We start from the raw sequence: 65,971 nt of genomic DNA, 5'->3' as shown, positions 1-65,971 counted from the left end.
CTCTTTCTCCTGCAAAGCTGCTGCAATGTGGCTCTCGACTTGAAACCCCTCAAAACCATACGAACTCTTGCTGACATCAGTCTCACCTGGCTTGCAGTGATGGGGCTGGGAAACTGGTGACACGCATTTGTTCCCCTCAGAGAAGACAAAGCTCATTACTGCTATCACTATGTCCAGGAAAACCTGTTACTGTTTAGCTTCTATTTAAAACCGGATGCCAACTCCAGTCAGGCTGAGAGGGTGAAGGGACTGAATATACACAGCCTGGGGAAGAGGAGGACAGACAAAGGGAGGATATTAAGTGTCTGCAAGCACTTGTGGGGTAATACCACAAAAGAGGAAGGAGTTCATAGACATTAGGGTCAGAAGGGACCTCAGCAGATCATCGAGTCCAGCCCCCTGCCCCTGACAGGAAAGAGCGCCGGGGTCAGACGACCCCAGTCAGGGGCTTGTCCAGTCTCCTCTTAAAGGCCCCAAAGCAGGGGAGAGCACCACCCACCTCCCTTGGAGCCCGTTCCAGAGTCTGGCAACCCTTCCCGTGAAGAAGTTCTTCCTGATGCCTAACCTGAATCTGCTCTCTGTCAGTTTGCGGCTGTTACTTCTTGTGAAATATGAGCAGACAACATATATAACGGGGAAATAATGGCTCATCGCTGGGAGGGTGGTCTGCACTGCAGTGTAGTCTGCACTGCAAAGTTTTACAAGCAAAATTAATCAGGGGAAACGTGGGTTGGAGATGAGGAACTTTCTGACTCCAAGGGTGGTCAGGTATTGGAACAGGAGCCTAGAGAAGTTGTGGACTCTCCACCCCGGATGTTTGCAAGAGCAGGTTAGACAGACCCTTGGCTGGGCTGGGCTGGTTTAGTCGGGCATGATCCTGCATGGAGCAGGGAGTGGGATTAGATGACTGTATGAGGCCCCTTCCTGCCCGACTTTCCAATACCCCTAAAAGTAAGCATGCCCTTGCTTCCACCCGCACATAGTTTGAAGCCTGTTAAAACCACAAGTTTACACTGGTCAAGTCAAATGACTCCCGCAAAGAGCCCAAGCTGTGGGACACTAATATGCCTATGTGGAGATTGTGTGACCAGTAGTAGTATAAAAAGCCTCCTAGCAACACTCTTCACAAAAGCCCTCTCTCTCAAACAAACTGCTCTGGCCAAAATCAGGGATCATCGAAACCAAGCCATGCTTTAAAATCCTGAGTGTTGTGGAAATGCCTCCTTCCCTCCAGCGCCCCTCTGCCAGCACGCCCGTGTAGCTGTGTGCAGGTATGGCACCAGGTAATGCTGCAGCTAGTGTTTAGGTCCATCTCAGGGTGTACCCTGGTCTAGGAAGCAAGGCCTGGGCCTCATCAGGGCTTGAATGGAAGGGGCACCACCAGCTCAGCATTGGAACTGCTACCGGCATAAAGGGATTTCTTCATACACTGTAGAGGACACACAGAAGCTACCCACTGACCCGAGGATCAGACTCCCATTCACAGGGTCTTTCCTCTGTTCCCTGACAAGAGTATCTTCTGCAAGGCGAGGCTATCAGCTTTATCCTAACCCCCAAACCTGGAGGGCTGGGACATCACCTTTACCCTTTGACCTGTCCAGCATGGATGGCTTTGTCAGGAATAAAACTCCCACCACCACAGCTCATTGGGTCATAGAGGCTGGCAAGCAGCCCTGTCTTGGCATGGTACCAGTCTTAGCAGAGGCTGTCAAAAAAAGGGCACAGTGACAATGAATTAATGGAGAAGGGGGGCACTGCAGAGCTGGGAGGTTTGGGGACCTGGCAGCACCTGTCACAGATGGGCCCAGCAGCACAGCCGAGCGAAGAAGGGGAGTGGAGCTCACAGAGGTGCATGACGGCAGGCTTCTTTCTTCCCGGGCCCCAGATCCCCCCTACCCCCTTCCTCTCAAGGTACCCGTGGAACGTGCGTGGGCATGGAACAAAGGTGCTGCCTTTGGAAAGAGCTGATTTATTTTAACAACATGCGCTGGCAGCCATAGGCAAAAAAAAGCCTGCTATAAACAACTCCCAAACGTTCCCGAATAAAGGCTGCTGGCAGGGCAGGTAGAATGTTTAGCAGCATAAATAAATGCATTGCAAAGAGAAATACTTGGATACCCAAACCTGCGCTTTCCAATACGATAAACAGAAAACGATCCCTGTAAGCAGTCCAGGAACCGGCCAGGCAGCCCCCGGGCCTCTCTGAATAGCTGTGCACCACGATTGGGGAAACATCGGAAATGCCATGCTTTGGTTTCCCAGTCGCATGGTCCAGGTGCGGGACAAATGACTAGCACGCTGTGCTGGGGTTCGGTGGTTCGTTGCTGGCTGGAGAAGCTTGGCTTTGAATCGGCTTGAGGGGCAGGGCGGCAACAACCCTTCCCTACTTGCAGGGTTCTGGGTGCCTCTTGGCCCAGACATCTTGTGTGCCCCACGGCACCATCTCAACAAGGTTTCCAAGCAGGAATTCACTCTGCCCAAATGCCTCGAGGAAGGGCTGCCTTGTTTCTCCCAGCACGGCAGAACACCCTTCTCCACTGAGCCATGGTACCATTGCTGTGGCACATGGGCCCAGCTGCTTCGAACAGCGGCTTTCTCCAGGTCCCTGGCAGACTTGCAGGTGATGCCAGCTAGCATCGTCTCTACCTGTCTAGTAACATTTGCTGCAGTGTCCCCAAGCATGCTGCTAGAGATGCCCAAGAGGCTATGTCCACTCCCATCCCATGACAATCTTCACAGGAAAGTTTTAGGGAGCTTGCCCACGTAACTATCTGCCTTGTTGTGACCCTAGTAGGGTGTCCTCAAGAAGCACCCCCTCCACAACTCCTCTGTGACTGCCCCTGACCAGAAGGAAGAGGAAATGGACGGAAGCCACGTTCCCCAATCCTTTCCTTCAGCCCCAAATCTTGCCACCTCCATGGTTCATGAGTCCCAGAGACAAAGCTCATGAACCGGGGAGGTGGCAAGAATTGGGGCTGAAGGAAAGGCAAGAGGAGGGAGTGACCTGGGAAAATGCACCAGCCAGCATGTGGTCTCAGAGCTGCATATGCAGTCATACAGAGCATTATGGAGCAAAACTATGTACCATGCACCCCTACAAGACGCAAGCAATCTCCAGATTGCTTCTGGTCAGTCCCCACAGCAAGCGAGAATGGCTATGAGCATATATATGTGCACGGACCTCCGATTCCTGCAGGAGTGGCTATTCACAGGCAAGCCATGTGCAGTTCATTCCCAAAGTCACCCACGTTAGCACAAAGCAGTTCACTGTCTGGACACCGGACACTGTCAAAGTCTGTCCTTAAACCAGACCACCTCAGTGCCCTCTTTTAACTGACCGTGTTTCTGGCTGTCGACAAGCAACAGATATTTTGTCTGCGTGTCCCCTCCAGCCTGCTGGCCATGGTCTCTCTGGCCCTGTACCAGTATTATGTAAAAGACAACGTGCTGCAACCATCATGGGAACCTCTCACTCCCTGAGAGCCAGCCTAGTCATGAGGCATCTCCAGCAGGCTCTTAATTTACTGCTCACACCACAGCCATCTGCTCCGATGGGAATTATGCCTTTCTTTGCTGCTGGGGCATGGCGTCATGAGCCAGGGAAGTGTGGAGGAGGCTGAGTCCCCAGGAATTACCCTCAGCATTACAACCCCACTGGGGGCATATGACAGGCTGAGAGAACACCCCTGCCTGCAGATTTTCAAAAAGCCTAGTAATCCCAGAGATGCAAGCATCATGCCTCTCCCTGGCCACACAGCCAGGAGATATTTCCACTGAGACAACTGTAGAGCAGGGCTCCTTTCCCCTTAGATGCTCAAGGGGGGCAGCACGGGGATATGCACCCCACATGCCATGCCACCCCATGCCCCAAATCATTCTGTCACTTCCTGCACAGGCCCCAAGACAACACCGCTGTGCAGCAGGACATACTTAATAGCTTGTGCACCTGCAGCATAACCTCGCCCCAGCAGGGAGTTTCCAATACCAAACGGATTGGCCACCAGCCAAAGGCAGGCCCAAGCTGCAAGCTTCCCAAGCGTGAGAACCTCCTGCTTCCCATCATTCAAATAGTTCTCCTTTTGGGGTCTACGCACTGCTGTATGCTTGCCTCACCCCCCAGGGCCCTGCCTTCTCCATCCTACTGCTGATCACCCCGGATCTGCACCCCAATCCATTGAAGGCCATTTGCACAGGCCCTAAAGTGCTCTCCCTGGTGCAGGGCCAGTTAGCAAATGCCTGCAGCCTGCGCTGACTTTCCCTCGCAGGCTCCAGCTTCCCCTCTTCGCTTCCTCCCCCTCGCTGCTGCGTGACTCGTTGAAGTTTTGCACATCCCAGCAGATGCACCGTCCCATGCTTAGGACGGACGTGAGAACTTTGCCCATCTGCTCAGCATCCAAGCTCCCCACCCACGCAGAGGCAGGGATGCCCGCCCACCGCAGACACACCCTCTTGCTACATGGATGCACCATGTCAGCCAAGAGTGAGCATCCTATAGCAATCCTGCGTGTCAGGACTTTCATGCCAGCTCAAAAGCTGCTGGTCTCGCTTACAAGTGCAGACGTGGCCTCAGATAGCAGGAAGAGATTGGCAGCTGGAAAATAGGGCCACTTGAGCAGGAAAGTCCCTGACACTCCGTCAAAAGACACTGAAATGTAGCCCAGCTAAGAGGGAAGAACCAGGAGGTGCTTTCCAGCCCTCTCTTTTCTGCTTCTATCCCATCAACAGCAAAGCTGTTGTTGGTATCATCTCCCTGCTGCTGCTAAGCCTTTATTTAGAGAGGCTGTTTCAAGCTCCTGGTTCCCTGTTTGAGGAGCAGGACAGACATCCAAGGATTTCATTACCCAGCAAGCCACTGGTCTTGTTGAAAACTAAAATACCTAAATTAGCCTTGTTGAAAACTAAAATACCTAAATTAATGCATCTGTAAAGCAAGGGCCCATTTAACTCATGACTATGTTCTCAAACCCAATGTGCTTGAGTTAGGTGCTTCATGAGCACACCACAATATTGAGTATGGAAAAGTATTTTAAAGGAAGGGTGAAGAGAGATCGCTTCTGTGCCAGGATCTGGCACTCCGACAATTCAGACACAGCATGAGTGGGAGACCGGCACGGGGCCTGAGCATCAGATTCTCCCCCCTCCTGCACCACTTCCATCCCTGGGGAACTGCAATAATGCCAGAACCGGTACGATAGACCGAAAGCGTCTGGCGCTGGATTTGTACCTGACTGCGAACGTCAGACTCCTCCAAAGGAAAATGCTTCAGACTACGTCTAGTTCTGAGCTCCTGGTTCTTCCTGGCCAGTGTTCGGAAACTTGGAGACAGGCAAAGGGCTCATGGCCATGCCGGGGAAATGCAACTCAGGTTATATATCTCTTGAACCTTTCACGCTCTGAGCGCACAGCGCTGCAGCCCAGAACACATCTCTAGTTAACTAGAACAAATGACCTTATGTGATTAAGATCAGTAAGCTGCCAAACTTCGGGTGATCTTTCTTAAGAGATTATCTGCAAACAAAGGATGATTACCATGAGCCGGCCAGCTTGTTCTAGTCCCCGTGTCCTCAGATTTCTACTCTCACTTTCCTCCCTGTGTCTACACACACGGTGAGGAGCCAGAACCCCTGGAGTTACCGCTGCGGGAGGCTTAGCACGCAGTCTCTGGAAGAAGAGAAAGGACAGGCCCAGGAGCTAGCACACAGGCCTGAGCAGCAGGCAATAGGTTCACGTCCCTGCTGAGGAGCCCCTGCGTGCAAGTCATGCAGCCTCTCAGAGGCTCAGTAATGAGAGGAGAATAGTGCTTCCCCGCTGCAAGGAGAAATTCAGCAAAGATTATGAAATATTGGGGCCAGACAAGTATGTAACACAGACAGTTCACAGCCCTCAGCCTCAGGTTCATCAAAGAATAAAAAGGTCAGACAAAGGGAGAAACACCCAGGCCCACTCTTTCCATTTGCCAAGCCCTTTGCTTGGGGGCAGAAGGTGGGTGCTCTTTTGTTACCAAAGGGAGTTATGCTCCACCTCTGAAACCTAATGAATCCAGAAAGGACTCACTCTCCGGCCCAGCCCTCTGCTGCTTCCAGCTGCCACATCCTCCTGGACTTTTCTGGTCCTCAGGTCACTGCAGTGACTCAGAGCATCTGGCTGACCCTGCTGGACTGGCTGTCACACCCCAAGGGTGTGGATACCATCTCCTCCAGGCTCCTCCATCACCTCTGACTCCACCTGAGGCCTGCATTTTCTCCCAGAGGGAAGTGCTGGTTTTGCATGGCCGCATGCGTTGAATCCCTGAGTGCAGGGGCAGCTCAGTGCAGGATTTCAAACGTGAGCCCGTCTACAGGCCGCGGCATTGGCAGCTTCCACTGACTGAACCAAGAAGAAAGTAATGGACCTTATGGTTACCAACTCAGGGATGTGTCCGAGCGCAGACTGGCTGCCCTCCCCATGTAGACGGGGAGGTTTTGTTCCAACATCGAGGAGCTGTTTAGCTTCTTGACATAAAACACCAACACCGCCTGGCCGGCTTCCCATTTCTGAGTGTTTAGGATTCAAATGTTTTCTGCCAAACAAAGCTCACAGATCAACAGCAGCTGGGAAGTGCCCTGTTCTGTATCCCACTTCCTGTGTTTCTCATACCAAAGAGCAGTGATGATTGGAGAGCGTATTCTGGGAGCGCACCTGTTTATCCTCCCTCCCCATGACCCTCAGCAGTCTGCGGGCAATGCAACAGTGTGATTTTAATCAGGAGACGCCATGGTAGAATTGGAAAGGAGGCAGTAATGACCGCTCCGGAGCGCTTTTGTGTTTTAAGACCCACGAGCCGCTTTCCGAATACTAAACCGTGTTTGATGCATCTCCCAGCACTATGGGACTGGAGAACAGGTGGCTTGGGGGACCAGGAGAAGACACAGACTTTCCACTCTAGATCACAGGTTGCCAGTGCATATCGATCCTTCTGGAGGGCTATCGGATGCCGTGTGCGACTGGAGCTGCAGGCCAGATCCTGACATCATAAAAGCTGCCGCCACACATGGAATTATTTGGCCTCTTTGCTGGCTCTCTCAGCAGAAGGGCTGAGGATTGAGCGGGCCACAGAAGCCAAACTCCTCTCCGCACTGATGTATCCAGGTCACTGCCTAGCTGGCGTGGAGAAGCCTGCCCTGACGCTGCCTCGTGCACACACTGTCTGTGAAGACACAGCCAGTCCCTAGCACTGCCAGTCCGGCACCTGGCACCAACGCTAAACTCTCTGCAAGAAATCCAATCAGGCTGATTGTCTTTCTAGAGCTCAGGGGAAATGCAGCTGCAGTGAATCCTTCACTTTCAACCGGGAGGACCGAAGCAAGGAGCCAAGAGTTAGCAGAGTCCTACCTACAGGAACAGGAATTAAAGCTTGGAGATTTACATGGATAATAAGAGTGTACCCAGTTCTAACAGTTCGTGCTAACGCAGTCTGGAAGAGAGGACTCCAGCTGGTGACTAGCAGCAGCGAGCTGGGCTGGTGTAGGGGTAGCTAGAACATAGCTGTTTAGGCCAGCTCAGGCATAAGTAAATTAAAGATCAGGGAGTTTGTGTTCACAAGATACTCTGAAAGCACAAACTGCTAATTAAGTGTTAAGTGTTATCATCAAGAAACAGCAATAATTAGGTGAAAGTAGGATGAAATTTTGGAGACAGACTCACTAACGCTGTAAAGATGGAGGCAGCGTCTCTTGGGCACTCAGAGATAGGCAGAAAGCCGAGGCACAAGCAACCACAGACAGAAAACCTTGGCTTGTCTCTAGTGGATGGCAAGACAGAGGAGTCTCTCTCTCATGTCAAGGCTCCTATAAAAGTGGCCTCGCTCCAGCCATCATGGCTGGTTTCTGCCCAGACCCCCTCCTCCTCTCCCAATACTTTCTCCCTCGGCCCCAATCTCTCGTCTCACTTCAAGCCCCTCTTCAAAATACATTTCTAGCACACAGCCTGTCTAGGCAGACCCAGCACTTTGCTTGGACCAAGACATAATGCTGATGCCACATCCCAGCACCTAGGGGTCATGTTTCTCAGCCGCACTCGAAAGATGCGTGATACACTGGATCTTTTCTTTTTGTTCATGTTATCGCCCGTTGTGCTGCCCTCAGGTACTTGCGATCCCAGTGGGAGCCCAGCAGAAGGAAACCCACCACTCGCGGTTCCCTGAATCAGTGAATCTAGTGCAGGGGGCTGGACTCGATGATCTCGTGAGGTCCCTTCCAGCCCCTAACAATCTGGAAAAATGGAAAGAAAAACACTTTGGTGTGGAAGTACCTTCCCCTTGTCGCACCTGGGAGCCCATCAAACAGAGCAGCCCAGAAGACTCAAGTCCTAAATCAAGTCTTCAGGCACCTGCCCCTGGCAAGAGCAGGGTGGAATTGAAATGTCGGCTCCAGCCACAGCGACTCCAACAAGCAACAACTCCTGTCCAAGAAACAGGAGTACCAGGGAACACCAGGGCCTGCAGAGCTAGCTTTCCTCTTACAGTGCACAAGGATTTAAATGCAGGCTCTGAGCTCTAGAGTGGCCCCGTACCCCAAAACACTGGGCACCTCTGAGTCCGAGGTTCATTTGTTGCCACCAACTCACCAAATGTCAGCACGTTCGGAGAAGGGGGGGAGAGAGCGCTTTCCAAGAGGGCTTGTATGATGAATGAAGCTTCGTCCCCTTCCCCGAGGGAACTGGCAGGGGTAATCATCACCCGGGCTCTGAAAGAGCTGCCTCGCCATGGAGAGGGAAATCTGATCTCATCGACTGGGCTGTTCTAATGCTCTCTTTATTACGCACGGTTGAAAAAAAAGGGTGACCTGCTGCTATTAATGAGCCCATCTGCCTGACACGGGTGCATTGTTAGAAAGCAGCGCAGACGAGCCGACACAAGCGCGGGGTGCTGGGAGAGGGGGGTTGTTTATGACGAAGCATACATTATTTATAGAGGCTGAGACAGGCGGGGAAGCAAAGGGCTTTCATCTAAAAAGTTCCTTGGCGTGTGCAAGCGTTGAGCACAAACCCAGACCGAGCTGGGGGAACAAATCATTATGTTGGCTCTGCCCCTCCTCTTTCCCTCCTGCTGGCTCCGCTGTAACTGCTGCCTACCTGCCACCACCAGCAACTGCTCCGGGGCTCCAGGGATGGGAACCCAGGGCAGTGCTGGACAGAGCAGTCTGCCCTGCTCAGCACACAGCATCTCCTTAAAGGGCGGCTCCGAGGCCTGGACCTGCAAACAAATTCAAACAAGAGTGAATCTGGAGGCCCCAAGAGCAGAGGGAGCTTTACTATGTGCAGATGCAAGGATTGCACCCTATTTTCCTTACCCCCAGCTTCAGCAGAGGTGCAGGGAGGCAAGTGAGAGGAGGACTCAGCCCTCTGGCTAAAGTGGGTTTCAGGGAAAGAGTTGAAGATCAATTTCCACGGGACTCCAGACAGCCCACCCCAGCAGGCTTTTTGCAGACGTGCCCCTTGGTGTGCACTGTGCCAAGGATGCCACTGCTCTCGCGCAGCTCCTTCTATACCTTAGCTACTCACTTCGTAAAGAAATGTCGTTGCTCTAATCTCGGGGGCCTGCCCCTTCCCAGATCACATTCACCTCCTGCCACTGCTCAAACAGCTCTTCTCTCCCATCTCATTTGACATCTGTCACATCCATTAGGGGAAAGATCTATTCCCAAAGGTGCAAGGCCAGAGTCAGTGGTGATGTAATCCAGCACGTCGCTGCCATCGGCAGAGCTAAATTCACTTGCTACAACTCTGGCTTTGGCCCCTTTGTTGCTTTTTCAAACCTTGAGAACAGCCTAGCTCCAAGTAAAAGGCCTGTCCCCACTCTTGTGAACAGGCCTTACTCAGGCAGGAATCTCCTTGCTTTCAAATAATTTATCCTGAGTAACTGTCTGCAAGATGAGGCTGAGCTTCCCTACCCAATGTCACCAGTTCTTTCCCATTTCAGCCTCCTGGCTGGTAGCACCAACACACCAGAAATCCCCCTCCTGGCCCGGTACACTCTGCAGCAAGGACTCATTGGCCTATTTAGAAACCTTGACCTTCTACCTTAAAATGCCATCATCAGCCTCATCAGTCACCACCACCACCTCTTTTCCTGCCATGGTGTTTCTCCTAATTGTACTCTGAAGACTGCCCCCTCCGCTCCTGTCTTGAGGGTTTCTACCTTGGGGCACCGCTTGTGAAGAACCTTGTCAAAAGGGTTTGAAAAATCCTGGTAGATTGTCTCTGCCCTCTCCCCCTCCCTCTGTTATTTGAGTAGCTCGGCCAAAGCTTCCCAGTGGGTCAGAGTATCAGGGTCTACCCTTAAGCCCACCTAAGTTTTCCGGTACAGTTAAAACGAGGCTCCTAGCTCTTCAGTTCTCAGTGGCTCCTCTTTGGTAGCCAGACCCAGGGAATGGCTGCCTTTAGGAGCACAGGACTAGAAGGGACCTGCTAGGAAATCCCAGATGAGGCCCCTGCACATGCTGGCAGCCAGCTGTGCAAAGGGATCCACAACATCCACTTCAGCCCCTTTCCCACACTGTAGATCCAGGGCAGCCCCTACCCCAGAAACCCACTGCGGGCACAGGATGGGAGCGGGACACACAACGGGAGCACCGAGACCTTTGCCCTGGCAGTGGCAGGGTGTTTCTTGGATGTGTTCAAACAGACCTAGACAGCTGACCATGCCCCATGCTAGAGGCAGGCACAACCCTCACAATCCTTGCACCTGGGAGGTCTCTCAATACCTCCAGGGGCACCAGCACCCCATCTCCCACCTCTGGCTATGGCCAATGTCCAGGGCTTAACACTGAGAAGGGCAAACTCTTCCTTGCTTCTTCAGGTGACCAGCAGAAGCCCTGAAGCCTGGGGCTACGACCCATCAATCTCCTCTCACAAAGCAGGTTCTCCATTCCTCCGGCCGCCCCGGCAGCCCTGCTCTTCACCCGACACGTTTTCAGCTCATCTCTTTTGGGCCAGTACGGCACATGCTATGACACGGTGAGGGATTGGTCTCCGATCCTCATCCACAGCTGAGCAATCTCACGTTTCAGCTCCTTCAGTACTCTCGTGCAAACGCCATCTGGTCCTAGAGATTCGTTGCACTCAAGTTATTTGAGCTGTTCCATAATCTCTTCCTCAGAGATTTCTTGCTGTTAATGCCGTACCGTGATTTCCTGTAAAGAATGCTCTGGGGATGGGAATTTCCTCATCATCTGCTTTAGCAAAGACTGCTGCAAGGAATTCACGTAGCTTTTCTCCAACAGCATCATCATCCCCTTTGATTCTCCTCATCTCCCCTTGGTGGTCTAGAGGCCTTATGGATACACAAGTGCTCACCCTCTGCTTTGCGCCCATCCAGCAGTTCGTTCTCCCGGCCCTAGGAAACTTGTTACTGCGTGAGCAGATTCTGACGCTGCCGGTCACTTCCAACAGAGCAAGAAGTGTCTCTCTCACAAATCAATCAGGAACATTCATTCAGAGGCATATTCTTATGCAACTCTTCAGCAAAACCTTTTTAACTTCTGCAGCCCAGAACCAAGCGTCAAGCCTATGTGTAGCTGTATCATCTTGAAGACTTCAGCAGCAGCTAAAGTAGTTCCTTAATGCCAAGAACAGCCTTCAATATCTTAATGACAACCGCTCCGAGACTTGGCACAGACGCGTCTCCAAGAAGCCCTGATCCCTCACTTTTATTGCTTCTGTGTGTTAAACAGATGCTTCTCGTGAAGCGAGGGCTCCTGTTTAATTACATTAATGTAATTTACTCCATCACACATAGCAGAATTGCTGCTTCATCAAAGCAGGTGCTGACTCACTTCCACAGGAACAGTTCCTTGTCTGGAGATGCCAAACCCTCAGCTGTCATTTTTGCAGCAAATAATCCATCACCAGGGATTCTGGCAACAAAAGGGGCATGCAGGCAATGGGCAGACAGATGGAAAAAGGGTGCTTAATAGGCTTTACCCCAAGCAAGTTCCTGAGCCAGTGCTTAGTCTCCCACGCCAAGCAATACTTCATATTGCCATTATGGATTTCAGACCAAGAGGCTTCCTCCCTCAACCGTCATCTCTTTGGCCGTGAATTCTCTAAAAGGTTTTGATTTCACTTTCAGGGATTCTTGCCGTACAAGCATGGCTCCCTCCCCGCACACGGGAACACCCCTGGCACATGGCCTTTGAGCAGCCCCCCAACAGAGATCTAAATATTCAGATTCCCTAAAAAGCAAAGGGTGGTGAGAACACCCAGGCACAATCGACTGGTAGGCAAACATTCCTACCAGTGGAAAAATACCAGTAGAAAAAGCACGTCCGCACTTGGGGCTCGTGCCAAGGCTGCTCTATTTGGCAGGGGACATGGGCCTTCATACACCTGACCGCCAGAGCTATAGCACAGCGTGAGTCTGCCGTGCAGAACAAGAAACCCCCACAGATGGACTGTACGGGATGGTTTAGACAGGAACCACGGATGCTTATCCCATTACCAGGATTAGGTTTTGTGACCCCTTTGCTCCTCTGTGTTTACTGCCTGTTTGTTTGCCTTCCCCACCACTTCTCCACTTCCCCCTGCTTTGTCTTCGGTATTCTAATTTCTCTCTCCTTATACGCTGCTCTGGGCACGTCCTTTCGCCGCATCGGGTGAAGCAAGCTTCAGCCCACTAAAGCTTGCGCCATAGACCTTGTGTCCAGATAGAGATATCTATCCACAGACATTGGTTCACTATCATGGGGCAAACCGGGGGGCAAATTTACACACGTCAGTTCGTCTCCATCGGGCAAACCTACAAACCTCCCCGGCCCCTGCCTGCATCCAGCCTCGCACGGCTGACTCTGTCTCCGCGTGGCCGCACCTCGGACCACGGGGAGCCCATCTGCAATCCTGCGACGGCCGGATGGCGGGAGGAAACGGGCCGTGACAGCGTCACGTGTGAGGGATCCAGGCCCTGCCCACAGAGGGGTCACAGATGGCCCACAGTGGTCACCCTCACACCCCGCATCCCTGGGTGGCCGCGCCCCATCCACCGCCCCCAGGCGCAGCTCGGCCACGGGCCTCACTGCTGTGGAGGGGCCCCATGGCAAGGGCGCGGGGGCAGAAGAGGGGATTTACAGGCCCACGCGGGAAGTGGGTGGGAGGGGGTTCTAGCAATACCCCCACGTGGGACAGATAGGCCCGCTACAGCCCCACGTGGCGCCCCACGCAGCACCAGGGCAGAGCTACAGCCCCATGTCGCACCTGGGGGGTAAGTCCACCCCCACGTGGGACAGACGGAGCCAAACTGCACCCCACGTGGGACACATGGGCCGATACAACCCCACGTGGCACCGGGCGGGCCTTCCCAGCGCCGGCCCAGGGGCGCAGGGGCCGCGTTTCCGGGCGGACGCGCTTCCGGGCGGACCGGCGGGGCATCCTTCCGGGCGGACGCACTTCCGGCGGGCGCCATGGCGCGGGAGCCGGCGGCGGCGCTGCGCTGCGTGGCGGAGGTGGAGGTCCTGGCCGAGGAGGCGCTGGCGGCGAGGCAGCAGGTACCGCCCCCCCCGGCCCGGCCCCCGGCCCCGCCCCCCAGTCCGGGACTCACCCGCCCCTCTGCCCGCAGATCGTGGACCTGGACGTCAAGCGGAACCGGAACCGCGAGGCTTTGCGCGCGCTGCACAAGGACCCGCGCCCCGACGGTGAGCGCCGGCAGCCGTCACGTTAAACGCGTGGCTTCTGCTGTGGCTGTCTCGGTTTCTCCGGCAGCCGTTAGGCTAAACACGCCCCGGCTGCCTCGGTTCTTGGCAAGGGGAGAACGCCCCATGTTTTCCTGAGGGCAGGAACAAAGTGGAAGCGAAGCGACTCGGGGGCGGTGGGGCCTGGGGCGGCCTGGACAGCTGCCCTCGGGCAGGGAGCCAAAGAGCACCACGAGGCCGGGACTGCCCCAAGCCGGGCCCCGGTGCCCCCCGTTCTGCGACGTGTCGGGAGTCAAGGTGCTGGCGCTGCCTGCAGCCCTGGCTGGGCCCTGCCGATGCTCCCGCTGGTACCTGGAGGTCCCAGCTGCTGGGTCTTGCCCCCTGCGCCAGGCCGGACTGACGCTGTATTTGGGGTCAGGAAGGCGTTTCACGCCCTGGTCAGACCGGGGGGGAGGGCTGCCTTCCTCTGCAGTGGGGGCGCAGCCAGGATCTCTTGAGTGTCCATCGACAGTGATTCACGGGAGTGGGAATCTTCCCCTGCTTCACCCGTGGTAGGTTCGGGGGTTAAGGCAGGGTTGCCATCATCTTACGCAGAGTTAAGGTTATGGATCTGTCTGGGCTGGTTTGGATGGGAACGATCCTGCTTCAAGCAGGGGGCTAGACTCGATGAGCCCTGGAGGTCCCTTCCAGCCCCACTTGTCTCTGGTTTTTATGAACAGAATCATTCACCAAAGCTTCATTTAAACAGACAGGTGAGGCAGAAGGAAGCCGACGTTGACATGAAAGCCCAAGTTACGGTTGAAGAACTTGCAGGAAAGGAATACACTTTTTAAATTTATAGAGAATAAATGTGGAAGGATATGTTTTATATAAGAGGCAAGAATTTCTTAGGGCGATGTCTTGTATTGCACCAGCTGCATCGCTGGGATAGTGAGGCAAGCTTTGAACGCAAGACATTCATCTTTGGGTCTATTCAAAGCTCGTCTGACTATCCCAGCTATGCAGTTGATGCAACAGGCAAGGATTTCATAGGGTGATATTTTCTGTTGGCCCATCTCTGGACCATTGCTGTTACATCACTTTTACACTTCCATAATCATATTTTCTAGTCACCTTCCAGGCGAGAAACGCACTTCAAAGTGGCAGGCAAAGCCTCCTCTCCACAGTAAATATTGCTGCATTTCTGAGCAGTGAAACAAAATAAAGCCCGCTCGCAGTCAGCGTTCATCTGTGCATGGGTGGATTGTTTGGTGACTAACTCACCCTTGCGCAGGTCTTATGAGACTGAATCACATTTAATTGCCTGTAGACACTTTCCTAACTGATGCTGCAGACTGATGTTGAGCATCAAGGGGCCTACAGAAATTAGTCCGTTGGTTGAATTTTGCATTTGGTATGCACCTGGCAGGGGTGTGGGGACGAGCAGTTTTCATTCGGAAAATTCTTATTTATTAAAGCTGCCTCTCTCTTTGTAGGTAACGTGATGGTCTGCTTTGGAAATATGTTTATTCACCTTCCAAAATCAACAACTAAAGAAATGATGCAGAAAGGTAAGATTAAGGCCAGACTTTGACAACTTACTTGAGATTTTGCAAGCTGCATTCCCTTTCCTGCATCTCCTTGGATACATATGTGGGGCGTCCCCTATCGCACAAGTGCTTGTATTCACTGAATTGACGGGTGGGCCACTTTGTCTTTTCCTGCCTTGCAGTGGGTTGTATGCTGCTGCTGCTAAGAAGGACCCAGGCCTCCTTGTGTAGTGTATAGGAATCTTTTGCTGTGAGAAACCCAAATGGGATGTTAGGCTCCATGAAGAATGGGTTGGGAAATAACCCTAAGAATATCTGAATGCCGTTCAGGAAGTTGGTGGTACACACTCAACAGACTACTTTATGCAGCACTGGTCACTTCATTATAGAGGGAATACAGCAGAAGTAGAAGGGCTTCAGAAATGAGTATCAAGAGGACCTCTGGTGTCCTCTTGAGGTTGAGATTCTTTGCCTTGATAGAAAAGTTGGGTGATGAAAAGATATAAAACTATGAATGGCCTCGAGAAGGTAGATCAGGAACTCATATTCACTCCCTCTCACGATAGGAGGAGCTAGGGGCATTCATTGAAATTGAAGGTTGGTTGGTTGGTTTTACAACAGCACAAAGGTAACCGGATGGAATTCCCCGGCCTGTGCTTTATGGAGGCCAGAGTGGGTAATGTAAGGGTCCCTCTGGCCTTAACACCTGTGAAAATGGGTGAATATTTTGGTGGAGCACAGAAGCTTGGACTTCTAGGAGCTGCACACTCATATATGCCTGCACAGGCATCTGTCCTCCCTCCCTTCCCCCCAGGAAGATAGTACCTGCCCCTCCAAACGTACATTACTTGGAAGATCCAGCTGTTTGGCTTCCAGCCTGGAGATGGCACATCATGTTCAAAGGTCATGCTGACATTACAAATGGACTCATACCTCCACCATCCAGTTCGTTATACTTACTTGGAAAGGGGGAATCTGGCACACGCATATTCTGGGAGAACCGGAATAGGGTTGTGTTTCTTATGCACCAGTACGATGCAGCCAGTCTCCTGACCCCAAGAATTCACAGAGAAAGCAAGAGAAGAGGCTTCCCCCTCCCTCCATGCTGGAGGTTCAGATTGGAATAGATTTGCCAGAAGTAGCTGTGAATTTGGGGGGTGTTGGCTGCTCACAAACAATATTGTAGAATGTTTCATTACCCCCATCGCTGCTTTCTCAGATCAGGAGCACTTGGATGAGGAAATAAACAACCTTCGGAAAGAGCTGAGAGTGAAGGTCAACCATCTGTTTGAAGCGCAAGGTATTTGTGACAGGGTCTGAAACCATGTTCAGTGTCCCAACACCCAGGAGCAGAGCATATTCCTAGAACAGTGACACTGTTCTCTTCAGTGCAAAAGCCGCGTATTGTCTAGCATTGGAGCACGTGGCTGCGACTACTGCGCAGCTGCTTTGGCAGATTCCACTGCCCCTGTTAACCAGGTGATAAGTTGTTGCCAAAGGCTAGCTGGCCATGCCATGACAACTTTGGCAATTGTTCTGCCAGCTGCTGCCAGCTCTTCTCTGGGTTTTCTGGACCAACAGTAGTTGGGAGAACACTTAACAGGGAACAGTTAATGTCTTGTAGCCCAATCTTGATTTCCTGCTTGTTCTCTCTCAGGTAAAGCTGAGCTGAAAGGATTTAACCTGAACCCTATGACTCCTGAGGAAATGAAACTAATTAATCGTATCCTGGAAGGATGAGCCTAGTGACAGCAGCAGGGACTTCAACTGTGTTGCTCATCAAGTGCATTAGGCCGTCGCTCATAGAGTTCCTGGTGCAAAAATCAGTGCCCAGTCTCCAGGTTTCTAGGGAGAACATCTCGACACCTAGAATCCCTTTCAAGTTGTATATTTTGTAGAAGTTTGTTTCCTGAATTAGACTGTGACATCCTTTCATACCAGAAACCGCAAGTGCCCATTGTTGGCCAAGGGTTGGGCACTGTAACTGTACAGATAAGTGTTAAAACACTGGCTCATTCACAGCATTTGACAGCCTGCCATAACTGGGGTGGAAGTGGGTTTATTAAAACTGGAGAAACAGGACATTCTTAATAGTGTGCATTGTTTTTTTGTGTGTGTGTGAGATCTTTGGTAACACAGTTCCAGAGCTAGTACATGCTCATGGAAGGAACAGGAGTAGGAGGGAAAGAACTGTGAATCCACAGTCTCTCTCTCAGGCATAAATGAAAAGACAGGGTTGTATAAGCTTGTGAGAGTATTGTGTTTAAGTCGAACAGTGCACTTCAAAAATTCCTGGAATGGCTTTAAATATCTGAGTGGGGTGAAGCATAAGAAGATAGTGTCTTGTTAATCTGAATGGGAAACATCTATTGCAATCGGGATCCATTTCCTCAATTTGTAAGGAGAGTGAACTAACGAATGATTTACATTGGGGAAGGGGACACATTATGTATCTATACATATTTTTAAAAAGTCTAGAGAAGACAGACTAGGACTATCTCATTGGTCTGGTAACAAAGGGAGGCTGAATGAAACTAAAAGTGTTAACATCAAGTCTAAAACTGACAGGCTTTTTCATGCATTTCACAACTAGCTGGTGCACTTCTTTGCTACAGTATAGCATGGAGGCTCCCAGCTTAGCAGGAGCCAAAAGAAGGTTTAAGCATTTATGGAATAACAAGTATACCCAGTTACGGTAATTAATAAGACAGGATGGGCCTGCTGTTCTCTCTAGAACTCGGGGTATTTTCTCTATACTAGTTCAAGTAAAAGTAACCATTCCACATTAAATATTAACATCCACTACCAAATATGCAATTAACTTGGGGCTAAGCCCTGTAAAAGCACGTTTCCAGTTAATGCAGACACTAAAAGGACAATGTTAAGGTCATTCCACAATGACCTGTACTTTTCCATATTCCATCTCTTCACTAGCAAAAATAGTGAGGACAGTAGTACAGTGCATGCTAATAATTGTGCTGCATGTTAATTTTGGGAAAGCCAGACCTTCATTTCTTTTGTCTGCAAGAAGAGTTTGGCGTCTGGGAGAATCACTGATTCCATCACCCCCACCCCCATATTAGTGTTTTTTCCACAACCTGAACACTAAGCCTAGAAAGGTGGGGTTTGGTTGGGGAATGCCTTGATTTAAAGAAAACGGTTCAAATTTGGGGGGACCAAGAAATGGGCAAAGCAAGAGAGCTGATGAAGCAGGTGTGTCTGCTCTGGTATGCTTTGCATGCCTGCCACAGGCAGCTCTGGCTGACCTCCTGCTGCATCTTGACAAGAAGTGTGTTAGACTTTCAAAGCAGCAATTCTGTTTCCCCACTTCCCCAACCAGCCTGCCATCTGTGCATACACCACTGCATAACCCTCCACTCCCCCGGCCAGTCTTGCACGTGTATAACACATACACGGTGCCCCACCAGGGTGGGTTTGCACTGCAGAAGGCCTGCCCCATTCCCTTTAAACAAGGATCTTGATACACAAGTTCAGTTTTAATGGCATGAAAGGTGGGAAGGAAACCCTTACCTTTAAGTAAGTCGATATGTAGCCTAAGCTTGCAACTGCTAAAAGCAAAGCTGTCCATCTCAGGCTCAGATTCCCAATTTAGATGTTAAGTATTATCCCAGCTAGCAGACTGCCTTGCCTATAGCTTTCCAGAAAATTACACCTTCTCTGTGAGTGGTGGGGTAGCATATTACTTTTCCCACCTCAAAGAGACCAAGGCATTGTTATAACTACATTCTTCACATAATCTGGATTGTAAAGCTACTAACAATGCTTCCATAACGTGTAATGGTAAAGGTTATTCTTACGGTGTCATGGCAACAGGTTTTATGATCCGACACGTTCCGACAGTGGCAGCAGGAAGCTCACATGCCCCCTTTCTCCTGTTTGATTGAGCAGAGGGTGCATCACTGCTTAGCTTGTAGCATAAAGGGAAACTGGCCGTGTCAGTAACCTCAAAGGGGGGACTCTGGAAGCTGCAGCTGTATGAATAACAGCAGTGACACATTATTAAACATTTTATTTAAGGTATGCAGAGCTGAAGTGACTGAGAAGGAGCAGATGTGGTCTGCAGCATCCCACAAACTAGCCCTCAGTATGGCCTTACTCTGTAGCTACATTTAATGGCTGGAATAAGGCGTTTCCTTTATGCTCGTGCTGTCAGTTGAGCCTGAGTGTTGCTATAGCCTCCAGTGTGGAACAAAACAGGTTCAGTCCTTAAGGAAGAACTGATCAGCCACAATGGAAGAGGACCTTGACCTGCTGCAGTTACACATCTGATTACAAGCCAGCCCACTTCTATTGTTATTCTGGCTTACAAATACAATTTGCCTGTTTAACTGCTGCATCTCCCATGTAGGGAAAATCCTAAGGAACCAAGGAGTGGACATTAGTCCTGTGCTGAGGCAGCAAAACTGTCCCTGGTCCAGAGACAAATGAGAAGTGCTGCTCTTCGACATGAGGAAGAGAGTGAGTGCTCTCCTCAGTGGTTTCTCTCATCCAGTGCTTTAAACTTTCTGCTGTGTCTGAAGACTTTTGAAAAGCTGCTTCAGCTGTTTTTTCCTGTCATTGTTGTAGCCTGAAATGAAAGCAGTAACAGAGTTATATATGACTTACCCCCTCCAAGGAGTGAAGTGTAGAGATAATCGCTTGCTTTTAGGTAAAGCTGCGCCCCAGTCGCTTAGTTTGAAACTGCAGCCAGGCATATTTAGCTACTGAGTGCTCCTGGAAAACCTTGGAGAGGTGCTTAGCCTAATGGAAATACAGTTTATGAATTTCATTCCTGCTTGATACCAAACAAGAATATGCAAGTGCTGTTAGAAAAGTGCATCATGGGCAGATACTGCAATTTTTACCATGGATCTTTGGGATAGTTTTAAAATTAAATCAGCAGGTGAGGAATATCTGTAGTAGTTCAAGTGAGGTCTAAGGAATGGTTCTTTAAAGCTAATGACTGCCACCCTGTCAGCTTTCAGCAAGGCTCCATCTGCAGTTTGACTGCTCACCACTCCCCCGCGTTTAGAAAGCGTTTATCCCTCTCTGGCTCCACCTCACACGGTTACTGCACCCTACTAAAAATATCTCCCATGTTCTAATTCATACCCCAGTCCTTTACTCTTGTGAAAAAGTGCTGTCCTTACTCCTGTCACCATACGGGCTCAGGACCCTAGCAGGACCCCCAGCCATCTGGGTCTGAGCACATACCTAAATGTGTGTTGGTGAGAAAGCTTGCATTCACTGGGGTATCCACATTCCCCTCCACTCGACTGACGGGACCATCATTCCACATGAGGTCAAAACCCCCAACACGTTTCTCCTTCCCTGTCAGCCTGCAATATCCAAGGCAAGTGTTAAAGTACATGAGTAATGGCTACGCGTAGCTATTTGATTCACTGCCTGCACATTGGCTGGAAATCTGTGCATGGCAGAGACAAAGCCAAACAGCTGAATGCTGCAGTGGACAGATCTTTACTATTAATATCCTGGTTTAGCACAGTTGCAAAGTCAATCATAAAATGATGCAAGGCAAGCTTCTTAGGACACAGTGCTAGATAAGGGAGACAAGTGTGTGAGGCATGATACCGAAAGAAAACCAAAGGGGAGACATGTCTGAGTGGCAGCTGGGAAGCAAGGATTCCAATTCCAGCCCCAGGACTGGCTTCAACTCTGAATCCCAGTCTCCTTGTGCTTTAGTTTTGTGCTCTGTAAAACAGAGACGTCAATTAATCTACCTTGCACTGGCACTGGGGATTCAATTGCTAACTTCGTACAGCTTTAAGGATTATGACCTACTGTCCGCCCAAGCCACGGGACGAGTTCACAGAGTTTAGACACTTTGGTAAGACACTTGGAGACGGTGAGTTTTCACCCACCTGCCCTCCATGTCCACAATGTGCAGCGTGTCCTTGAGAAGCCGACACTTGAGCTCATAGTCCTCCTGACTACTGGCAGTGAGGGATGGAGACGCGTTAACCTCGAGAAGCCAGCTGTGTAGAAGAGAAGGAGTAGCGAATTAGGGGGAGTAGGCAGGGCTAAAAAGCCTGTCTGTAAAAACATCACTGCACTGGTGCTGGGCGAGAAGAGTCAAGTGGAGTGACAGGAATCCAACCCTGCGCCGCGCCAGAGGACATTCTGAGCCTATTACAAAGCTGCTTTTCCTGTACTCCGCTGCAATAAAGAAAGTGCCTCCAGCCACCAGAAAGGTATTGGAGTTAAAACCAACTCTAGATGGAACAGATTTTTGGGCTAATTCACAGGACATATTTAACCCCTTCCATAGTGCAAGCCTGTGCCTGTTCTTTAGCCGCACTTTCCTAACAACATTTGCGGTCTAACTTGGCATATCTCCCGAAGCATGCAATACATTACTGTAGTCTGCCACTGTCATCTCAGCCCTACAATTACATCCGTGACTTTTGTTCCCATTTACCATTGCTAGGTTATTTCTTGATCAACTGAAGTTACTCAAGCTCTGCCTGTGCAAGTCGTCACTGCTGCAGCAGTAGTTTGGTTGAAGGCTATGAATGTAGCAGAGTAGATTGTACAAATTAGGATTACCCAAGACTACGGTTCAGCCACAATTCATTTATTAACTCACTTTAAATAAAGCTGTCCCCAGGGGCACTGTAGAGACAGCAGACTGATGCCGACTGGCCACTGAGAATTGTGACTAAAATGCTAGCTACCGCAGGTAATTTGAGGGAAGGAAACAAAGGCATGAAAAAGAAGACACATCTTAAATTGTATTTTTAAATGCATTTCCTTGCCCATGGTATTCATAGCACTTTGTATGATTTACAGATGAAAAGAAATCCAATTTGCTTGTTGCTTCTCTGTTTCGTTTTTTTTTCCCATTCTCAGCTTGAGGAATGGGAAAAAACCCCTCAAACAATTGACTTTCATGTTGCTATTCTTACAGCCTTTGGGTTGCAAACTGCTGAAACATGCGTGTGCACATAGGCAAATGTCAATTAAGGTATATTGCCAGCAGTTCTTGCAAAACTTTGTGTTTAAAAAAAAATAAATCTGAACCGAGTCAAACTGAGGTTTAAATTTCCCTTCAAAACCTCCTGGGTTCCTGAAGAGTCTGTTTCCCTCAGACATCAACAGCAACTGCTCATCCAGGTCTAAAAAAAAAAATGTAGGGTTGCCTCTAAGGCCATACATCACACAGTTATTTTTCAGGCTATGGCAAGTGCACTAAATATCTAGTCCCAAGGGCCTAATAGTGGTGGCTGGATGAATCTCAGGGCTCGCGGGTTGCTGCTGTAATGCACGGTGTCTGGAATCATAAAGCAGCAGGAAGGCTGGCAGTAACCCTCCTGACACTGCCCATCACTAAAATGCTTAGGCAGCCTCCCCTTCCCCGGGGAGGGCAGTCTTCCCTGCCCTGAATGCTCACTAGCTCCCTTACGGCTTGAGGTTCTGGTCGATCAGGATGTCATATCCATATAGCTCAAAGCAGTGCTTGTCGCTGATGATGATTTTCTGAACGCTCTGAAGGCTCTTGATGAAAATGTTGTCCATATCCGCAAAGAGAACCTCCACCACTTCTGCCCCATGCTTCGCAGTCAGGTACCGTCTGAACCGCTGAATCATCCACTTGCAGCCCTGAGACACATTGAGACAGCAGCGAGTTGTTTGCGTGCATTTCCCACCTCCTGGAAATGATCGTTCTACGTTCCCTACAGCCAGCGGATGATCCCTGATGAGAGCCAGGCACCTGGAAATAGGTGCCTCTCGGTGTAGCTACACAACACCATGCAGTGCTGTGCAGAAATACCCGAGCCAGTGTGGGGACTGGAGGTGTTTGCACGGTGCCTTTGCCTGGCTATTTAGCCCTGCTGAGAAGTAGGGTACCTTATCTCAGAGAATCACCTGCTAATAACCAGTGCCTAAGACAGTTCACTTATCACTACACAACACAGCCACCCTGGTCCCTGAAATCACCTGCGTGGCCCGGCTATTTACCCATGCACAAGCCAGCAGGCCACACATACACTCACCTTCTCCGGATCGTAGTCAGGCGCAGTCTTTTGCACTGCTACATTTGTGAGATGAACATCTGGCAAGAGCTGGAGGTAAGGATTGTGCAGACAAACAATGCTCTATGCAACTAGAAACTGAACTTGGATGCTAAACCAGCTTCTTTGGCCCCCGATGCCATCACTGTCTTCCCTCCCGCCATCATGAAACTTCAGCTACCTTGCCTGACACCCTGCAGGGACATGTTTGGTGGAAAAATGAAGATGAGAAATAAGGCAAGAAAAAGGAAATTAGGAAAAGTGAACCAGGAAAACCAAACACCTGGGAAAGGAATATATGAAAGCTCAATATCTGACTGGTCAGGATACAATGATCATCTATGCTGTTCAGAGTAAACCGGGTATTGGAGAAGCGAGCAAAGCCATCTCGATACAACCAGACCTTCAGTGGGATATACTGAGAAAAGGGAGACAGAACCTGAGTATTACCAGCAAGAAAACTCCACTCCAGCACAGCACTTAAAGGATGGGTTTTTGCACTTACAGACATCACTAGAACATAAACTCTCAAGTCAAACTTCCGACCTGCAAATCAAAGAGAGATGCATCACATAGTGCGGTATGTATTATTGATGCCGACCATTACAGATACCTAAATTACAGCCTGCCTAAGCACAACCATGCACTGAAATAACTAAATGGAACTTAATTCACACCTTACACTAATCTGCAGAAATCTGTGATGTGGCCTAAGTGTCCGATTGATCCAAGTGGGATGCTCTTACTCCGAAATAAGTGTCTATGCACTGACTTCTGTCAAAATAATAAATGGCTTGGATTAAAACCTATTTTGTTAGTTTGGTCATGACTGCATACAGACAGCCTCATAGAGAACAACCTGGCAACATATGAGAGAGAAAGAATGGATTTCTTTTTAATATGTAGGTCTCGAGGTAGTTCTGATTATTATTCACTAGATCATTACTGTTCTCAAAATCTCTCCCTGGCAGGACCAGTAAGCGACCACACAGCAGCACTGACCCACTGCAGTATTCTCAGGTAATGTTTTAAGTCCATAAGAAGCTAATGTCAGGCAAAAACTGACTATATAAGATGTGCCCCTTCATTAGACAGTTATCTGTGCATTTCCCTTGCTATCTGACAGGACATTAGAGCTCACAATGTCTTTCTGTATGTCAGCCAGGCAGAGGCCTAGTTAGAGAGCCATCTTACCTCCTATTAAATAGGGGTTTTCAATATAGCGCTGAGCTACATAATTTTCTACTTGGGTTTCATCCTTCTGGTCATCTGCACGGACCCCATCCTGTAAAATAAAGCCTCTGTTCTTTCTCCTCATTCAAACATGGCCATCGAGAAGAAAATAAACAGTGCCCACTGGGCTCTCTGGCATGCCATCTCAGTTTGAGACTTCAAACCAGGGATGAAACAGCCCAATGTGTAGTTGGCTGGACAACAAGACAATCTGTCGTGTTCCTGGTGGCCAGGGACGAGTCTCGTATTTGAAAGCAAGTGACTCGCATACAATTACCGTGAGAACTAAGCTCTATGCGGACCTTCCCCACGGAAATAGTGAGGTGCCAAGAAAAGAGAGATGGGGACAGACAGCATCTCACCTTTCTCCAGTCAATGATATCCTTGAGCTTTCGAAACAGAAAAATCCCTCTCCCTTGGGACCTGCCAACCTGCAGGGTGGGGGAGGAAGAAAGCATTACTGGCTTTAAAGTCTTCCCACTCACCTCTACATGGGCACATATCATCATTACAATAAATCATTGCTTCCAGGGCACCCTGGCATATAACAAAGATCCACACTTCTGCCCATTTCTCAGCTACAGCGGCAGTCCAACGGCCAGCACGCTATCTGCTCAGCACGCTAGCCTGGTGACTCAGACCCCATTCACCGAAGTTAGCATTTCCTGCAGGGGCAGATGCTGTTCTTCAGAAGGTGACTACAGAAGAGCCCACTGCACAATCAGATTAATCATTCACTTATTTATAAAGCACCCGCTTTGCATTTTGGGTTGGGTGCTAAACAAAGAATCACAAACCAGAGACTCAGCAGGGGGCATTGGGAAAGCATGATTTGTATTAGCATGTTGCCAAGAATCTCTCATCAAGGATTTGTTAGAGGGGTTGCCTAGGGGTTAAGATAAAAAGCCAGGTTCTGCCTGCTTGTGAACATTTAATATTGTTATCCTTACAGATTTCAATTCCAGTGTTGGCCAAATTCCTATTCAAGTAATTACATTTTGCTTCTGCAAGTTCCCCCAAAGGTTCCCAGGGAATCGTTTTTGCTTCTTGTCCTAAGCTGCCATGTTATCTTGACCTGATAATGAAAGGTACCAAGTTCTCATAAGCACCACCGAGCTACGGGATCTTAGATGGTGGATTTGTATGGGACAGCTCGGATGGGGATGAGCCCGACTCCGGCAGGGGGTTGGACTAGACTTCCCAAGGTCCCTTCCGCACCTGCTTCTCTTTGATCTTAAGGATCTCAGGACCAAGCCCTTAAACAAGCCCACTGTATTTTAGAGGCAGGTAAACCGAACCACAGATACCCTCTACACTCCACAAAGGCATGTGGGAACCTTCATTTGAACTTCAACCCCTTTAGCTAAAAGCTGTCAGCGTACAAGTACAATATTAAATTATGAGAAGTTGGCCCAAAGCCCACACAATTCCAGCACTGAAGAATAGGTCAGTGCTTCTCCCTACTTTGTTTCAAAGGCTGAAGACACTATTTTATTTAGAGGGATAAAAACAAATACTTGATGGTATGTTGTGATATCAAGGTTTTATTGGCTTGAATTTCTGATGGTGACATTACTCCTGAGTGGTGACGGCATGAGTGAGTTATGCAGGTCATCCCAAAGGACAGCCACTAAAACCTTTATAGCACCACACACCTTCCTGGCTTTTGTTTATTCCACGTTTTAGAGAAAAGTTGCCTTAGATTTTTAAAATACATTTAAAAGTTTTTATTGTGCCTATTTTTTACATCCTCCTGCTTGTAAAGCCAGGTTGCCTTAGTTACTACCTACAGGCCTTGGAGTGACAGTAAAGTTAATACTAATACATTTTTTAAACCTCTAAAAATGAAGGTATTTTCTATAAATCCTGGGCATCCTGATTTTAAGATCCAATACTTCCTGACCTTAGGAAGATGGGCCAAGGATAAACACAACCTGCCTTCTATCACTGATCACCCTGGAATTCTAATGATCCATTTTGACGATAAAAAAAGCATTTCTGGCTTTACAGGTAACGAGATACATAACTTACAAACTGTCATTGGTTTGAGGTAGTAGATCATCTCTCCAAGTTGAAGTTCACATTCTCCCTTTAAGTACATTGGCAGGTGGGGGGAAGGAATCGCTGTTGTAACAGAATCACTTTCCCTTCTTTTCTTTAAATGGCAGATGTTTGCAAGGAGCTCCAGTTTTACAAGCGGTAGGTATGGTCCTAGCGGAGGTGGCGGGGTGGGCTGACAGTAGCTAGGTTGTCCTGTGGTACCAAATAAGATGCAACCTACACTTTTTAATTCCAACTAGATTTGCAAGCTGTGACTCTCTCATAGGAGCATTTAACCAAACGAGATGAGCAAGTCCAGAGAGATGCTCAAGAGCCAGGAGAAAGAGCGGCGAAGCAGAGTGAGCTGGATGCAGGCTCTGCACTGCGGTCAGATGGTGGCTGTGACAGACCACCCCACGGGGGACTTCTGTCCCCACTGAGTTCCACCCACCTTCTCACCTACAACCTGGGCAAAGGCCACCTGAAACAGCAGGACACCCGCTCCCGTCACTCAGGATACATATTTTCACTTGCAAGCCTTAGGGCAGCCACAAGTGACTTCATTTCACTTGTTGGTATAATTTTTGTAATCACAATCTTTTAATATAGTCTCATTTATTGTATCGTAGTTATTTCTAATGTTAATTGAGGTTGTGGGCACAAAATTCAGCTTAATATAAGGTTTCTTGTTCCCAATTAACACAAATTACCATTTGTAGACTTGGATAATCACTAGCTGTTATCCTCATGGCTGTAATTCACATGTTAGTTTGCATAATTACCTCCCGTTCACTACTCATAAACCCACCCTTACGGATAGGCCTGACCTGCAGAGGGAGGCAAACTGTCTGGTCCTGTACCTCCCTGCCAGACCTATCGTGCAAACCAAAGTGATTGTCCTGTTGTGAGTCTCACAGATGGGTGTAGATTTAATTACACACCATGGCGCTGTATTCATGATGTTAAATGTCTTGAATCATCTGGCAGCAGCAAGGCATTTTTAGGTTCTGCTCCAGACGGCAGCAATATCTAAAGGAAGCGCATATTTTCTAGGCCCCAAGGATATGCATCCAAGTGGAATTTACTACCTTTCAGTGCAACTCCATTTATCTAAGGAACAAATATCAGGGGATAAATGAGATTTCAGAGGATCAGAGCAGCCAAAAAGGCTGCACTCCAGGCACAGCGTAGCCCTTTAAAGCTCGTTAGCATGTCTCATCTAGTATAACCCTAAGGCTGCACTAACAAGTAGGTTGGTAAATTCAGATGTCCAGTTTAACAGAGTTGTACTGCATGCCCACTTCAGGTTTAAATGAATGACTTCAAAGGAGTTGTAACGAGGAAGAATATGATCCTAGTCTCTGAGGGCCCCAAGATGTTACAGGTTCTGTGGATTTGTTGAAGTATCTCAGCAGAACAGCTTTATCCAGTACAAGGCCTCCCCATCGAAACCTGCACATTTATATCTTCACAGCTGGGTAAACTGCAAACGCATGGGATTATTTTTCAATTGCTGAAATAAGCTGTTACGATAGAAGGAACATTTCAGCCAGGGAAGATGCCCAGAAGATTGGTTGGGAGCCATTCTCCGACATATCGCTTATACCTGTCACCCCCCATCACTGCCCACTTCCCGTCTCCAAACATTCAAGCCAGTATTGTGTCTCCTCTTTGCTTCCCCTGGGGCTGGGACAGCACTCTGCTTACCGGTTTCATAATCCAGGTGATGCCAGGATACTTGCGAAACTCCTCCACAAACAAGTGGTATTCCGACGGCATTTCAAAGGTCTTAGGGAAAAAGTCACATTTTGTTGCCTCCAGCTTCCCTGCTTCCCTCTCTAACTGCTTCCGAAACCTCTTCAGGTTCTTCACGATGTAGTTCTTCCGAGTCAGCTGAGATGGAAGAAACGCACGCTAACACCAATTAAAGCACCATTCTTCTCACATGAATTGCTAAAGATAAGATGTTTCTGGTGACACTTGAAAATAGCTCTCTGCAGAGGAAAACTATAGGAACAGCTGGAGATTCTCTCCCTCTCTGTAGAGGGGAACGTATGAATTAGTTTTCTTTTTATTCTCTGAAAAAACCTGGAGAAGCTAAAAGGAGCCCGTCTTAGGGCCCACAGTTATTCCTGGCCTGGTGCCTTTTAGTCCAGGTGCTATGCTGATCTCCATGAGCCCAAGTGCTAGCGTCTGCCTACGCAGAACGCCTGGTTGCAATTGTCCTTAGATACACATAAAACACAAATCCCAGTAGTGCAGAGGGGCTCTTTAGCAGATGCTTTAACCGTGTTGGGTTTAACTGGGCTTATAACTTGTTTTCCTAAAACAGTCATAGATTTATAGATTGTCAGGGGCTGGCAGGGACCTCGCAGATCACCGGGTCCATCCCCCCGCTCTAGGCCAGAAGGCAACCGGGGTTAGGTGACCCCAGCGAGGTGACTGTCCAGTCTCTCTTGACTGTCATCCATGTAGCATATGCGGCAGGTCCCTGGACTTCTGAGAGAGACTTGCTCAGCCTTCATGAGATTCATCTGTCTTGGAATACGATAAACCTCATGCAGCAGTCCTGAACAAGGCAACCTTTTTGGTTTCCCAAGATAGGACAAACATCAATCGAGTCTAAAGAGATATTCGCCTAGCAGCCAGGAAGGAATTCACTGTGTGGGTGGAGAGCAGTACAAGGTATTTTCCCCTGCAAACTCTTTGCATGGAAACTCACTATCTGTCACCATCCCCGCAAGCCATTCTGGTTTCATCCCACCCCACATAGTTTCTTACCTCATAATGGTTGCGGAAGTGGCAGATACGAACGTGTTCATCCATGTAGGTATGGTCAAAATTCTCCCGAAGCCAGCTAACATCACACCAGTAAAAATCCCACTCCCCCTCGCTGGAGAGAGACAGATACAGCCAGACAGGAAAGTACCAGGTTCAGCGTCCCTGCCCCCAGGTACCGTCAGAATGGCTTCCCCCTCCCCTCCCACCTGTACGGACTCAAGAAAAACCTCGATGCACATAGGGTTGGACGTGCTGGTTTGGCTCTTTTAAAAAATGTAGGCTCTCTACCTGAAGGGATGCCCTTAAAGACCTGTTTGGGTCTAGATGCGTCCGTGTCCAGGCACACCCGAGGAAGGAAGCGCCGTGACGCCTGCCTTCCAGAAGCTCAGCTGACTTAGCTAAACACACCAAAGTGGACCGGGAACTGCACAGGGCTGCTTTTTCTTCAAAACAGATCCTCAAGGACCTCTCCTTGAAACCAGAGACCTCGCTTAGGTCTCTCTGTTTTTCACAAGGCTGCTCACACATTATTGCACACTAGACTCTGCCCTCAGCTACTTCACTGAAGCCAATTCCCTCCAATTCAGTGTGTCACATTCTTCTCCCCGAGTCAGGGCACGTTACCGAGGAGCACAAACAAGATCCTACTTAAGGTGTCACCGATTAGCGGCAAGTGAATTAATGTCAGCAAAAGCTGAGAAATTAGTTAGCTGTCTCTAGTCTTTTAAACCCAGATAATCAGCAGAAGAAGAAAGACCTTGAGACAGGAAGAAAGGCTGCAATAATAAGCCAGCGAAGGAACGAGGCAGATTAGCCGAGTGACTGTCTGCACTGTTATTTTCCAGCCATGTCTAACAATAGGGGTCAAAAACATCTTCTCTTCCTCGAAGCACTGTGGAGATCAATTGTTCTGCAAACAGGGTCAGCCAGCTTCAACAACACAATCAATCAGCCTCTACTTTGTTAAAAGGGCTCTGAACGCAGCCAACCTAGTCCACAGGAGCGGGGCAACACAGTCCAGCACCATGGTTGAGGACTTGTATTAACGCCCCCCTGCAAACGGGGCAGGTGCACTCGCATACAGCCAGACAAACAGAAAGGCTACCCCAGTCAATACGTTCATCCTTTTACAGTCTGTCTAAATGGATGAAGGCATGGACATTGGAAAATGCCTCAAAGACAGGAGGTTTGTGGAAGACCGTGGTCCCCACCGTCTTGTTTGGATAGGGTACCTAGAGAGAGAGAGAGATCCCAGCCACAAAGGGAAGGAGTCTGGAGCTTACTCTTTCACTTCAACCCATCCAGGTCTCTGGCGAAGAACGTCTAGGATGGTGTTTGTGAGCGCGCATTTGAACCGGATGCAAGCTCTCGGCTCTCTGCAAAACAGACACATCGCACACTCATCCCCAAGCTCCCCTGCCACGAATGCATGCCTTGCCCTTGGGTTCACACGAAGTCTTGGCTGGAGGGAGGAAAGGACTTGGCAAGGTTGACCCCCCTCCCTCTCCCCCTCTAACCATGACTCTACATTTGCTGTGTTGCCTGCTGGCTACATCTTCTACCTACGTGGCGCCTGCTTGCATTTGCCTAGAAATACGCTCGCAAGTCAGCAACATATTGACAGTTTCATAGATTTCATAGACATTCGGGCTGGAAGGGACCTTGGAAGATCATCGGGTCCAGCCCCCCGCCAAGGGCAGGAAGTCAGCTGGGGTCGTAGGATCCCAGCAAGATAAGCATCCAAATGTTCTCTCCATAGAGTCTCTCGACATCTTTCCTAAGTATGTCACTGAGCTTTGTCTTACAGGGAGTCGGAAAGAGGCAGATGATTTTCTGCACAGAAAAAATGCATCTTTTCAAAGCTCTTCAGAGAGAACCATGGGTAAAATTTGTGCTTGTGGCAAGCATGTGTGGAGACAGGCCACGACTAGTTTCCACCCTCCACAGACCAGGCGGCCACGGACCCCTGACACCCAGGCTCCCCACAGCTTTCCAGGGAGACTGGCCAGGAGAAGCAGCAGGAGACCAGGCCGGGCTCCACCTGTTTGGCTGAAGGGGTCTGTACTGATGAAACACTGCCCTGGACTTTGGTGGCACTCTCTCTCTCACACAGCGTGCAATCCAAGCGTGGAACTCCTTGCCACAAGAGGATGCAAAAGCTGACAGTTGAACCGGATTCAAACCGGGACTGGACACGTTCTCGGAGGAAAGGGGCATCTGTAGCTATTGAACACAGGAGTTAGGGGCAAAGCTTCTGCATCAAAACTTCCTGGACCTTCAATCAGTCGCTCTCAGTAAGACTCAAGACCCTGCTGGGGAGAATCGAGGCACCAGGACAGACTGGGGGCTGCCCTGGGGGGCCCCAGGAGAGACCTGAGGCACCGTGGATAGGATCCCGGCCCCTGGAGAGACCCAAGCCCACTCGGGGGAGACTTGAGGCCCCCTGGAGAAACCTACAGGCCCTGTGGAGACACTTGATGCACCCAGATAGACTTGAGGCATCTTGGGGAGACCCGAGACCCGCTGGATAGACTTGAGGCACCCTGGAAAGACCCCAAACACCTCTGGGGAGACCTAAGGCCCCCCTGGATAGACTAGATGTACCCCATATAGACTTGACACACTCTGGATAGACTCGAGGCCCCTCTGGATGGACCCGAGGCACCCCCAAAAGACCTGAGACACCCCAGGGAGCCCCAAAGACACCACCAGAGCCCCAAGACACCCCAGCAAGACCCAAGACATCCCTGGGGAGACCCGAGACAACCCAAAAAGACCCAAGACACGCCAGAGAGCCCCACAGACACCCCTGGAGAGCCCCAAGATGCCCCGGAGAGCCCCGAGACACCGCCGGGGAGGCTTGAGGCACCCCGGAGGAACCCAGAGACGCCCCTGGGGCACCCGGGCAAGACCCGAGCCCCCCGGAAAGCGCGGGCCCCGCCGCCCCGGGCACTCACCGCTCCTTCAGGCGCGGGGGGCCGCGGTGGCCGGCGCCGACCTGCGGGACAAGGAGGCCGTGTCCAGCCGAGGGCACCCCCGCCCGGGCGTCCCGCGGGTGCCCCCCCGCACCTACCCTCATCCGGGCCATGGTGCCGCCCGCACCGCGGGCGTCCCGTCCCCGTGGCAACCGCCCCGCCCCCGGCCGAGCCCCGCCCCCGCGAGCGCCGCCCGGCCCGAGGAGCCGCGGCGCTGACACACCCGTGGGCGTGCAGAGCGCCCGCCGCCGCGCCGCGCAGCGCCGCGCACCTCGGCCCGGGGCCGCTTCCGGCCCCTTCTCTGGGGGCGGCAGCCGAGGCAGCGCCGTTGCTTACGGCCGGTCCTGGGGGTGTGCGGTGGGGCGGGGCCCGACCCCCGTGCCGCGGGGCGGGGGGCGGCGCCAGGGGCCTTGCCGGGCGGGCGCCGCGCCCCCGCAGCGGGCTCTGCTCCAGCTTCCTTGCCCCAGCTGAGGGGCCGGCGCAGGCCCTGGGCCTGGCAGCGCGCTTCGGGAGAGCGCGGCCTGCTTTGGCGCACGGGCGAGGCGCGGGAGTCGGAAGCGTTGCCAGCGGCGGGGGCCCCCGGGGGCACGGGCGGGCGCGGGCAGCCCGCCCCGCGGCCGAACAGAGCTCCGTTGTGGCGGAGCAGGCCGGACAGAGGGTTTTGTTCCTCCCCGAACACGGAGGCTTTGTGCACGGTTGCCTGGAGAGGCCCGCGGCGCCTCTCCCCCGCTGTCCCTGCCCGGGCCGAGAGAACAATCGGTGCAAGGCCGCTACGGAGCGACTTCTGCGCCTGGGCGGGAGGCGGGAGGCGGGGCCCCAGAGCCGGCGGGCGAACTTATCCCGTCCCCTGAGACGCGCAGCTGCTGCCCAGAGCCCGGCTTGTGAAAGAGCAGAGGAAAACAACCCGCAAACCACACGCAACCCAAGCCCCAAAAGGCCGTGGCCCCGGGGGGGCCTGTCACTGCGCGCTGGCAGGGGAGACTGGCCGAGCGCCGCTGTGCGAGGAGACGAGGACACCCGCTCCCCCGCCTCCTGCACCGGTCGTTTTGGACCATGGGGAATGGCATGAACAAGGTAACGAGCAGCACCGAGAGCCCCGTGGGGCCCTGCTGGCCCCGGCCAGGTACAGACGTTGCACTTTAACCGGTGTACGTGATCGGAAGCTGGGCCGCCCCCGTAACAGAACAGGCTGGTTTAAAAATGGTGGGGCCCGGTCCAAGACTTGCCCCCCGCGGCAAGAGGCGAACGTGTGTGCTGTTCACGACGGAGCTCAACTACACCGCTTAACTTAGATCCCTTCCACCGCGGGCGTGTCGAACGTCTGTGCCTAGCCTGAGACGGGCTGCTCGGCGCTGGGAGGATTCAGGGTAAAGCTGCCCAGGTCTCGTGCCCTGGAAGACGAGAGCCGGGCAGCGGCTGGAGCTGGGGATCTACCTGAGGTGCAGCAAGGCCTGCCTTCGGTCACAGAGGAAAGGGAGCTGCTGGAGCAGGGGTGGGTGTCTGGTGACAGGCTGAGCAGAGCTGGACCCAAAGCCTCCTGGGCGTTCCCAGAGGCGGCATGGCAGGAGGGGAGGCTGAGTACAAGGGGGGGGGTGCAGCCGGTTTGGGGACAGCAGAGAGGAGTTTAAAAAAGACAAGCCAGAGCTGATGTAACAGGGGTACCTGGGTCCCTTCCTTGTGATCTCTACGGTGGCCCTCTGCGGCACTAGGCAGCCCTGTGTCCTGCAAGCACCCGAGGGAAAAAACAAGGCTGCCACCACCTAAGTGCTGTCCGTGCGCGGAGATCCATGGGGACAGCCCCCCGCTCTGCCCCCCGCTATTCCCAGGGCCTGTTACTCTTCACAGCAAAGCCTGTGGGGTTGGAGTATCCAAGGCACAGCTTCATGAAAAGAGCAGCCACCGCTTCCCGGTCCTTGTGTTGCTCCCTGGTTAAAGGGGAGTGTTTTCATCCCCCTCTGCTTAACCCTTTACAGTTCTCTCCCTCCCTGCCCCAAACTGCTGCCCAGGCAGGAGCTTTGCAGTATCCTCCCCCAGGATGCAGTGCACACGCATGAGGATGTCACCGAGGCGTAGAGCAGAGCAGGACTGCGATTGTGTAATAGGACCATGCCTACATTTATTGCTACTGCAGTCTCCTCTCTGGAGGTGCCCTTGAAACACAGCAATCTCATTTCCAGTCCAGGAGCAGACGATTAAAGGCACCACATCAATTTGCATTTGAGCCAAACATTTATTTTATGATTTAAAAACAAGGGGTTCTGGGGTGGTTGGGTTTTTTTGGAGACCATCACAACAACCGTTTTGATGCAAAATAATTTGTCCCCTGTGCTTTTCGTGACTGGTCATTGAAACTGAAAGTGAAATCCACAGTAAACAACAGCGATATGGACATAATCAGTCTTCATCCTCCAAACGAAGAAATGCCAAGTACAGAGATAAACATTGTTAAGAGTAAAATGGGTTTTATTAAAATTCTCCCACATCAGATAACCTAAGGTGCTGCCAATGGCTCAGGGAAATAAAGATTTCCCTCTCCAGAAAGTACTTTTGGAGCTCACAGTGTCCCTAAAACGTTAATTCTGCTCATATTGCCTCGATGTGGGCATTAGCACTGTACAAGGACGTGGCATTCATTGTTTGTGGAAATAGGTTAGAGACTTTACAAACTTAGGGCCAGAGTTTTAGACAGATTAGACCCGTTACTGTGCCCTCACGCGTGTGCACACACTCTGCCCCCAGTTGCTCTCGTGCAGCCTGCGACAAAGGGTCTTGCTATTTCTTGTGTGGAAAAGAAGTTTCCTTCCAAAAACCAGGACAACCTAATGGGCCAGTGCCCCGTCTCGGCTCAAATGGAGAAGAGAGACTGATGTGGTGGGCAGGGGACAAGTTCGTTTCCTGCTTCTGCCCCGCTGAACTCTCCGGGTGGCCTTAGGCGACTCATTTAGCGTCCCAGTACTGAACAGCTGGATTTGTGTCCAGCGCGTGGCGTTTGCCTGGGGAAAGGCCCCAGCAAACCAGCGTTAGTGAGAATTTATAAGGAGGGCGATTGAAACTGCCACAGCAAACCCCCCTCATCCTTTTCAAGCTTGAAGGAGCCTCCCACACAGAGCAGTTTTATCAACTAAAAATGCTGCTCTTACTTCCCTTTTCGGCAAACCCAGAGGAGGCCCCGGGGTTGTGTGGACTGAACGGAGGGCAGCGCGGAGCCTGTACCGTCTCCGGGATAGGCGGAGGCCAACGTGTCACTTTGAGATGGCCGGTTAGAAATACAAGACAACGTATTTAAGACAGACTTTCTCCCGGCTTTTCACGTGGCTGATGGATGGGGTTGGTGCCGCTGCCCGGCACAGAGCCCCAGGAATGATCTTACGGAGCGAGCAAGCTGCTCAGAGCGAGCCCAGGGGCGCCCGGTCTGCTCGCCCTGCCCCGGTACGAGACACGGCTCGCTGGAGCACGTGGACCCGGGCACACAGAGAGAGGGTCCTCACCCTACACAAGTCACACATGCATCGGCCACAGGAAAAGCCCGAGTGGCTGCAGAGGCAGAGGAGTGTGCAGAGGTCCAGGAAGGGGAGGGTGGGCGGCGAACACCAGCCATTTCCTTTGTCTGCGTTGTTTTCAGGAACGTGTCACGCGCTCACTGCAGTCAGCTCCTGGGGACGAGGGTGGGTGCGTGTGACGTGCAAAGCAGCCACTCACAGCCGGACCCTTCTCTTTGTGTCCCACAGATCATCCCGGGCCTCTACCTTGGAAACTTCATAGGTGAGTGGTACCACTGCAGCTAGACAGAAGTACCCCAGCTGGGGCAACAGCCAGCAGCCCGCGCCGTGCATGGCCTCTGCCCGTGACCCCCCATCGAGGGAGCCGTGTTCCCTCCATGCCAGGCCACCACCCTGCAGCCTTGTTAGCACTGGAAATACCACACAGGGCGGTTGGGAAAGGACGGGCAGCGGGCTGCAGCACGGGAGATCTCCTCGCAGCGAGGAAGTCCTTAGTCTGCATGTATTTCGGGGTCATGATGCCAGTCCTGGTTACAAACCTGGCAGCCACAGCAGGCAGCCAAGGTCCTTCCTTCATTGCTTAATGCAAGTGCTTCATCCCCCCTGCAAGGTGATTTCTCACTCCCCCAGTCTCTGTGCTCCCCTCCTGGCTTGGGCCCCTCTGCTCCATCACCCTGGCTCGGGAGCCCCTCCGGCTTCATCCACCCCAGGCCCTGTGGGAAGGGATGTAATGAAGCAGAGGGGAACGTCCTTGGCCTGGCAGGGACAGGAAGGTTGTGCTGCCCTGCTGAAGACAGAAGCTGAATGGGTGGGAGGGGGTTTCTCCATTTCCAAGGAAGGGGACCAGGGCCGTGAGGACGATGGCGTTGGTGGTGCTGGGGGAGGTAGCAAACACACGGCACTGACTGAGCCTAGGGCTTTGTGACGGCACATCTGACATGAAGAGGCTCCGAGTTACAGCACAGCACAGCACAGCGACTCTGCCTCTCCACAGCCCGGTAGCGGGGCCAATGCCGTACGCTTGCTATGTGCTGCAAGGGCACCCGAGGCAGCTAACCGGGACGCTGCCCTGCTCTGCAACGTACCCGTCATCACCTGCTTTCTGGCTAGCAGAGGACGCCAAACTCTGCCGGCCTGGGGCTGGCTCCTGCATGCAGCCTGCAGGCACCGTAAGAGACAGTAAAGCAGAGATGTGTAACCGTTTCCACAGGCCTGGGAAGAAACACAGGGCAAGACTCTGCTTTCCCTTTTGATCTCCTTCTTCCCTGTAATGGCATCAGTCAGTCTGAGGCCCCTTTCATCTGCAATTCCCCAGATCCTCTTTCCAGAGGCCCAGGCCCTGCCAGAGGATGCGGCCCCCCTCCCCCTTGCAGAAGATATATCTGAAATGACACTTGACCACAGCCAAGTGCAGCCATTGTCTCCGCTTCTGTGCATTGAGACAGACAGCTTGGTGATTGAAAAGCCTTCTCGGCTGCCCTTGTTCAATACAAAGGGCAGCGTGGCGTGGAGCATGTTTCTGAATGGCCGCCAACAGGGCCGCGTGGGATTGCCATCGGGGAGCACAGATTTCAGGTGGAGAAGGAGTGTTAGATCAGCTCCTCCAACCTCCCGAACGCGACTCGTGCACGGCCGAGCACCCCTTTGCAGGTGCCGGTCGCCGGACTTCTCCGTGCAGGGAGGGGCTAGAAAGCACTGGAGAGGCGACGGCTCGGGCGTCAGGCTTCCCCAGCGAGCTCGAACAGTGCATTTCATGAGGGGGGGAAGGCCAAGCTGGGAGATGCGGCGTGTGCAGCACGGAGCGCCGCTCTGACCCTGCGCAGAGAGCAGGCTCCGACGCATTCACCCCCGCCGAGCCGGCCGTGGCACGGAGGTCGATGGGATGCTTGTGGGCAAGGCAGCATTCAGCATGGGCGACTCTGAAGCCCAGTGCTTCCAAAGCATTCAGGCCCAGGCTTTCAAGTGCTCAGCACCCACCAGTTGTGCACACACTGTCAAGAGGGTCTCCTATCCGGGGTACCCCCAGCACAGTCACTTGCTCCTACTCGCGGGTGCCAAGTTCGTTTGAAAACTCTGGTGTAGGTTTCCCATGAGGCATCCCTGAAAATAGCATGTGTAGCCATGGACTGTGAGGGCCCAACCCCAGGCCCTTCCTCCGTAGGGGATTTTCCCAGAGGCACTGGTCCCATCCCAGCAAAAGGATAGTACGAGATGTCCCCGGGGGCATCCTCAGACTGCAGATCAATCAGAAAGGTTACAGCGAGTCCAAACTACTACACCGTCTTGGATTGGTGCCATAAAAAGCACCACTCAACCCAGAGACTGGGGGGACGGGGGACGGGGGGGGAATCACAACAGAGATTTAAGGCCTAATAGATTGCAAACCGTCTCTGCTCAAGACGTGCCTTCCAACTGGAAGCCTTCTCTCTGTCCCTAGCAAGCCACCAAGCACATCTTTAAAAACCGTGTCACTGCAATTACCATCACTCTGCCTGCCAGACGCTCACATCATAGGGTAATGGGCAATGTAGAGAGACGGATGGAGAGGCAGATCCTGCTCCCCCCGCCTCCTCCCTCTCACACAAATCCTGGCATGTAGCGTTTCCCTGGAGGCTCTCTTTATTTATTAAAAATTTATGGCATGCCATTAGCACATGGTGTTTTAGAACTGCAAGCCAGTGCTTTATACCCCCCTGGAAGTTTAGACTCCCAAAACCGGGACAGGAGAAAGCATATTAGTGCTGGGCTTGAGTTGTCTGCTGCTAAAAAAGTCACAAGAGGGAAAAAAAATGCAACAACAACTGAGAAGAGCAGCCCACTTTCCTTCCAGAGCCGTGGCTGAGGCCCGGACTACAGACCAGAACTGCAGCCACAAAACACTGGGCTGCTGGGGACACTGGGTCACTGGCGGTCCTTTGCAAAGAGGAAGATCCCCTCCCCCCCCCCCCCCAATTTAGGGATGGGGTTACAGGAATGGAAGTGTAAGAAGCTAGCGCACACTGGAAGCTCACTGCACGTGTTCCCCCATGCAGATGCCAAAGATTTGGAGCAACTGAACAGGAATAAGATCACCCACATCATTTCAATCCACGAATCTCCCCAGCCACTGCTGCAGGTGGGTAGCTGACCCCCGACTTCTCCCCAGTGTCTTCTCCTTATCCCCCAGGCCACACAACCATGCTAGCTCCCCCCCACCCCCGCCCCTTCCCCCGTTCCAGAGGAATCCCTCTGCTCCTCGAGCCTAGAAAATAGCTTTTCTGGCAGATATAACCCCATACTCTGGGAATGCCAAGGATGTGCTCAGAGGGCAAAGCGATCAAGGAGAGCCTGCCTGCCTCTAGGCAATAGTCAGGATCAGTTTATCTCCCCGGGTCTGTCTTCATCTGCACCTGTCACACGGCAATCTGGCTTCACCGCTGCCTCCCTTGGCCCGCCGTCCCAGGGAGACGGTGAACGTGGCTTCTTGGACTCTGGAAGCGTTTTCTGGGGTGGAGAGGGACGAAAACACCAGCTCCTCACCTCCAACATTTGTCCCATGCCTTTGATGCATTTCAGGAAATCACTTACCTGCGCATTCCCCTGCCGGATGCCCCCGAGGCCAACATGTAAGTACCAAGCCAGGGCTGCGCCCAAGTCACATTTCCCCTGCCCTGAGCCAGAGAAACACCAGGGCTCACAGGGTTTGCGGGCATTGCCAGGCTGCCTAGCGTGTACTCCAAGCGGCACCTGGCAGGTCACGAAGCTGGGAGGGTGCAGCAGGGCATGCCTCTCACCTCGGTCCTGACGGAGCACCCTGCCTGAGGTTTGCACGTGGGGTTGCAAGGTGGTCACAGGCCACCTAGCATCAGGGCAAGCAGGAGCCCAGGGCAGGTTGCATGCTCAGTCGGGCCAGTGGAAAAAGCTGCCCTTTAGAGGGCCAGTTTTTCCCTCTGGGTACACACATGGCGTGCGGGTGCTGGCCGGTGCGATTCATGAGCTCACATCTGGAAAGTGCATCTCGGTCCATCTCCAGGGCCCCAGGGCTGCCCAGCACTGCCCGGGGGTGCTCCTGCAGCCTGTAACTGCTTCGGAGCCCTTTGCCCTAATCTGGAGCGGAAAGCACAGCTGCACCGAGGCATTAAAGCCGCAACTGTGAACGGTGCCTCGAGAAGTGGCGGTAAATGTATTTTACTTGACTGGCACTGCTCTGAGCACCAGGGAACGGGGCCACCCACTGCTCCTGTTAAAATCCTGTTTCACAGCCCACAGCCTTGCTTCTAACAGCTTTCCTTCTCCTGCTAGCAAGAAGCACTTCAAGGAATGTATCAGCTTCATCCACCACTGTCGTCTGCATGGTGGGAATTGCCTTGTGCACTGGTAAAGCTCCCTCCCAAATGCCCCTCGTGCAGCACTGTCCTGGGCAAAGTGCCAGGGGGAGTCAGCAGAGCCCAGTGGGACACAAGCGCAACCCGGCATAGACCCGGGCACGCCCAAGTTGTCGGACCCCCTTGTTTGGGGGGCCTGGCAGTCAGGTCTGGTGTCACGGCGTGTCCCAAGCGGAGCTCGGTTCAGGATTCCTCCGGGGCTTGGGACTGTTGTCCCAGGAGAGAGACGCTTGCTCTCATGGCACTGGGCAAGAAGGGGAAGCGCAGGGGTGGGCAGGACTCCAAGAAGCGGCTTGTGCTTTCGCTTCCTTCGGCAGGAAGAGGGATTTGGAAGCCAACGGAGGAGACTGCCAGGGCCCCGGGGTGGGGTCTGGGAGGAGAGGAGGGAACCCGCTGGGCCGGGCTGCACCTGGGGGCTGCGGCAGGCCAGGGCGATGGAGGGCAGCACGGCCCTGCTGCCAGCCCGGTCCTGCTGCGGTTCCAGCCTCGCAGGGATCTCCCGGAGCACCACCATCGTCGTCGCCTACGTCATGGCGGTGACGGGCCTGAGCTGGGAGGAGGTGCTGGACGCCGTGAAAGCCGTGCGACCCGTTGCCAATCCCAACCCCGGCTTCAAGCAGCAGCTGGAGGAGTTTGGCCGTGGGGCCGTGCGGAAGGTGAGCGCGGGGGGCTGCCCATCTCCTAGGCGGCACTCTGCGTGCGGCGGTCCAAGGGATGCTCGCCAAGGACCCAGCCACGGCACAACGCTTCCCAAGCACCACGCGCGCCAAGGGGGGCGGCAGGGGAGGAGGAAACCCTTGTGTCCACAAACTTTCATCCTCAAAGAGCACAGGGGACTTGGGAAGAGGCCAGCATCCAGACTGAGAGCCGGGGGGAAGCAGAGCTCCCCACCAGGCCCCTACCAGGAGACTTTCAAAGGCTGGATAGGGTCGTCACCAGCCTCTTCTCCCCACAGGTGCGCAGACACCTGGAGCAGCGATTCGGAGCAGACCCCTTCAGCGATGAGGCGGAGATCAAGGCCCTGCTGCCAGCAGGTAGAGGAGGTGCGTCTGGGGCAGAGGGAGCCAGGCAGGGCCCGGTGCCCCGGAGCAGAAGCATCAAGGGCACCACTGCACCCTTCCTGCTGCGGGTGAAGAGGACCTTTTCCTGTATCCCCACCTGTCTAAAATGAGCCCAGCGAAGGAGCAGGCAGGCGTGTGGCAGAGCGTGCTGGGACCACGCAGCCCGGCAGATACGGAGGCCTGGTCTGGAGCGTCGCTCCTGGTACGTGGAGGGAGAGGCACCATACACAGAGCAAGCACTGGACCACAAGCCAGGAGCGCCCGGGCTCTCATCCTAGCTCTTCCTGTGCTCCCTTGTGATCTCAGACCAGTCACCTGCCTCAGTTTCCCCCATCTGCAGGGGGAGGGGATTCGTTCTTCCCCCTCTCCTTCCCAGACAGCCAGAGGATCACTTAGCAAACATGCATAGCCCATTCAGGAGACTCCGAGTACCCGTCAGCATCACTAGCGTGTGAAGGGCCCCAGGCACAGATCAGCAAGGGCGATGGCTCACAGCAGCAGCGCGGGGCACTTCCCTGCTCCCAAGACGTTGCAGTCACAGCACTTTCAGTATAGGCTACGCAGAGGACATCGGGGAGCTTCTTACACAGCTCGGTGCTGCAGCAAGTGGCTTCCCCTGGGAAAGTAGCACGTGTGACAGGGGTGTGAGCACATGTAGTTCACTAGCACGGGCTGAGGTCCAATGCTAAGCACCAGGCCAAGACAGCGCGAGCCCAGAGTGAGCATGGCTTCAGAGCCTGCCGCCCCGCATCCCGCAGAGGCCGGGATGTACCTCTGCGAGGTGGAAAACGTGCGACACGTGGCCGGACTCCGCAGAACTGAGCATCCAGCCTGGTTAGCCTGTAATAAACCTCCTCGAGTACCCCTGCTCTGGCTGGACGTGCGTTTCAGACCGGTCTTGAAGGCGGGCACGGCAGCAGGAGCAGGGCCGTGCAGCAGGCTCAGCTAGATCCCAACCGGGGGACAAGAGGGGGAGTCTGCTTGTTCTGACCCTAGCTCTGCAAGGGCTGGAGGGGAGAGCAGAGGCAGGGGCCAGCTCCTGGCCATGCCATGGTGGCTGAGATGGACAGCAGGGGGGTCCCGAGCAGCGCGGTGCCCACTGCCTTTTCTGGCTCCCGCTGGGAGCCCACAGCATGCCCGCTCCATCTCTTTCAGACGCATTAATACCACCCTGCAAGAGCCCGGGGAGAGGCTGCTCTGGCCCCCAGCCCAGCACCGAGCCATCTGCAGTCCTGGCTCGCCAGGGTGCGACGGAAGCCCCTGGGCAAGGAGGGGGTGTCAGACACCAGCACCCGGGGGCAGGCTGGTGGCGTGTGGGGGCTGCTAGGACGGCAGGAAGTACCAGCACCAGTGGGCCCCTCCGACCCGCTGTCCCTGCCTCCCACAGCCGCCGGGGCTCAGACAGCTCGGCATCCTGGAGGCGCCAGCTCTGGGGGCCGGAGCAGCCGTTTCCCGCACGCTCCGCAGCCCGGTGCTTTTCCCTCACCTCAGCCCCCACGGCAGCGTCCTTCCCCGGCCACCGGGCACGCACCCCTGGGAGCTGGGGGCAGTTCCAGGCAGGAGGAGAGGAGAAGCCTGCAGGGACCGGCGGGTTTTCAGTGCTGCTTTTTGCCGAGCGCAGGGCACAAGGTCGAGCGAGCGAGCTGCGCGGAGCCAGCGAGACGCCTTCTGGGGGTAGGTAATGTCCCTGCCACAGATGCTGGAACGGGACATTACTATGAATAATTAACAGCGCTCAGCCGGTGCCTGTTGAGTGCTAGCTGCCTTGCCCCACAGAGAGGAAGGCAAGTTTGGCAGGGCAAGACTCTCAGCCCCCATGGCCTTGCTAAGGCCACCAGCCTCACCCAGGCCTGTGTGGGGGCTCCCCGTGGCCCCGGGAACGATGTGCAGGTGAAGGTGTGGAGGCCACACAAGCCCACAGGCCTGGCATGTTTCTGGCCGTCTCCCTGGGGAAGACCAGGAGTGCAGCAAAAGGATTTCCACGTCTCTCGGGGCAGCTGGAAGTCTCCAGTCCACCCCGTCAGTGATTAGGAGAACGAATGCAATCGCTGGACGTGGCGGCCTGGAGCCGAGCCCGAGTTACATGGAGCTGGACAAGCTGATGCACCCCTGGGCTCAGGGTCTGATCTCTGGAGGCTGCAGGAAGAGGGCACTTAATGTCTTCCTAGTGCCTCGCACGTCCTGGGGGTGAGGCGAGGAGCTCTTTCCCCGTGCCCCCCAGCTCCCTTTGCACAGAGCCCAGTGCCCCAAACCGCCCTGCAGTAGGGGTGGTAGGGCATACACCGCTCTCTGCAGGGGCTGGAGGCATCCCTGCCAGTGCTGGGAGCTGCATTTGCCCACCCCGCTTGCCCACAGGGCGGCCCCCTCGGGGCCACTTGCGCGGTGGAATTCCCCAGCCCCGCGAGCACCTCCAGAGTTCCCCGCGCATGCAAGTGAAAGCTTCGCGGCCGCCCCAGTGACGCAGAAAGGGAGTGAAAGTGCATGCAAGTGAGCAGGAAGGGGCCCCCTTCCCCCAGCAGGAAGAGGCCAGCCCAGCCTCCTCAGCACCAGGGCACTGATTTGGCCCAGGCAGGGGTGCCACCTGCCAGCAGCCCAGAGGACCACATTGCAGCCCCGTGGGTGGCATATCATTACTGTCTGCCCAAGACACCCTCGCTATACGGGCGTAAATCCAAGGCCCCCCCGAGAGCCTGCAGCACAGGTGCGCACCGTGCAGACCCGCCAGGCCCTTGCAGGAGACTCAGCCGATCACCACGGTCTCTCTCTCAGGCCTGGGTGCTCGCACCTGGCCACAGGGCTGCAGGGAAAGCCCCGGCCCCCTTCCTGCATTGTACAGCTCAGGCACGGTCCAAGACCCCTGGACAAGGGATCAACCCCTTTGGGAGCCCATTGCAAGTGCAAGTGGAGCAGGGGGGTCAGGGAGGAGGCTTGAGGTGGGGGGGCGGCATCCGTGTGCAGATCCCCCCACTGCCTGGCTAGCCCAGGACCCCTGAGACGGGCTGCCTGGGTCCCCCGGGGCCGTCGGTCGCACAGGCCCATCCCGGCCTTTTCACGTCTAGAATTTCCATCTGAGCCGAGCCTGCGGCTGCTAGCCCCCCCCCACCTCCTGCCTTGCCCCCAGCCACCAGGCTACTGGCTTCCTGTGACTCAGAAGCGGAGAGCGAGCTGGCCTGGCGCCGGGGCCCAGCCTGGCGAGGCAGAGGTCACCGCGGGAGCTGCTTCTCGCGGCCGCGGCCGCGACCGGCTCAGCCAGCGCCCCAAGGCAGGCGCCGCTGCAGGCAGGCTGGGCCCCAAGCCCCGGGGCGGCTGAGCCACGGCACAGCAGGCCGCTGCCCTTCTCTCCAGCCCACCAAACCAGAGCCCAAGCTACGGCTCCCATCCTGGCTGAGCCCGCCCCAGGCTAACGCCATCTCCCCAAGGCCCAGCGCAAGTCTTCAGCCCGGTGCAGTAGCACAGGTGTCAGGCAGGCCTGGCTGGGGCTTCGCCCCTCGCCTCCCAGCTCTGGCGCCCACGTTTCAAGCAGAGCCGGTGTGCGTGTCACCCACGCAGCTGGCACCACCCGGGACCAAGGGGGCACGGCGCTAGGGCGTAGGCGAGGGCAGACGCGCGCGCCTCTGCTGCCGGCGTGGCACCGCCCGCGCGCCCAGCTAGAGGGGCCGAGGGCAGCGCCGGGCCCGGCCCCCACGGCCGCGCCCCCCGCGGGCCGGCGCCGTGCCTCAGTTTCCCCGCCCGCGCGGGGCGGCGCGGGGCGGGGCGGGGCTCCGGCGCGAAGGGAAAGCGAAAGCGGCGCCGGGGGGTTTCGCTTTCGGGGCGCGGGATGGCGGAGCCGGGCGGGCACATGCGGCTCAAGGAGTGGCTGGTGGCGCAGGTGGACAGCGGGCGCTACCCCGGGCTGCGCTGGGAGGACGGCGGGCGCTCGCTCTTCCGCATCCCCTGGAAGCACGCGGCCAAGCAGGACTACCGGCAGCACCAGGACGCGGCGCTCTTCAAGGTAGGCGCCGCCGCCCCGCGCCGCCCCGCGCCGCGCCGCGCCGCCCCGCCGGGCCCCCGAGCCACCCCCTCTGTGCCCGCAGGCCTGGGCCGTCTACAAGGGCAAGTACCAGGAGGGCACGGACCGCGCCGACCCGTCCGCCTGGAAGACGCGGCTGCGCTGCGCGCTCAACAAGAGCTCGGACTTCCAGGAGGTGCCGGAGCGCAGCCAGCTGGACATCTCCGAGCCCTACAAGGTCTACCGCGTCGTGTCCGACGGCGCCCCCGCGCCCCCGCGTCTCCCCGCCGAGCAGGCCGCGCGCCCGGAGCCCCCCGGCCCGGAGGAGCAGCGCCCGAGCCCGGCCGGGCACCCTCCGGCGGGAGCGCAGCGCGGGCCCGACAAGGTGGGGGCGACTCCTCTCCAGGCGGGCCGCACGCGAGGCCTGTCCCGCGGCGGGCAGCCGGCGCCCGGTGCGGCACGCGGGGCGGCCCGCCGGCTCCTCCGGCCGGCGCTCACGGCCTGCTTTCTCGCCCCGCAGGCCAGCGCGCCCTCGGACTCGGAGGGGGAGAGCAGGAAGGACGGGCCGGGGACGGAGCAGGGCTCTCCCGTGCCGCCCGCCTCGCTCCTGCCGAGCCACCCCGCAGAGCAGGGTGAGGAGGACGCCCGGGCCTGGGCCCCGCGCCGGCACCTTGTTTCCCCCGGCTCCTTCCGCCGGCCCCGTTGCTTCTGCCCGGGTCTGGGCCCAAGCTCCCGAGAGGGGGGCGGGTTTGTGCAGGACGCGGCCCCAGACCGGGGAGCGGCTCCGCTCGGCCCCCGCCGGCCCTGCTGCCGGGCGCGGCGGGCCCGGTGCGGGGCGGCTGCTGCGGCGCGGCACGTGCTTCAAACCAGCGAGGGGCACGGGGCGCCCGGTCCTTTGTGCCGCACCCCGCAAGCTCCCCGCTGGATGACTGCGGCGGGGAGCTGCAGGAGGGTGCCACGGTCTCCGGGGGGGAGGACATCCCTCTTTCCTCGCAGCCCTGTTCGCTGCGCTGCCGTCAGGTATTTCCAGTGTGTCCGGATGGAGCAGCTGGATTAACGGGGCAGGGAAACAGGAATGGGCAGAGGAGAGACAAGGGCCGGGCAGGGAGAGGCCTGCAGAGCAGCAGGCTCTGCCCCCGCTCTGGGAGCCTTCCACCCAGCCCCGCTCCCGTGGGGCAGACGCGGCAGGGACCTGCCCCTCTGACCACCCGTAACCCCCTCCATCCCCCGGCACACCCCGGCACCCGACTGCCGGGCCGGCGCAGCGCGTCTCCGGGGACAGGCAGGCCCTGCCGGTGTCCTGCCCTTGCAGCGGTGTCGGGACTCCCGGGGGGGGGGCTGCGGGCACGAGCACGACCCTGTGCCTGCAAGGACAGAAAGTGCACGACCTGCGGAAGCTCCGGGCGGACGCCCCCTCCACCATCGCCCTGCCCGCTTCCTTCCCAGGATACCGAGTGAAGGGGGTTTTCTACGGCTGGAGCCCAGCCCACGGCCACCTGCTGCAGAGCCCACCGTCCTGCCCCAGCTACGTGCCCGTCGACAGCATCAACAACTCAGGTAGGGCGCGGAGGTGCCGGCGGCACGCCTCGCCGGGGGTCCGCAGCTCGGGGCCGCCCGCAGCCGCGCTGGGCGAGGCGGCGGCGGCGGGGCCGGGCGGGCTGCGCAGGCACCGGCTGCTCCGCGGAGCCACCTGCCGGGCCCTTCGCGCACGGCAGCCGGGGCGCGCCGCAGACCGGCGGCCCGCAGCTCCCCGGGGGGTGGCCGGGGGGGCAGGTTGCCAAGGCACCTTGCTGTCGAGCGCGGCCCACCCCCGCCCTTCCCTGCTGCGGCTGCTCGGCGGCCGCCTTGCCGGGGTGAAGCTGCCCGTGCGCGGGACGCCCCTCCCCGACCCTGCTGTGCCCCGCAGACTGCTGGCTGCACATCCGGCTGTACTACTGCGACGTGCTGGTGACCGAGTTCACCACGCACACGGCCGAGGGCTGCCGCATCACCTACCGCCCCGTGCCCCCCGACAACGAGCGCCTCTACGGCCCGTCCTGCATGGAGCAGATCCCGTTCCCGCCGCCGCGCCTGCTCAGCGCCCACAGCGGGGTGGCCAGCGCCCTGGACGTCCTGGAGCGACTCCTGCCTCACCTGGACCGCGGCGTCCTCCTGTGGGTGGCCCCCGAGGGTGTCTTCATGAAGCGCCAGTGCCAGGGCCGGGTGTACTGGAACGGGCCCCTGGCGCCGCACCGCGACCGGCCCAACAAGCTGGAGAGAGAGAAGACCTACAAACTCCTGGACACCCAGCAGTTCCTGCAGCGTAAGTGCCCAGCCCAGCCCGGCGGCACGGGCTCTGCACCTCCCTGCTCTCCTGGGCTCCCGGGTGGGGTCAGGCGGGTGCTGTGCCCTGCTGGGTTACGTGGGGGTTCCCCAGCCCACTCGGCCGTGCTGCCTGCCTTGTCCCGCTGCTCCCCCAGCTCCCCGGCGGCCGGGAGGCCCCACAACAGCCACGTCACGCATCGCTGCTCTGTGACTCGGGCGGGCACAGCCGGGACCTGCGCTCCTGCCCAGCGCTGCCCCGCTCCGCCGGGACAGCCCCGGGTCACCGCGGCAAATGCCTGTGGTTGCAGAACTGCGTGGGTACCTGAGCCGGGGGGAGCCCGTGCCCCAGTACCAGATCCACCTCTGCTTCGGGGAGGAGTTCCCCGCCAGCCCCGGGCAGAACTTCCAGAAGCTCATCATGGCCCACGTGAGTACCCGGGGCGGCATCCGGGGGGGACACGGGCTGCCCGGTCTCTTGCCCCCATGGGGCAGAGCGGGGCCGAGCTCCTGTCGCCGCAAGTCGCCCGCCCTCCCTCCATCCCCACTCCCCTGCTGGGACGTCGGAGCAGCAAGGAGCAAGCTCCGGGGCGGTGGCCCCCGGGGTGCTTGTGTGCCCAGGAGCAGGCAAGCCTCCCCGCCTCCTGCCCAGGGTGACCTGCCCGCTCCGGCTTTGCAGATCGAGCCGGTGTTCGCTCGCGAGCTCTTCCACTGTGCCCAGCGGATGGGGCCGCAGTTGCTCCAGGACTCCGTGCCGCCGAGTGCCGCTGATGGGTCCAGCCACATCATCCAGATCCTGAAGCAGTTGTGCCAGCCCTGAGCTGCGGGAGGGAGAGAGAGCGAAAGAGCATGAGCTGGGATCAGGACGGGGCCTGGACCCCCCCTCCCCCCCCGGAGCTCCCACAGGTAGCATGGGAGAGGCGATTCCCACCAGCTTGCATCCCCCACCCGTGTCAGTCGCAGCCCTCGTCACGGAGCCCCACGTTGAGCGCCGCCCTGGCGCGGCCCCGTGCCCCGCATGCTCCAGCCTGCCGGCCGGGGGCTTGAGACAGGTCCAGCGCCGTGCTCTGCACGCAAGGACTGGTGTGCCGGGAGCCGAGCCCAGACCGGGGACAAGGGGTCGGGATGGGACTCTCTCTATTTATTCAGAACATTTGGTCCGCTCTGGATCAGGACAGCTGCGGTGCCCCCGCTCCGGCTGCTGCCGCGGGGAGCCACGCGTCACCCAGGGACCCTGCGTTTTTAGGTGGATACTTGAATAAAACATGCTGTTTCCAGAGCCTGGTCGCTGTCCCTGCGTGAACAGCTGCGCAGCCCCTGGAAAGCAGTCTGGCAGGCTTCGCCGCAGCCCAGCTGGACGTTTCCCAGCCAGAAAGTTTCTTCTTCCCAGGTTGGGGCGGGGGGCGGGGGGGCAGAGTCTCTGCTCTTTCAAGCTTTGAGCAAATCGCTGAGGGAAGTTTAAAAAAAAGCAAAGAGCCAGCGAGCACTGCGGGAGTCCAAAAGCCCGCCCCGGTCCCCCGGCGGGAAGCCCGGGGAGGTCCCGGCCCCGACGCGGGGCGGGGGCACTCCTGCGACCCCGCGGACCCCTCCAAGGCACTGCCTGTGCCCTGCTCCCCAGCCCCGGGGCTCCGGCTCCGCAGCTGTGCGCTGAGCAGGGGACAGGATGTGAGCTGGGAGGGCAGGGCTGGCCGCCAGGAAACACTGACCCTCGGGAGCACGCGGCCATGGGAGCCCGGCCCGGGGAGGCGCGGGGGGCAGGCTGCTGACGCGGGCAGGGTGAGCGCCCCGCGGCTCGCGGCGGGCAGGTGGCTGCGGGATGGAGGGGTCGTCTCGGCGCCCGAGGGGGTGCAGGCGCCCAGGGCCTCGGCCACAGGGAGCGGGAGCCTGGAGGGGCCCCTGCTGCCGGCAGAAACCAGCATCTTCTGCCCGGGGTGCACGACCATGCCCCCGCCTGCAGCCCCCGGCCTGGCCTCTCCTCTCCCCTCCCCCTGGCAACGCAGCGCCGGCTGGGAGCTCGGGCTCCGCGGTCCCAGGCCGCTGCAAGGTGCATCCATCCCTGTCTGGGCGCGTGGCCACCCCCCCCCCAAGCTCCAGCCCCCTGGGCGAGAAACCTGCCAGGCCCAGAGAGACGGAGCTGGGGGGCCGGGGGGGACGAGCCTGGCAGTAGCCCTCCCCACTCCTCCACGCTGCCCCGCCGTCCATTGCCTCTCCCCGTCCCACCCACTCTGTCTGGGAAGGGCTGCGCTGGCTGGGCTGGGTCTGCCAGCTCGAGGTTGCGTTTCCTCCCCAGACGCCGCGGTCCTGCCCCGTCGGCTCAGGCACCGCTGAGATCCAGCAAGCGCCAGACAACCGGCCCCTGCTCCCCCCTCGCTCCGCCTTGGGCGGCCCCCGCGCTGCTCGGGGCCAGAGGAGGGACTTCGTCGGGGGCTGGGCTGCGGCAGAGTTTTAACGGAGCCGGGACAGGGCTTCCTGCATTTGGGGCCAGGAGGCTGCGGCGTGCAGGCGAAGGATGCAACTGGAGTACCCCGCTCCGGCCTCCTCCCTGCGCGTGGCCGCCGGGCCGGGCGCCTGCAGCACCCCGGGCATGGTGCTGGCGCCGTACGCGGGCAGCGCGGCGGGCGCGGGGCAGGCCCCGGCCGGCGAGGCCGCCAAGCCGCCCTACAGCTACATCGCGCTGATCACCATGGCCATCCAGAGCACGCCGGAGAAGCAGATCACGCTGAACGGCATCTACCGCTACATCATGGGCCACTTCACCTTCTACCGGGACAACAAGCAGGGCTGGCAGAACTCCATCCGCCACAACCTCTCGCTCAACGAGTGCTTCGTCAAGGTGCCCCGCGACGGCAAGAAGCCGGGCAAGGGCAACTACTGGACGCTGGACCCCGACTGCTACAACATGTTCGAGAACGGCTCCTTCCTGCGCCGCCGGCGCCGCTTCACGCGCAAGCGAGGCCGGGGGGACGCGCCGGGCGCCGAGGCCGAGGAGGCGCGCAAGAAGCCGCCCAAGCCCCGCGCGCGGCAGGCCCCGGCCCCGGCCGCGGCCCCGGAGATCAAGACCGAGGGCGGCTACTCCCCGCCAGAGCCAAGCGCGGCCAGCCAGCCGCTCTCCGCCGAGCCGCGGAGCGACGCCAAGGAGCGGGCCCCGAGCGGCGCGCACCCCGGAGCCCGCTGCCCCGAGCAGCCCAGGAAGTACCTGCAGAAGCCCCGGCAGGCGTGCCTGTACCCGCCCGCGGGGCCGGAGCCCAAGCCCCAGCTCTTCAAGGAGCCGTGCTACCCGCCGCCGGAGAGCCGGGGCCAGGAGCCGCCGCTGCTGAAGGAGCCCGTCTTCGGGGGGCTCCAGCCACGCATCCCGGTGCCTCGCCTGAGCCCCTACGCCAGCCCGGCGGAGCGCTTGAGCCAGCCGGCCCCCGAGGGCAGGGACTCGCTGCCGGACGCGGTGCTGGCGGAGAGCGCGCTGGAGGCCAAGGAGGCGGCAGCCCCCGCCCTGGGGCTGGCCCAGCCCTTCGGCCAGGTGGCCCCGGGGTTCCCCGCCCCGCTGCCCTGCGGCCGGCAGCCCTCGCCCGCCTGCTTCCCCGCTTTCGAGGGCGAGGCCTACGCCAAGCCGGCGCTGCCCGTCTTCGGCTCCTTCGGCTGCGCGGGCCCCGACGCCCTGAGCGGGAGCTACCAGTGCCGCGTGCAGGCGCTGAGCTTCTGCGTGAACGAGCGCCCGTGCAGCTCGGCCCTGGAGCACCTGCTCAGCTCGGCCCAGCCCGCGGCCCCCGGGCCGCCCGTGCAGCCGCCCCCCTTCCGCCCGGCCCTCCAGCTGCCCGCCGACCAGAAGGAGGCCTGGTCCGGGTCCGCCTTCCCCCTGCAAGGGGGCAACGGCTACCACCTGGGGCTGCCCAAGTGCTTCTACCGGACACCGGGCATGTTCTTCTTCGAGTGACGGGAGCCGGCTGTGCGGGAGAGACGGACGCCCCGCGTAAGTTATTGCCTCCCGCCGGGGACCGCCCGGCACAGCCCGCACGGACCCTGGCTGCCGGGGGCATCCCTGGGGGTGCGGACACTGCCAGCACCCGCTTTGCCCCAGCTTGTACCCCACAGGCCCGGGGACAGACCCGGTGCCAGCCCGCGGAATAAAGCGCATTCATTCCCCCATCGCTGCCTGCTTTGGTGTCTGCCTGGGCCCGTGCCGGGGTGGGGGGACATTGCTGGGAGGGGCGCCCCATTCCCTGCCCCTCACGGGCCACTTGTCCCTGGGCACAGCGAGGGCACGTCCCGCCCGCTCTGCGCTGGCAACCTGGCTTCACCACGGACCCTGGGCTCCCATCCACGGGGCAGCCCTGACAGCACAGCCCCGGGGAGATGCCCCCCGGGAGCCTATGGGGCCAGGGCCAGATGTGTGCCGCATCCGTGGTAACCAGCTGCAGAGCCACGGGGCTAGCGCAGTGCACGTACCGGGGCAGCCTCGCCCCCCTGATACAGCCGTGTCCCTGGCTCAGGCCAGGGTTTCGCGCCAGGTCCCGGCTGGGCAGGGCTGCGAGCCACGGCCAGGACGACTGCAAACCCCCCATCACCGGGGGCACAGGCCGGGGAGGCCTGGGAACGGGGTGGGGGGCTGACCTCCGGGAAGGGCAACGGGACCCGCCGGGCGCCTCCAGCCGCTCCAGTGCCCGGAGCCCGGGGCAGCCCAGGCCAGCGCAGCGCTGCCCGGGGAGCCGCTCGTCCTGCGAGCAGCCGGGACGAGCCCGGCGGCGGCCCGGAGCCGCGGGCAGACCGCAGCCGAGCAGGGGAAAGTGAGCGCGTCTGCAGGATTCTTCCGGCCTTAATCACCGGGGCGGGTGGGCCGCGGCCAGGAAGGGAGGGGGCCACGTGGGCCTGAATCACGGCTCCCTGGTGACTCCCTAGGAAACGCGCGGGGCAGGGCTGCGCTGGGCTGCAGCCGTGCCCTCGGCCCCCAGGATCCGTGCCGGGCGCCCGGCCAGGGTGCCCACGAGGGGCTGGTCTCGGCTGACCAGCGGCCCGCAACCCTCCCGCGTCCTGCTCCCCCAGCCGGGGCGGGGCGCCTCGTGCGGGCAGCCGGGCTGGTGTCGGGCAGAGCCGGGCCCGGGGCCGAAGCCCCTTCGCCAGAAGCCACCAGGCACCGCCGCCAGGCACCGGGGTGGGGGAGGCAGGGACAAAGCAGGGCACGAGCTCGGCACGCACCGCACGAGGTGGCACGGCTCCCGGGCCGCAGGATCTGGCCCTCCGCCCTCTCCCAGACGGGGCAGTGCCGGGAGAGGAAGGGGCATCGGCCGCAGCCGTGACCGACAGGATGGGGAACAGGACAGCCTGCCAGCAGCAGATCTGGAGCGGCCTCGCGGGACAGCTAAACCAGCGGGCTTCCGGAGAGGATGCCCCGGCTGCTTCCCTGCCCGCAGGCTCCCGCGACCGCCCCTGCCCAGCCGGGCATTCGCTTCTGTCCCCCTGTGCGGCTCTGGGCAAGGCCAGCACCCCACGAGGCTGGGTCCAAGAGCCGGGCCCCGGCTTGGGCTGCGCCTTCCCGTGGGATCTCGCCAGACCCGCACGGAGCGCAGCCAAGGAGGGCGGTGTCTGGGACACACCCAGAGCCCTTCTCCACCCGCCTGCGCGGTGCCAAGGGCGGCACCGCGAACACCGGTCCCGACAGGGAGGCAGCACGGAGGTCTGGCACGCGGGCCGAAGCCTGCTGCGTGGCCAACAGGCCCCTCCGGCCGCGCCCGGACAGCTGGCCGCGCTGCAGGGGACGAGCCCCGCAGCCCCATCCCGGGCGCTGCACGCGGGACGCGGGGGCTGTCCCCTCCAGGAAGCGCGGCCGCAGCGCCCAGGCTGCCACCAACCAGGGTGGCGAGGGGCACGGCGGGGAGGGCGCCGAGGGTCGCGGGGCCCTGCAGCCGCTCCCTCGTCTCGGAGCCGGAGGGAGCCCGCGGGGAGGGGAGGCGCTGGCGTCACTCGGAGACCAGCAGTGCCCAGAGCCACGTCACCCCTTATCGGCTCCCGCCGCCCCCACAGCCCGGCTCTGCGCCGCAGGGGCGCGGGAGCAGGGCCCAGGCTGGATCGTCGCCCCTTCCTTGCATTTTTATTTCCCCAGTGAAAAAAGACGGGTTGGGAACGCGGTCGCGCTGGCGCGGGCCACGCCGCTGGCCTGCCCGGAGCGGCTGACCTCGGCTCCCGCCTTCCCACAGTCCCCGGGGGCACGGGAGGAAGCGAGCCCTGCCGAGCGGTGCCCAGGGGCCGTCTGGTTCCCACAGACCCCGGCCAGGGCTTTCCCCCGCGCCACGGGGCTCGCGGCCCGGCTGGGAATGTGCTGGCCCGGGCGCGGCCGCCCCCCCCGGGGAGCCCCAGCCAAGGCGGGGGCCGGGGCAGACAGCGCCGGGCCCGGGACTGCGGGAGCAAAGCCGCCAGCTCTCCCCGCCAGGCACCCGCAGGGCGGAGCCGGGTGGTCTCAGCCCTCGAGAGAAACCCGAACGCACGGGGCCACGGGGCAAACCCCCCACGCCGCCTGCAGCCGGGGAGCAGCCCCCTGCCCCTCCCGCCGCTCAGCGCTGCCCGCCGGCCCAGGCCGGGTGTGGGGGGAGCCGCAGCTGCCCCCTGCCCACAGCCCAGCCGCCCCGCAGGAGGCCGGGTGCAGCTGGGGGGCAGGAATGCAGCCCCCAGGCTGGAAGGGCAGCCGGCCACCTGCCCCAGCTCTGCTCCCACCCAGGGCTGGCGGGCAGGTCCCGAGAGCCCCCGCGGGAGCCCGCTGCCGCCCCGGCCCGGCCACCGCAGCTCGTCCCGCCGGCTCCCGCCCCGCTCGCGGTGGGTGGGCCGGCTCCCAGGCCGCGTCTCCCCCACCCGGCAGGCCGGGCCGGCCCGCGGAAGGACGCCAGGCGCGCCGGGGCGCAGCCGGGACAAGGGGCGCCCTCGCGGGGCCGGAGCCGGACGGGCAGAGCCGGGACCGGGCGGGGGGCGGCCGGGCGGGCAGCACATTCTGTCCGTGTGAGGTAAAGCAGGTCCGCCCACGCCGAGCCCTCGGCTGCCCTTGGCCGCGGGGATGGGAAGCAGCCTGCTCCCCGCGGGCGGCTCCGGCAGGATGTTTCCTTTCCTCCCGGCCTCTGGATCCCGCCGTGGGCGTGGGCCGCAGCGGGCCCCCGGGCCAGGGCTCCCGGGCGCTGGGCCTGGCGCCAGCCGCGGGCTTGGTCGCTCCTGCCCCACCAGCCCGGCCCAGGCGCGGGCAGCCGGGCCCCGGGGCCCGGGCAGCTCGCGCCGGCACGGGGGCCCGGTGCCCCCCTGCCCAGCCTGAGTCACTGGGGGGCGGGGGAGGCGGCCGCTGACGGGAAGGGGCCGGGGCCGGGCCGGGCTGCTTTTAGCCGGGAGCCGGGTTTGCGGCTGGCTGCGGCCGCCGGAGAGATGGGAGTCAGCAGCCCAAAGCCACTCGCGGGGCTGGGAACGGCCCGGGGGGGCGGAGCAGCCGGGGGGGGTGTCTGCCCGCGCTGCGCTGCCCAGCCCAGCCCCCCGTGCCCCGGCCCCGGGGTCGCCGATAGCATCTCAGCTCCGCGCCCGGGCCCAGACAGGAAAGAGACGTCACCCGCGCGGAGCCTAACTCGAACCAGATGGGGCCGCGGGGTGGTCACCGGCAGGAACCGGCCGAAGGCGGTCGGCAGGAAACGGGCTGGGAGGAAACTCCCGCGGCTCCGGGCAGCTGTAACCCCCTCGCCGCCTCTCCCGGGCCGCTCCGGCAGCCTGGGCCCCCGCCCCGCAGCCCCTGCCCCGGGGCGGCGGAACACGCGAGCCCTGGCTGCCGGAACGCGCCGGGCACTGTTGGGAGGCGGCCCGCAGCCTCCCAGCCGGAGAGCTCGCGGCGCAGGCTTGCGAAGCAGGGGCAGGGGCGGCGGAGGGGGCTGGCGGCTGCCTGCCCGGAGGTCCGTGCCGGGCCGCGGGGGAAGGCGGCCAGAGAGGCGAGGCTGGGAAGGCAGCGCCGCGGCCTGACTCACTCGCCTTCCCCCGCTGGATCCAGCTGTGGGAAAGGGCCCCGCTCCCCGCCCGGGACGCGGCGCAGGGGACAGGGCGCGCGGCGCGGCCAGGCCCTGACGGCAAGCGGGAGTCGGGTTGCGGGCTCCCACACAAAACCTCTCGCCCCCACCGTGGAGGCTGCCAGCGGCCCGAGCCTGCTGGGACGGGGGGGACAGTCGCCCGCCCCGGCTCTGGCAAGGGGTCGGCCGGCCCGCGGCTTAGGTGATGCTACTGGGGGCGTCCCGTCTCGCCCCCTGCTCCACCCCGCGGGGCCCAACACCCGCCGCACCAAGCCCCGCAACCCGGTGCGCTGTGTGTGGCGCAGGCCTGGGACCGGCCTCTACCCCAGAGCGTCACACGCGGGCAGGAGGGATGGCGGGGGTCTCGCCCTCGGGAGGCAGGAGGGCTACCATGCAGCTCTGGGGCTGGCAGCGAGACTGGCCCCGGGCTCGGCTGGAGGACGCTTTGCTGAGCGAGGCTCGGGCAGGCACAGGCTGCAAGCTGCTGGGGGCCGTGCAGCCCCCCAGCCCCACCTGCCGCCCAGGAAGCCGGCTCAGGGCACAGGGAAGTCCGGGCTGCAGACGCTGCCGCCCCGGCTGGACTGAGATCCCCAGAAGGCAGGGGCTCCCGCCGGGCCTGCCCGAGCTCACGTGCGAGGGCCCCAAAGCCTGCCGGGGAGCACCGAGGTGGGTGCTGGCGAGCCGTGCGGGCCGGTCTCCCACGGGCTTGCCCGAGCAGTGGGGCGAGGTGCGGGCGATGCTGGGACGGGGCAGCACAGAGGGGGCCGTGGCTCCGAGCCCTGCCCAGCAGACCTCCCGGGTCGGGCCTCAGCTGGAAACATCCCGTGAGCAAACTCTGAGCTCTGCTGCGCGGCCGTGGCCATGGCCGCGGTTGTCCTGCTGCTGCGGCGCGGAGCTGCTGGGGCAAGAGGAGCCCTGGCAGAGCTCACGGCGGCTGAGTTTGGACAAGCCGAGGCGCTCCTTCAAGCCCAGCGACTGCCCCCACTTCCTCTGCCTCCCCCCAGGGCGGCGAGGCCCGAGCGGGTCCCCAAGGGGCCAGGGGCCCTGGAAAGCAGTGCCAGCACCCCCAGGGCTTGCTGTCAGACCTGTACATTTATTTACATGAAGCCGGGAGCGCGGGGGCTCTCTCCGGGGAAGGAGCAGGGCCATGCTGTGCTGCGGGCGGGGGCGGGGGCGGGGGCGGGGGCGCGCACACGGGGCTCGTGCTCCGCTCGGGCCGAGGGCAGGGCAGCATCGCAGCGGGGCGAAGGGGCTGGGGCGAGCGGGCACGGCTCCCCGTCGTCGGTGAAGCTGCACGGGCTCTGCCAGCGGCCCGGGTGCCAGGCCAGGACGTGCCCTGGGGTAACAAGCAGAGCCAAGGGCGCGTGCGGGGAGCCCCGAGCATCTTGCTCCGCCCCACGCCCCGGCCCGCTCTGCATGCCGGGGACAGGCCCCCTGGAGCCGCGCCAGCCCGAGGGGCTGCGGCCCAGCTCCCTCCCGCCCTGGATGCGGTGTGTTGGTGGTCAGGGCCAGAGCGGAGGGAGCGGCCGCCCAGCTGGGCCGCAGTAGGCCGCCCGGGCGCTCGCGAAGGCAGCGCCCGAGGGCAGCGGGGGGCGGCGAGAGCACAAAGCCGCCTGCACCTGGGGATGCTCCTGGAGCCCACGCTCGCCGCTCCCGCCCTGCCTTCCCTTCGCTCTGCGGGAGGGGAGAGGCCAGGGGCTGAGCTGGCCCCTGCCCCAGCACCTCCTTCTCCCGCAGACGTAGCGGGCCTCTATCCTGGGAGCGGGGACCGTGGTGCCAAGGTAGCAGAGGGCGCGCGGGGGGTGCAGCGGGGGCTTTGCCTCGCCCTCTCCGTGCTGCTGAGCCGGTGGGGGGCGAGGAGAGGAGGAGGGGACCCCGAGCAGGCCCCCCGCTCTCCGCAGCAGGAGCAGGCATCTCGCAGCACCGGGGGATTCAGCTCGGCAAGTCCAGACCCCTGCCTGGGGGTGCAGCCGGGGGCCAGGGCAGGTGCGGCGGGGCAGGGCCAGCGTCTAGCAGCCGGTGGGGTCAAAGCAGGCCAAGCGCTGGGATCCGGCACTGCGAGCTTGCAGCTCCAGCCCAGAGCCCTCCGCGCCCTCGGAGCCAGGGCAGCTGCGGCCCCGGGGGCCAGGAGCTAGGGGCAGCAGGAAGAAAACCTCCCAGGCGAGGAGGACTCCAGCGGTGCCGGCTGAGGGGTCCCGAGCAGCAGCCTCGCCAGTGCAGTCATCTCCGGGGCTGGAGAAAAGGGGCCGCAGCGGCACTCGCAGCAGCCGAGGCCTGACATGTGCGGGGGCCGGCGCGGGCACATCCAGCCTCTCCCCAGGGCTCGCAGCTCCTGCGTCTCCGGCGGCCCCGCTGCCGCCACCCCGAAGCCAGGGCCGGGCTCGGCCGCGCACAGTTCCGGCGGTCCGGCCCCGCGCTCAGACCCCCAGCGCCGTCAGGGACCCCGAGCTGCTGATCTTCTTGAAGCGGTTGGCGGCGCACACGCCGATGAAGTTTTTCTGTTCGCGGGGCAAAAAGGGGCCACGTCAGAGCAGCTCCGGCTCCCTTGCCCCCCCCCGGCTGGCCCTGCTTGCCCAGGCGGGCACCCTCCGCACCTTCCAGCGCCGCCGCATGACATATTTCCGGAGCAGGACCTGGGACTTGAGGCGCCGGTTGCTGCGCTTGGCCTTCTCGGCCAGGTTGTTGAGCCAGGGGTGCTTCAGGCACTGAGCCGCGCTCAACCGGCCGCTGCGGGCCGGACAGGGCTGGTGACTCTCCAGGAGACCCCCCGGCTCCCGACCCCCTCCCGATGCAGACCTGGGCTGCAAGCGCTGGAGCCCAGCTGCTCTGTGAGCGCCCCCAGCCCCGGGGTCCCTTCCCTGTGACCCCCCTTCAGCTGCAGCCTGCTGGGGTTATCAGGGCCGGTGGGCAGCTGTGAGGCACGTCTGGCTTGGGAAGGCAGGAGCCCCCCGGAGCACGGCCATGACCCTGGGGAGACCCCTGCGGAGGGACAGCTTGACTGGTACCCCGGGAGCGGGCGCACACGGTGGCTCTCAGCTCCCCAGTGGTCAACCTGGGCTCTCCCTGCATCCCGCCACCCCGGGCAGGCGGCACCTCTTCTCCTTGATGATGAGATTGGAGACAAAGTCCTTGGCCTCGTCCGAGATGCCCTCGAAAGTCTCCTCGTCGAAGTACCAGTTGGCAGCCAGCACATTGTTGAGGGTCTCTGTGTCATTGTCCCCCATGAAGGGGGAGAGGCCGCTGAGCCTGGGGGCACGGGGGGAAAGGAAGGGGTGCTGAGTGCCCAGCCAGGAGGGGCAGGCCCCAGCTCCTCCCACCCAGGAGGCACTGGGAGAGTTGCCCGAGGTCATCCAGCGAGTCAGTGGCAGAGCTGGGAACGGACCGCAAGCCCCAGTGCTCGCTCACTCGCACACACACCCACACACCTGCAGCCCCGCGGGGGGAGAGGGGAGGGCATTGCCCACATACAGCATGTAGGTGATGACGCCCATGCTCCACATGTCGGTGGAGTAGGAGACCTGCTCGTAGCTGACCACCTCCGGGGACAGGAACTCGGGCGTCCCGAAGTTCACCTTCAGCTTCTCCCGGGGGTTGTACCTGGAGGCGGCAGTGCCGGGTCAGCGTGGCACAGCCCCCAGAAAGAGGGCCCCCTGCCCACGCCAGCCGAGGGAGCCTGCTATTATCCTCCCCCAAACCGCTCTGCCCTGCTGCCCCGTGCTGGACCCCGGCTCCAGCTCCCCCAGCCAGGGCAAGGCACGAGGTCAGCAGAGCTGCAGCCCTGACACCCCCAGGACCCGGCGGGCTCCTGGCCCTGCTCCCCCCGGCCAGACGGGCTGGGAGAGGGGTGGGTACCTGCGGGCCAGGCCGAAGTCGATGATCTTCACCATGTGCCCGGTGGCCGTCACGCACAGGATGTTCTCCGGCTGCAGGGATGGGGACCCCAGCAGTGAGACCAGGCTCCCTGCTCCTGCCCCCTCCCCGGCGCAGCCTCCCTGCCCTTCCCTGCAGCCGGCCCGCCGCACCTTGAGGTCCAGGTGCAGGACGCGCATGTGGTGCATGAAGGTGATGCCGTCGCAGATCTGCCGCACAAACACCATGCAGTCCACCTCCGTCAGGTGGTAGTCTTCGTCGATGATGCGCTCGAACAGCTCCCCGCCCTCCACGCTGCGGGCACCCGAGACGCCGGTCACCCCGCGGGCTGGGAGGGAGACTCAGCCTGCCCGGGGGTGGGGGGCAGTGGCCCAGAGGGCCGAGCTGGGCAGGGCCGGGAGAGCCCAGGAGCAGGCAGGATGGAGCTGGGGCAGTGCGGGGACAGGGACGATCCTGACCCCAGGGGCCGGGACGCGGAGAGCGACGTCTCACCGGGGCAGGGCAGGCTGGGAGGCAGACGGAGCCACGGCGGCACTAGGACTCAAGCCGGGGAGGGGCCTCCGGGCCCTGCTACCCTGGCAGTGCCGGCTGCCCTGACCCCCACCCCGGCTGCCCTGGCCGCGGGCAGCTACACCCTCAGGCCCAGCCCTGGCACCAGGCCGCTGCTCACAACTCCATGAAGAGCATGATCTCCCGCGGCGTCTCGATGGCGTCGTAGAGCTGGATCAGGTTCTGGTGGTTCAGCTGGTTCATGACGTCGATCTCGACCAGAGCCATCTCCTGCAGGACAGGCACCGCAGGGTCATTGCTGCCCCCCGCCCCGCCCCGCCACGCCTGTCTGTCCATGCACACGCGTGCACAGATGTGCAGGCCGGGGGGCACGGAGCACAGGCCCTGCCTGCACCCACCTTGTCTTTGGGGCTCTGCTTCCGGATGATCTTGGCAGCCAGCTTGAGCCCCGTCTGCTTCTCCGTGCAGGTGCGAACTTCCCCGAACTTCCCTCTATGGCACGAGGGGAGCGGAGGCTGGAGGCCCAGGAGCACAGGCCTGACCCCATGCTCCGCTGAGAGCCTCCAGCCAGGCAGGATGGAGGTGCCTGGGGGTCTGGTAGCCCTGCATGGACCTCGCCACCCTGCAGGGACTCCCTCAACGCAGGCTCCACGCAACACGCACACGTTAGCAGAGCCCCACAAGCTCAGCATCGACTGCCTCTCTGGGCCCAAGTCAAGGGACTGGCCCAAGGTCGTGCAGCCAAGCAGTGGCAGAGGCAGAAACGCTGCCCATCCCACCCCAGCGGCGGGACCCACAGGCTTGCCCCCCCCAAGCCGGCTCTCACCCCCCCAGGATGTCCTTGGTATTGATGCTGAACATGGTGCTGGGGTTGGCCGACTTCAGCGTGACGATGCGGTGGGTGAAGGGGGCTGGTGGCGGGGGCATGTCATCTGTGGAGGCAAGACGGGTTGGGCGCCCTCTTCGTGCCCGGCCGGCCGAGCGTGGCAAGAGGCTGGCATCTAGTGGCCAAGGCCAGGTACGGCGTCTCCTGGCTCCGCGGTCCCGGCCCCTCGCTCCCCCCAGCGAACGGAGCCCCCCATGCACAGCCACACAGGCCATCAGCCTCAAGTCCTCCAGGATCGGTGCCTGCCTGCAGGTCCCAGCCCCAGCGCCCTGCTAGGCCTCTCCAGGGCTCCCCAGTCTCCTTGGCACCCAAATATCCTTGCCGCTCTGCTCCCCACCTGCACCCTGCAGCACCTGGGCTCCCTGCTTTGCACTTCCTACCCCAGTCCTGCAGCCCCCACCCCCTTGGATGCACCAGCCCGCGCCAGGCAGACGGTGCCTGGCCTGAGCACCACGTGCCCGGAGCTGGCCAGGCTCAACCTGTGTCTGGCACCGAAGGCCAGGATCAGCCCCCTTCGCAGGGGGGCAGGGGCTGGGCAGACAGGCCAGGACAACGGCACCCCCTGCCCTGTGCTCCAGCCTGCCCGCCTTACCCAGGATGGAGAAGGGGTCCTCTTTCCCGAAGTCCGGCGTGAGGTAGGGGCTGGGCGGGGGCTCCAGCTCGGGGGACGAGGGTCCGGCTCTCCCCTCCTCTTCAGGGGGCTTCTCAGCAGGGCTGTCGCCTGGAGCCGGCTGGGGTGTCTCTGTGGAGCTGGGGGGCTCTGGCAATGTTCTGTCCCCACCATCGCCCTCAGGGGCTGGGCTGGGCGTCTCTGGAGACCCTTGAGCATCCGCAGGCAGGTACAGCCCCTCCACTGTGTCCAGGTCTGCAGGCACCGCGTCGGCTGCCGTGGTGGGAGGCCTCTCCTCCACCTGCGCTGCAGGGGCCTGGGCAGCTCCTGGCCCGGGCTCCTCCTCTACCCTGGAAGCGAGAGGCAGCCAGGTGAGCTGGGAGCCTCCCCGCCCAGGAGCCCCTCGGTCAGCCCCGCGGGCACGTGGAAGGGCCAGCCTGCAGAAGCTGTGGGCCGGAGCCCGGCAGAGCTGGGCCCAGGCAGGACCAGAGCCTGGAGCACCTGCCGCAGCCGCACACTGCCCCCCGGCCCACCCCGCTGTGGAGCCCGGGGCAGGGCAAGGGGAGCCTGCACGAGGGTGCCCAGGAGCAGGCCCTGCGCCCCGCCAGCCCAGCCCTGGCAGGAACCGGCGTCACCTCTGGGGAGCAGCGGGGCAGCTGTAGCTCTGCTGCAGGTTTGGCCGCTCCGGCAGGCTCAGGCGCTCGGCCCTCTGCTCCTTGCCTGCCAGGCACTCTCCAGGCTCGCTCTCCGCCGGCTGTGCGGCTGGGGGGGCCGGGGCCCCGGCGCTGCCCTCTCCTGTCCCTTCGGTCTTGCTCTCCACTGGCTCCGTAGCTGCGAGGACCGGCTGTCCAGAGCTGCCCTCTGCCATCTCCCCAGGTTCGCTCTCCGCCGGCTGCACGGCTGGGGGGGCAGGGGCCCCAGGATTGCCCTCTCCTGCCTCTCCAGGCTGGCTCTCCATGGGCTGTGTGGCTGCGGGGACGGGCTGCCCAGCACCGCCCTCTGTCCCTACGAGGCCCTTGTCCTTGCCCTCGCCCCCTCCGGCATCAGGATGGCTGCTCGGCCCCGCGTCGTGATCCATGGGGCCGTGCCGTGACGGGGCCGCGGCTGCCCTCTGGACCCTGGCGCGGCTCTCCCGGCTCTGCACGAGAGCGGAAAGAAGCGGTGGCTCGCGGGGCTGTGCCAGTCCCTGCTCACGGCCACCAGATCTGCCTCCATCCCGGCCACCCGGGCTTGCTTTTAACCCCCTGGCCACAGCCCCTCGGTCCCGTGGCCCTCGTGGCTCCCAGGCTGCGCCATCGCATCCTGCCGCGGCTGAGCTTGGCAGGGCCAGGACAGCACTTGCCTCTCACGTGGGCCCCTGGGGCTGGGCAGGAGGCAGAGGCCACGGTGCCAGTCCAAGGCCACGTCCCCTCTCACCCGCCCACCCACCCACACAGGGGAGATGAAAACAGCTCGAGGGACCAGAGCCATCCCTGGGCAAGCGGCAGGGCTTACCCGCCCCTGGGCTCTGTGTGTGGAAACCTGAAAGCGCCTGATGCGGGGGAAGGGAGCAGGACCCCCCCACCCAGCCAAGGGCACCCCTGGGAGCGTACAGACATCAGTCCCCACTGCCACGGCTGGTCTCTGCTTCCTAGTGTGGGCCCCCACACCCCTCACACAGCTGCCCCGGGAACCACTGGGCACCAAATCTGCAAGCAAACCCATGCCCAGCTCCGGCTGCCCCCTGGCCCAGGCACCTGCAGGGGGTGGGGGGAGGAAGCACCGGTGACCCCAGCCCCAGCGACTGCGGTGTGACCTGCTGCCTCTGGGCACGTCAAGCCCAAGGAAACCCCAGCGCTGCCCGGGCACCACGCGCCAGGCAGGATCATGCACCCATGAAGAGCGATGGGCAGGTGAGCGAGCCCCTCTCAGCTCATCCCTGCTGCCCTCTGCCCTGCAGGCCGCCGTTACCTGGATCCCGGCTCTGCAGCGCGCCCACGGGGCTCCTTGCTCCCCAGCTGCCTGGCCAGCAAGTCCTACCCCTGCCCTGCCATCCCCGCCCCAAGAGGGACAGGAGCAGGCGCCAACCGGACACCGTGGTGCCCCTGAAACACAACCCCGGCCCTGCTACGTGACTGTCCCGGGGCAGGGACAGCCCCTCCTGGCTGACAGCCATGCCAGCCAGTGCTGCTCCGCCATGACTCCTGCTGGTTTAACTGGGAGTGGTGCTAGCCGGGGCAGGTGGCCCTCTGCGGCAGGCGCCAGGCACCCCCACGGTCTCTGCGCCTGGGGCAGCTGCTGGGGCTCCAGGCTGGCAAGCTGGCCCTGCAAAAACAGCACTACCCTTTGCGCCTGGGACCCGGCAGGCAGCGCCCCGGTGTGATGCCGTCGTGGGCGCCCGGCGAGCGGAGGCCGCGGCCTGCTTACCTGGAGAGGCCGGGCGCAGCGGTCGGACCTGGCGCGGCAGCAGCGGGCGGCTGTGGAGCGGGCGGGGATGGAGCGGCCCCCTTCTATACTGGGTGCGACAGAGCTGGATTAGCGCGGGGAGAGCGGTATCCTTTACACCCGCCGGCGGCCGCCGCCGCGCGGTGCCCGCGGCCACCTGTCGCTGCTGGAGCCTGTTCAAAGGACACTCCATTCTTCCCGCTGCCCTCTGCCCGCAGGAGACGGCCCCGAGCAACAGAAAACAGATGATGGTGCTTCTGGCCCCCTGCCCCTCTGCGGGCAACGCGGCATCCCGCCCCGGGGACCTTCTTCACCCAAGGGACGGGGGAAGGCAGGTGCCAGCCTGGACCTGCGCCATGGGAGCGCAGGCAACCTCTTCTCAGGGGAAGCCCCGGGGAGCAAGGGGTGCCCAGGTGCCCTTCCCCATGCCGCCAGCTGCCCAGGGCCCCTCTGCCCTGGGCTGTCGGGGGAGGCAGCGGCGGCTGCACTGCCCTGTGCCCGACAGCTCCTGGGACCTGCCCCATTGCAGAGGGGGAAATCCCCATCAGAGCTCCCAGCAGCGCATCCAGGCTGGAGCAGTGCCTCCACCCCCGGGCTCAGCATGGTGCTGCTGGGTGCCCCCAGGTGCCCAGTCACCACCCAGCAGGTCGCCTACAGCCCTGGGCCACAGCACGAGCCGCAGCACCCTGCGCATGGGCTGAGGGCCTGTATGGGACCTCCTGCCCCAGGCTCTGCTGGCACCTTGCAGGGCAGGAGCGGGGGGCCAGGGCTATGCACGGGGTCGTCTGCAAGATGCCCCAGCCCCAAATCTGGGCCTTGCCCAGCTGGCGAGTAGAGGTCTCGGCGTCTTGCCATGTGACGGGGCCCAAGAGCCAGGCTGCAAAGGTGGCCGAGGCCCAGTGGTGCTGGCACCGGACCCCTGGGTCTGCTCCTCACGGGCAAGCCAGAGGGACACAGGGGTGGCTCCACAGCTGGCTGGCCCCAAGCTGCAGCTCCTCCCGGGCTGTTTTGGGGCTGGCAGGGTTCCTAGCAGAGCCTAGGAGTCTGAGCTGCAAAGTCACCTCCGGGTTCCCCGGTGCTGCCCCGTGCCAGGGCTGTCGTCTGGCGGGTCCGCAGCCTCCTGCTGCTTGGAGTTCACAAGCTTTGAGTCATCCATGCTCACAATCCCAGCGTCTCCCCCACCCTCCCCACACGCAGCCAGGCCCACGGGCTCCGGAGACCCGCGGTGCTGGGGATTCAGAGCAGAGCTCCGAGTTCCCATCACCTGTGAGCCATAGCTTGAGGGCAGCTCGCACCCAGGCCCTGGCATTCCTCCTCTGGGACGCAGCCACTGTTGGGGTGCAATACACGGCCGCCAGCACCGAGCACCCCGAGGCGCTCTGCATCCAGGCTGAGCTGTGCTCTGGGGAGAAGGGGGAGGCGAGATCAGTGCTGCATGATAGCAAAGAGGGCAGGTTAGACACCACCCCCTCCAGCCCATGCATGCCAAGCTGGTGCCAGGCAAGGCTGGGATGCCTCCAGGCACTGGCTACACCCAGGGCAAGGGCTGCAGAGTGAGGCCCGGTAGCATCCAGCCAGCACTGTCCACAGGCTAACCCCCCACCCCACAAGCCCTCCAGGCTCCCTTGGCTACCAGGACCCACCCTTTCAGGCTACGGCTCTTCTCCAGTTGCCGGGGCTGCAGAATCCCCCTTTTCCCCAGCAGAGTCCCCAGGAGGGTTCAACAGTTTGGTCTGGCCTTCAATTCCCCACTCTGCCACTGCCCCCAGCGGTGCCCTCTGGTGCATCACTTGCCTCTGTGCTCCTATGAACTGTAGCCCTACCCTGCATCCCAGGGGGCTGCGTGACACAGAGCCAAAAGCCCACAGCACAGCCAGGCCTGCCCCAATGCCCCCCCACCAGGCAGGCTGTCAGCCAGCCCAGGGAGACCCCGTGTTTGTGCGGCCACTTCTGATCCCAGCACAGCTCAGCTGCCAGAGCCAGCTGCAAAACCAGCCCTGGGGGTGAGGGCTCCGAGAGGGGCCTTTCAAGGAGCAGCATCACCCTGGAACAGCCCCCTTCCTCATCATCCTGGAAGATCAGGCTGCCACACTCCCCAGTGCCTGGTGTAAGCCTGGCAGCCAGCCCCCACCTGGGGTTCTGCCCCATGGCAAGCACTGGAAGCACCTCTTTCCTTGTGCCCGCTAGAGGGGA

At 59.3% G+C, this 65,971-nt stretch overlaps 6 protein-coding genes across 12 annotated transcripts; 4 read left to right on the top strand and 2 right to left on the bottom strand.

Annotated features, from left to right (window-relative positions):
• The first annotated feature begins 13,393 nt into the window (after positions 1–13,393).
• On the top strand, positions 13,394–17,272 carry PDRG1 (p53 and DNA damage regulated 1). The gene is made up of 5 exons (XM_090064351.1): positions 13,394–13,517; positions 13,589–13,664; positions 15,137–15,211; positions 16,410–16,490; positions 16,848–17,272. Exons 1-5 carry the CDS (start codon positions 13,434–13,436, stop codon positions 16,928–16,930), a joined length of 399 nt encoding a protein of 132 aa, XP_089920477.1. The 5' UTR covers positions 13,394–13,433; the 3' UTR covers positions 16,931–17,272.
• A 138-nt stretch (positions 17,273–17,410) lies between these two features.
• TTLL9 (tubulin tyrosine ligase like 9) lies at positions 17,411–32,592 on the bottom strand. Of its 5 annotated transcripts, XM_090064345.1 has the most exons (14): positions 32,351–32,400; positions 32,235–32,275; positions 30,561–30,653; positions 29,278–29,389; positions 28,204–28,389; positions 24,819–24,887; positions 24,418–24,508; positions 23,729–23,769; positions 23,554–23,641; positions 23,206–23,264; positions 22,614–22,810; positions 21,073–21,186; positions 20,405–20,529; positions 17,411–19,778 (listed from the first exon to the last, which is right to left on the bottom strand). In XM_090064345.1, the coding sequence occupies exons 1-14, from the start codon at positions 32,363–32,365 to the stop codon at positions 19,708–19,710; spliced, it is 1,302 nt and encodes a 433-aa protein (XP_089920471.1). In that variant the 5' UTR covers positions 32,366–32,400; the 3' UTR covers positions 17,411–19,707. The 5 variants fall into 5 exon arrangements, with proteins under 5 accessions (XP_089920471.1, XP_089920472.1, XP_089920473.1 ...); XM_090064346.1 differs by lacking the exon at positions 32,351–32,400 and adding an exon at positions 32,524–32,592 and having other exon boundaries at positions 30,561–32,275; XM_090064347.1 differs by lacking the exon at positions 30,561–30,653 and having other exon boundaries at positions 32,351–32,380.
• Positions 32,593–33,161: 569 nt separating this feature from the next.
• On the top strand, positions 33,162–42,044 carry DUSP15 (dual specificity phosphatase 15). The gene is made up of 7 exons (XM_090064350.1): positions 33,162–33,326; positions 35,981–36,014; positions 38,785–38,867; positions 39,308–39,357; positions 40,034–40,108; positions 40,601–40,772; positions 41,072–42,044. Exons 1-7 carry the CDS (start codon positions 33,306–33,308, stop codon positions 41,285–41,287), a joined length of 651 nt encoding a protein of 216 aa, XP_089920476.1. The 5' UTR covers positions 33,162–33,305; the 3' UTR covers positions 41,288–42,044.
• A 2,910-nt stretch (positions 42,045–44,954) lies between these two features.
• LOC149856877 (interferon regulatory factor 4-like) lies at positions 44,955–49,841 on the top strand. Of its 2 annotated transcripts, XR_016444438.1 has the most exons (8): positions 44,955–45,168; positions 45,251–45,550; positions 45,686–45,797; positions 46,612–46,722; positions 47,072–47,467; positions 47,778–47,896; positions 48,146–48,372; positions 49,757–49,841. XR_016444438.1 is itself a non-coding variant. In XM_090064638.1 (7 exons), the coding sequence occupies exons 1-7, from the start codon at positions 44,995–44,997 to the stop codon at positions 48,284–48,286; spliced, it is 1,353 nt and encodes a 450-aa protein (XP_089920764.1). In that variant the 5' UTR covers positions 44,955–44,994; the 3' UTR covers positions 48,287–48,824. The 2 variants fall into 2 exon arrangements, 1 of the variants encoding a protein (XP_089920764.1); XM_090064638.1 differs by lacking the exon at positions 49,757–49,841 and having other exon boundaries at positions 48,146–48,824.
• On the top strand, positions 49,839–51,532 carry FOXS1 (forkhead box S1). The gene has a single exon (XM_090064637.1). It carries the CDS (start codon positions 49,976–49,978, stop codon positions 51,392–51,394), a length of 1,419 nt encoding a protein of 472 aa, XP_089920763.1. The 5' UTR covers positions 49,839–49,975; the 3' UTR covers positions 51,395–51,532.
• Positions 51,533–56,551: 5,019 nt separating this feature from the next.
• MYLK2 (myosin light chain kinase 2) lies at positions 56,552–63,917 on the bottom strand. 2 transcript variants are annotated; one of them, XM_090064636.1, is made up of 12 exons: positions 63,761–63,917; positions 61,990–62,492; positions 61,337–61,704; positions 60,685–60,790; positions 60,257–60,350; positions 60,019–60,128; positions 59,501–59,642; positions 59,331–59,401; positions 58,947–59,075; positions 58,572–58,724; positions 58,073–58,205; positions 56,552–57,976 (listed from the first exon to the last, which is right to left on the bottom strand). In XM_090064636.1, exons 2-12 carry the CDS (start codon positions 62,430–62,432, stop codon positions 57,896–57,898), a joined length of 1,830 nt encoding a protein of 609 aa, XP_089920762.1. In that variant the 5' UTR covers positions 62,433–62,492; positions 63,761–63,917; the 3' UTR covers positions 56,552–57,895. The 2 variants fall into 2 exon arrangements, with proteins under 2 accessions (XP_089920762.1, XP_089920761.1); XM_090064635.1 differs by lacking the exon at positions 63,761–63,917 and adding an exon at positions 63,305–63,463.
• Positions 63,918–65,971: the final 2,054 nt, after the last annotated feature.

The sequence above is a fragment of the Crocodylus siamensis genome, chromosome 10, assembly GCF_052110815.1.
Source record: "Crocodylus siamensis isolate JL-2025a chromosome 10, ASM5211081v1, whole genome shotgun sequence".
Taxonomy (NCBI): domain Eukaryota; kingdom Metazoa; phylum Chordata; order Crocodylia; family Crocodylidae; genus Crocodylus; species Crocodylus siamensis.
Note: the sequence above shows the minus strand (reverse complement) of the source record. Positions and strands in the feature narration are given on the sequence as shown.

Coding starts and splice junctions, on each gene's coding strand:
- PDRG1 (XM_090064351.1), top strand. CDS start 13,434: ATGGCGCGGGAGCCGGCGGCGGCGCTGCGCTGCGTGGCGGAGGTGGAG. Junction 13,518..13,588: donor CGCTGGCGGCGAGGCAGCAG/GTACCGCCCCCC, acceptor CTCTGCCCGCAG/ATCGTGGACCTGGACGTCAA. Junction 15,212..16,409: donor TAAAGAAATGATGCAGAAAG/GTAAGATTAAGG, acceptor CTGCTTTCTCAG/ATCAGGAGCACTTGGATGAG.
- TTLL9 (XM_090064344.1), bottom strand. CDS start 32,365: ATGGCCCGGATGAGGGTAGGTGCGGGGGGGCACCCGCGGGACGCCCGG. Junction 28,390..29,277: donor ACTTCCGCAACCATTATGAG/GTAAGAAACTAT, acceptor CTTCCATCTCAG/CTGACTCGGAAGAACTACAT. Junction 20,530..21,072: donor ATTGTGGACATGGAGGGCAG/GTGGGTGAAAAC, acceptor TGGATATTGCAG/GCTGACAGGGAAGGAGAAAC.
- DUSP15 (XM_090064350.1), top strand. CDS start 33,306: ATGGGGAATGGCATGAACAAG. Junction 40,109..40,600: donor GGGAATTGCCTTGTGCACTG/GTAAAGCTCCCT, acceptor CTGCGGTTCCAG/CCTCGCAGGGATCTCCCGGA. Junction 40,773..41,071: donor GCCGTGGGGCCGTGCGGAAG/GTGAGCGCGGGG, acceptor TTCTCCCCACAG/GTGCGCAGACACCTGGAGCA.
- LOC149856877 (XM_090064638.1), top strand. CDS start 44,995: ATGGCGGAGCCGGGCGGGCACATGCGGCTCAAGGAGTGGCTGGTGGCG. Junction 45,798..46,611: donor GAGCCACCCCGCAGAGCAGG/GTGAGGAGGACG, acceptor CTTCCTTCCCAG/GATACCGAGTGAAGGGGGTT. Junction 47,468..47,777: donor CACCCAGCAGTTCCTGCAGC/GTAAGTGCCCAG, acceptor CTGTGGTTGCAG/AACTGCGTGGGTACCTGAGC.
- FOXS1 (XM_090064637.1), top strand. CDS start 49,976: ATGCAACTGGAGTACCCCGCTCCGGCCTCCTCCCTGCGCGTGGCCGCC.
- MYLK2 (XM_090064636.1), bottom strand. CDS start 62,432: ATGGATCACGACGCGGGGCCGAGCAGCCATCCTGATGCCGGAGGGGGC. Junction 59,643..60,018: donor ATCATGCTCTTCATGGAGTT/GTGAGCAGCGGC, acceptor GGGTGCCCGCAG/CGTGGAGGGCGGGGAGCTGT. Junction 58,725..58,946: donor GGCGTCATCACCTACATGCT/GTATGTGGGCAA, acceptor CCGTGCCCCCAG/GCTCAGCGGCCTCTCCCCCT.